The sequence below is a fragment of the Oculina patagonica genome, chromosome 7, assembly GCF_052425735.1.
Source record: "Oculina patagonica isolate OP01 chromosome 7, crgOcupat, whole genome shotgun sequence".
Classification (NCBI taxonomy): domain Eukaryota; kingdom Metazoa; phylum Cnidaria; class Anthozoa; order Scleractinia; family Oculinidae; genus Oculina; species Oculina patagonica.
In genome coordinates, this window is record NC_135764.1 from 21976188 (window position 1) to 22041348 (window position 65161).

The following is a 65161-nucleotide window of genomic DNA, read 5'->3' on the forward strand; positions in this document are numbered from 1 at the left end:
GCCGGTTGCATTTATTTTTTTCTGCGCTTGATCGTTTTGACATGCGAAGCGAATGAAAATGGTCAATTTTCAACCCAATTTGTACTCTCTCGATCGAGTCTAGACGAGTCTAGACGTCAAATTGAAAATTTCTTTTTTTTCTCAGGAAAATAAAAATATTTGAAGAAAAAAACAATATAACGGCTTTAGTTTTAATAAGGACTATCTTCATGCAGAGGATAAGCGAACAATTTTTCATAGCATTGGTGGCTGTTGTTGAATTCTTCTAGAAAGTTCCTCTTAAATAAGATAATGTTTAAAGCAGTACTTCCGTCTCAAGCCGTATATTCTAAGCACCAAGTAATATCCAAGCCTTCCGTATTAATATTAAGTGAGAAATCATGCGTACAAAGTGAAACATGACTAAAAGACCTAAGGAGTGATGAAGGCTGAAAACTCTTACACTTATCAGGTTTTTCTTTCTCTAACCTTGTGTTGTACAGTAATCGTTATTACCTGCTGTGGTTTGTTGTTTAGATTCAGATGTTTCTATAGGACAGAAACAGAAGATTAAACTCAAACGTAAATATTATGCAATATCTTCCGGTGATGGTGTAATCATTTACTGAACAGATCATGTTATATACGGCGGACCCTAATAAAACACAAACTGAAATTCAGACCACTGCCTTTACTATTTTAACTTCAAAGATGTTATAATCTTAAAACAGGTGGTTATACTCGTAATAGGGAAGTAGTAAGCTTCATGAGTATTTTTTGAAAGACATAAATTTTGAAGGACATAAATATGATGAGTATTAGTCGAAGTTATTCGCTCATTTCTGTACCTTGACAAGTTCTGCCATTTCCCTGGTATCCGTCAAGACAAGTGCAAATAAATGAGCCTTCGGTGTTTGTACAGGTAGCTTCAGCAGCACAGTCATGCGTATCAATCCAACATTCATCACATCCAAAAACACAGTGAATACACTTTTCAGCATAGAAGGCATTTTCCCCCTTAGGAACTAGCTTCTTAGCTTCATTCTTAGCTTCATGGTATTTTTTGAAGAACAAATTTTAGCGCCTGCTGGAGGTTTTACCTTCTAAATTACCCATCATCCCTATACAAATTTCAGAAGGAGCGCTAGCACGTGAGGATATCTAGTAAGAAAGCGACTGCGTAACGGAAGAACACTAATCATTATGACAATGACTAATAAATCAATTGATTCATATGCGATAAGTATTAGTCTAGGTTATTTGCTCATTTCTGTACTTTGACAAGTTTTGCCATTTCCCTGGTATCCGTCTTTGCAAGTACAAATGAATGAGCCTGCGGTGTTTGTACAGGTAGCTTCAGCAGCACAGTCACGCGTACCAATAGCACATTCATCTACATCTAAAAACACAGTGGATGCACTTTTCAGCATAGAAGGCATTTTCCCCCTCAGGAACTAGCTTTTTTAATTCATTCTTAGCAGGGCCGTAACTAGCAAGAGGCAAGACGAGGCACTTGCCTCTTCTAATTCTTTACCTAGAATTAAAAACAAAAACTGTTTTGTTGGCTAAATGATCCCCAGCTGATCAAGATTGATTTTTTTCAAGAAATACCTCAGAAAAATATCTCTGAAAGAGATTCAGAGCTTGTAAATTTCAAAATTTTCTGGAGGGCATGCATTAGAACCCACTCTCAAGATCTTGCCTCGTGTATGGCAAAGGTCTGGTTACGGCCCTGGAAGTACATACCAACGTTAACAGCGTTGTACGTCGCAAAAAAGCCTTTCTCATTGTTAGAGGGAGATGCGTAAAACTGCACCCACATGGATCGCCCAGATGATTGAACTGCAGGGGGAAGTTTTTTTTCCCACAATATCTCCCCAGTAGTTTAGAGCTTTCAACTGTTCCATCCCTCACTTCAAGGTGGTCACAGAGAGAACAAGGTATAAGACAAGTAGTCAGTTGGAACGACTGAAAACTCAGACGTACTACGTGGTCTTGTGGAACTGTTATAATCCATGTACACGTTAAGTCGTTTGGGTAGTTGGACGGGTAGTCTAGACTGTGAAAACTTCCAGATGACCCAGAGAGGGTCTCGCTGCACTGTTCTTCTACCGAAGACAAGAACGTTAAAGCTGAAAAGAAAAGAAAAAGAGTAACCGTACATCTAGGCTGCTTCTATATTAAAAAAAGTCTGCAAGCAGTACTAGTATATACACACTCAGTGATCTTGGTGTTTCAAGCAATCTGATTGGTTCGCTATCTCTGGCTAATAAGTATTATTCACTCCTTACGGAGTCAATAATGAGTGATAAAAACAGAAACAAAATGGTAGGCGTAAACTCGCGTTTCGCCAGCGTTTCTGAATCGGAAATACTAAGAATAAAAGAAAATGATGTACCAGAAAGTACAAAGAAAGGCTACGAAATTTGGCCTGATGCTTTTTAAAGTAAAATTCGCAATTTGCAGCACAATGTCCACACAACTCGAGCAACGAAAAATATATTGCTTATCGTCAAGTCGCTCAGATTGCTAATTTGAATAGTATTAAAGAACCATTTTGCTACATTGTGACGAGGATTTTATCGAAGATTAACTAGATTGCCGTGTTTGAAGATTCTGTTAACTGTTTCGCGCATGGTTAGTACCGCTTGTACATTTTTCACACATGGATTGAAAGTTCAATTTAAAAATCGACTTTAAATGTTTTCCTTCTGAAAATGTTGTTGAGATTACTTCGTGTGTACATACTAAAGCAATTACTCTTTGAAATCTCGGTGAATAGCGGCAGAATATTTACCGAGCTGCGAAGTACTTTACTTCGATTTCAAAGAATAATTGTTAATTATTTTTAATTTTGAGTGTCAAATTGTAGGATCAGAGCTTTGTACTAAAATCGATTAGCATACAGCAACGCAACGCTAAACAAAACAACGCAGCTTTAAATAAGAGAAGTTTCATGTAATGTGCAACAAATTTTTCAAGAACTATATATATCTATGGTAGAATATTTGTGTATATTTGTGCTGAAGAGTTCAAATCAACTGATTATGCGATAATCATGGTCACATGATTATCGCATGATGATCACATTTAATCATGTCATGCCATGGGATATTATCATGATCACATGATTATCGCATGATCACATTTGATCATGCCATGTCATGTTATGCGCGTACGAGGCGGGGGGCGAGGGGGGCTGCAGCCCCCCAGTGCAAAATTATTTCGGGCAAAACGCTAAGAATTCGGGCAACAAGCCAGATAAAAAAAAATAGAAAATAAGCAGACAAATCTCAGAATTACAATCAAAACGAATTATATCAACAGAAAAAGTATTGAAAATATACCGAACTTTGTGGTTCAAAAGTCCAAATTTCTCATTTATCTGCTTTCGTTTCCTCTCGTAAATTGCTATTAATAATCATATTCGATTTTGTCGAAAACTCTGCATAGTACTTTCTTATTCGATTGTTTTGGTCCTGGAATGAAAATTAGGATGAATCCACGTGATGGCGGATTTGCAAAAAGACCCAAACTGTACATTTCTAGTCTCAAACTTGCCGGTTTTTCTGGATTTGGAATGAAAATTAAGATTTCATCTACGTGGTGGTTCTTTAACAAAAGGGCCCGAAATCGTCACTTTCAGTGGCTTATGTAGCATTTTCCTATTTCCTGTTCGATTTTTTTTTGTACCTGGAGTAAAAACAAGACTGAATCTACGTGTTGTCATTGTTCCAAAAAGACCCAAACTGTACATTTGAAGTCTTAAACTGACCAGTTTTGCTGGATCTGTAGTAGAAATAAGAGTTAACCTACGGGGTGATATTTTAAAACAAGGGCCAAAAATTGTCATTTTCAGTGACTCATGTAGCACTTTTTTATTCAATTGTTTTCGACCTGGAATGACAATTAGGATGAATCCACGTGATGGCGGATTTGCAAAAAGACCCAAACTGTACATTTCTAGTCTCAAACTTGCCGGTTTTTCTGGATTTGGAATGAAAATTAAGATTTCATCTACGTGGTGGTTCTTTAACAAAAGGGCCCGAAATCGTCACTTTCAGTGGCTTATGTAGCATTTTCCTATTTCCTGTTCGATTTTTTTTTGTACCTGGAGTAAAAACAAGACTGAATCTACGTGTTGTCATTGTTCCAAAAAGACCCAAACTGTACATTTGAAGTCTTAAACTGACCAGTTTTGCTGGATCTGTAGTAGAAATAAGAGTTAACCTACGGGGTGATATTTTAAAACAAGGGCCAAAAATTGTCATTTCCAGTGACTAATGTAGCACTTTATTATTCGATTGTTTTGGACCGGGAATGAAAATTAGAATGAATCCACGTGATGGCGGATTTCCAAAAAGACTCAAACTGTACATTTCCAGTCTCAAACTTGCCGGTTTGGCTGGATCTGGAGTAGAAATAAGAGTTAACCTACGGGGTGGTATTTTAAATCAAGGGCCTAAAATTGTCATTTTCAGTGACTCATATTGCACTTTCTTATTCGCTTGTTTTGGACCTGGAGTAAAAATAAGACTGAATCTACGTGTTGTCATTGTTCCAAAAAGACCCAAACTGTACATTTGAATTCTTAAACTGACCAGTTTGGCTTGATCTGGAGTAGAAATAAGATATTACCTACGAGGTGGTATTTTAAAACAAGGGCCAAAATTTGTCATTTTCAGTGACTCATGTAGCACTTTTTTATTCGATTGTTTTGGACCTGGAATGAAAATTAGGATGAATCCACGTGAATGCGGATTTGCAAAAATACCCAGACTGCAATTTCTTGTCACAAACTTGCCGGTTTTCTCTTGATCTGGAGTAGAAATAAGAGTTAACCTACGGGGTGGTATTTTAAAACAAGGGCCAAAAATTGTCATTTTCAGTGACTCATGTAGCACTTTTTTATTCGATTGTTTTGGACCTGGAATGAAAATTAGGATGAATCCACGTGAATGCGGATTTGCAAAAATACCCAGACTGCAATTTCTTGTCACAAACTTGCCGGTTTTCTCTTGATCTGGAGTAGAAATAAGAGTTAACCTACGGGGTGGTATTTTAAAACAAGGGCCAAAAATTGTCATTTTCAGTGACTCATGTAGCACTTTTTTATTCAATTGTTTTCGACCTGGAATGACAATTAGGATGAATCCACGTGATGGCGGATTTGCAAAAAGACCCAAACTGTACATTTCTAGTCTCAAACCTGTCGGTTTTGCTGGATTTGGAATGAAAATTAAGATTTCATCTACGTGGTGGTTCTTTAACACATCGGCCCAAAATCGTCATTTTCAGTCGCTTATGTAGCATTTTCCTGTTCGATTCTTTTTGTACCTGGGGTAAAAATAAGACTGAACTAGGTATTGTCATTGTTCCGAAAAGACCTTAACTGTACATTTGAGGTCTTAAACTGACCAGTTTTGCTGGATCTGGAGTAGAAATAAGAGTTAACCTACGGGGTGGTATTTTAAAACAAGGGCCAAAATTTGTCATTTTCAGTCACTCATGTAACACTTTCTTATTCGATTGTTTTGGACCTGGAATGAAAATTAGGATGAATCCACGTGATGGCGGATTTGCAAAAAGACCCAAACTGTACATTTCTAGTCTCAAACTTGCCGGTTTTGCTGGAATTGAAATGAAAATTAAGATTTCATCTACGTGGTGGTTCTTAAACACATCGGTCCAAAATCGTCATTTTCAGTCGCTTATGTAGCTTTTTCCTGTTCGATTCTTATTGTACTTGGAGTAAAAATAAGACTGAATCTACGTGTTGTCATTGTTCCAAAAAGACCCAAACTGTACATTTGAATTCTTAAACTGACCAGTTTGGCTTGATCTGGAGTAGAAATAAGATATTACCTACGAGGTGGTATTTTAAAACAAGGGCCAAAATTTGTCATTTTCAGTGACTCATGTAGCACTTTTTTATTCGATTGTTTTGGACCTGGAATGAAAATTAGGATGAATCCACGTGAATGCGGATTTGCAAAAATACCCAGACTGCAATTTCTTGTCACAAACTTGCCGGTTTTCTCTTGATCTGGAGTAGAAATAAGAGTTAACCTACGGGGTGGTATTTTAAAACAAGGGCCAAAAATTGTCATTTTCAGTGACTCATGTAGCACTTTTTTATTCGATTGTTTTGGACCTGGAATGAAAATTAGGATGAATCCACGTGAATGCGGATTTGCAAAAATACCCAGACTGCAATTTCTTGTCACAAACTTGCCGGTTTTCTCTTGATCTGGAGTAGAAATAAGAGTTAACCTACGGGGTGGTATTTTAAAACAAGGGCCAAAAATTGTCATTTTCAGTGACTCATGTAGCACTTTTTTATTCAATTGTTTTCGACCTGGAATGACAATTAGGATGAATCCACGTGATGGCGGATTTGCAAAAAGACCCAAACTGTACATTTCTAGTCTCAAACCTGTCGGTTTTGCTGGATTTGGAATGAAAATTAAGATTTCATCTACGTGGTGGTTCTTTAACACATCGGCCCAAAATCGTCATTTTCAGTCGCTTATGTAGCATTTTCCTGTTCGATTCTTTTTGTACCTGGGGTAAAAATAAGACTGAACTAGGTATTGTCATTGTTCCGAAAAGACCTTAACTGTACATTTGAGGTCTTAAACTGACCAGTTTTGCTGGATCTGGAGTAGAAATAAGAGTTAACCTACGGGGTGGTATTTTAAAACAAGGGCCAAAATTTGTCATTTTCAGTCACTCATGTAACACTTTCTTATTCGATTGTTTTGGACCTGGAATGAAAATTAGGATGAATCCACGTGATGGCGGATTTGCAAAAAGACCCAAACTGTACATTTCTAGTCTCAAACTTGCCGGTTTTACTGGAATTGAAATGAAAATTAAGATTTCATCTACGTGGTGGTTCTTAAACACATCGGTCCAAAATCGTCATTTTCAGTCGCTTATGTAGCTTTTTCCTGTTCGATTCTTATTGTACTTGGAGTAAAAATAAGACTGAATCTACGTGTTGTCATTGTTCCAAAAAGACCCAAACTGTACATTTGAATTCTTAAACTGACCAGTTTTGCTGGATCTGGAGTAGAAATTAGAGTTGACCTACGGTGTGGTATTTTAAAACAAGGGCCAAAAATTGTCATTTTCAGTGACTCATGTAGCACTTTTTTATTCAATTGTTTTCGACCTGGAATGACAATTAGGATGAATCCAGCATTTTCCTGTTCGATTCTTTTTGTACCTGGGGTAAAAATAAGACTGAATCTACGTATTGTCATTGTTCCGAAAAGACCCAAACTGTACATTTGAGGTCTTAAACGGACCAGTTTTGCTGGATCTGGAGTAGAAATAAGAGTTAACCTACGGGGTGGTATTTTCAAACAAGGGCCAAAATTTGTCATTTTCAGTAACTCATGTAACACTGTCTTATTCGATTGTTTTGGACCTGGAATGAAAATTAGGATCAATTCACGTGATGGCGGATTTGCAAAAAGACACATACTGTACATTTCTACTCTCAAACTTGCCGGTGTTGCTGGATTTGGAATGAAAATTAAGATTTCATCTACGTGGAGGTTCTTTAACACAAAGGCCCAAATTAATTATTTTCAGTTACTTATGTAGCATTTTCCTATTCGATTCTTTTTGTACCTGGAGTAAAAATAAGACTGAATCTACGTATTGTCATTGTTCCAAAAAGACCCAAACTGTACATGTACATTTGAAGTGTTAAACTGACCAGTTTTGCTGGATCTGGAGTAGAAATAAGAGTTAACCTACGGGGTGGTATTTTCAAACAAGGGCCAAAATTTGTCATTTTCAGTAACTCATGTAACACTGTCTTATTCGATTGTTTTGGACCTGGAATGAAAATTAGGATCAATCCACGTGATGGCGGATTTGCAAAAAGACACATACTGTACATTTCTACTCTCAAACTTGCCGGTGTTGCTGGATTTGGAATGAAAATTAAGATTTCATCTACGTGGAGGTTCTTTAACACAAAGGCCCAAATTAATTATTTTCAGTCACTTATGTAGCATTTTCCTATTCGATTCTTTTTGTACCTGGAGTAAAAATAAGACTGAATCTACGTATTGTCATTGTTCCAAAAAGACCCAAACTGTACATGTACATTTGAAGTGTTAAACTGACCAGTTTTGCTGGATCTGGAGTAGAAGTAAGAGTTAACCTACGGGGTGGTATTTTAAAACAAGGGACAGAAATTTTCATTTTCATTGACTCATGTATTACTTTCTTATTCGATTGTTTTTGACCTGAAATGAAAATTAGAATGAATCCACGTGATGGCGGATTTACAAAAGGACCCAGACTGTACATTACTAGTCTCAAACTTGCCGGTGTTGCTGGATTTGGAATGAAAATTAAGATTTCATCTACGTGGTGGTTCTTTAACACATCGGCCCAAAATCGTCATTTTCAGTCGCTTATGTAGCATTTTCCTATTCGATTCTTTTTGTACCTGGAGTAAAAATAAGACTGAATCTACGTGTTGTCATTGTTCAAAAAAAAAACCATACTGTACATTTGAAGTATTAAACTGACCAGTTTTGCTGGATCTGTAGTAGAAATAAGAGTTAACCTACGGGGTGGTATTTTAAAACAAGGGACAAAAATTTTCATTTTCAGTGACTCACGTAGTACTTTCTTATTCGATTGTTTTGGACCTGAAATGAAAATTAAAATGAATCCACGTGATGGCGGATTTGCAAAAGGACCCAGACTGTACATTTCTAGTCTCAAACTTGCCGGTGTTGCTGGATTTGGAATGAAAATTAAGATTTCATCTACGTGGTGGTTCTTTTACACAAGGGCCCAAAATATTCATTTTCAGTCACTTATGTAGCATTTTCCTATTCGATTGTTTATTAGCTGTAGTAAAAATTAGACTAAATCCACGTGTTGTCATTGTTCCAAGAAGACCCAAACTGCACATTTTAAGTCTTAAACTGGCCAGTTTTGCTGGATCTGAAGTAGAAATAAGAGTTAACCTACGGGGTGGTATTTTAACACGAGGGCAAAAATTGTCATTTTCAGTGACTCGTGTACCACTTACTTTTTGGATTGTTTTGGACCTAGAATGGAAATTAGGATGAATCCACGTGATGGCGGATTTGCAAAAAGACCCAAACTGTACATTTCTAGTCTCAAACTTGCCGGTTTTGCTGGATTTGGAATGAACATTTTATGATTTCATCTACGTGGTGGTTCTTTACCATAAGGGCCCAAAATCGTCATTTTCAGTGGCTTATGTAGCATTTCCTTCTTTGATTCTTTTGTACCTGCAGTAAAAAGAAGGCTATATCTACGTGTTGGCATTGTTCCAAGAAGAACCAAACTGTATATTTTAAGTCTTTAACTGGCCAGTTTTGCTAGATCTGGAGTAGAAATAAGAGTTAACTTACGGTGTGGTATTTTAAGGTGGCTCCATAGGGTTTTGAGATATTACGGCGCGCGCACAAGTGATACCCATCAAGAGATCATTTTCGCGTTATTTTTTAAACTAGTTAAATAACAAAACTATTATTGGTCAGTTCCTTCACTTAAAATAATTGTAAAATAAAAAGAAGAAAAGACGAAGCAAAGCTTTGATTCCCACACATTTCACGCTTTCACTTTACAGTTTCTTTACATTTGCTTGCGATCTGTTGCTATCGAGCGCATCTTATGCCCTCTTTATTGGGCATCCATCCGGGTTTATTCGGTCGTCCAACGTAATTATTTTGTGAAATATCGATCAAGCAAAGACAAATGAATAATAAGTATTTTTGAAAATTTTATTGATAGGAACAATAATAAATTTTGAAACAGAGCGTGCTGTCTGAGTTGTTTTATTTTCAGGGTGTGCTTTTGAAGGTTTTGCAGAATTACAACAACGTCCTTTGGACCGTAATACCTTTTGTTTTTCACCATCTTTCAAAATTGTCTTAGGTGGTTCAGACAAATGTACCACGTGATGCACACAAGTAAAGGACAAGCCTGCGAACCCAGACCGTATTTCCGGCTGTCGCTAGACAAGTGACAGCCAGAAATGCGTCTAGGTTCGCAGGCTAGTAAAGGATCTCAAGGCAGTTGGTTTGGTGAAATACGGTACACGGTCATTCTCACTGAAACCCTAGAAGTAGACGAAGAAATTCCATTCAGCCCTTTCCTACCTGATCCTCTTAATTCGACTTTCCGTTTTTATTATTATATTGTTTTTGCTTTTCCTTTTTCCTTTTCAACAAAACGGGAAATTATTACCATGAAGTAGCAAAGTGTAGAAGAGGGAAAAAATTTTGATTTTTTTTACACAAATTTCGAGGGTTTTAGTTTTTCGAACTTAAATAACCCAGTCAGAGAAGGGTTACCTTTTTCAGGCTGCTAAAGGTTAGCTATTTCACAAGTTAGTAAGCTACAAAAGGATAGGGATACTGTCATTTAGGTATTTAAAAGGGCCTTTTTATGATTCTAAATGTTCCTTTCATGATATCTCGAACAGACCGACCGAACGGTCAATTCATCTAAGTATTTTAATTAAAGAGGCTATTTAAGGGCCTTGAAAATCTAGAAAAGAGATGCAGTACCCCTTTCTGTAAGGTATATAAATGGGTTACCGTTCCTGTCAAAAATGGTTTCTGAAAGGTTAAGGGTTTGTACCGTGCATGGGGTGGAGCACAGGGAGCCCTCACATCCGTTTAGAATATGAATAAAAGATTAACCTACCTTTATCGCGCGTGTTTTATGGCGGCCATTTTGAATTTTTAATGCACGCGCGGTCTGCTAGTGCGAGGTCTGGAACCGATATTACGGAAATCGCTCGGAGCCTGCTCGGAGCTCTAAGAAACCTTTTTATCCTCTTGATGAGATGGAATAAAGCTCTCTTCCCTAAAATTTGTATTTCATTTTTTTCTGAATTTCACTAAAACATATTAAAAATGGGCAAGAAGCTTCTTTAGATTAGATTTTGAACAATTGTTGCGTAAATGTTGCGTGCTGTCCGGACCAAGGGCTGTCAAACCGAACCACCGTTTTCTATATTACAGGGTAATCGAGTAAGCACAGAAGCTGTTGTCTTTTCACATGTTAGCTGGATGGCACGGTAACTTACAGGACAAATCTCAGCTCTCTGCTCTTCTTCTAAGCTGAGAAATACACGTTCGCGTCTTTTTCGTCCGGACCAAGGGCCATATACTGTATTGTGTTTTGCGATGTTTAACAATTGTCACTTTTCCTTTGAATTTGGACCGGAAGTCTGAAACTCTGGCTCCGTATATTTAAAAAAAACTACTGCTTAGAAAGTCAAGTCGTTTTTTAATCGTGGAACCGATATTACGGAAATCGCTCGGCGCCTGCTCGGAGCTCTAAGAAACCTTTTTATCCTCTTGATGAGATGGAATAAAGCTCTCTTCCCTAAAATTTGTATTTCATTTTTTTCTGAATTTCACTAAAACATATTAAAAATGGGCAAGAAGCTTCTTTAGATTAGATTTTGAACAATTGTTGCGTAAATGTTGCGTGCTGTCCGGACCAAGGGCTGTCAAACCGAACCACCGTTTTCTATATTACAGGGTAATCGAGTAAGCACAGAAGCTGTTGTCTTTTCACATGTTAGCTGGATGGCACGGTAACTTACAGGACAAATCTCAGCTCTCTGCTCTTCTTCTAAGCTGAGAAATACACGTTCGCGTCTTTTTCGTCCGGACCAAGGGCCATATACTGTATTGTGTTTTGCGATGTTTAACAATTGTCACTTTTCCTTTGAATTTGGACCGGAAGTCTGAAACTCTGGCTCCGTATATTTAAAAAAAAACTACTGCTTAGAAAGTCAAGTCGTTTTTTAATCGTCGAAAAATTTAAAACACCCTTAAGTTTTTAATGCGAAATTTAAAGTGCCCGAGAAACTTCGTTTTTAGTTGGTCAGGACATTAAAAACATTGACTGTCTTTTTACTGAAATACTGGAGAAAGTTTTGCTCTGTGTACCTAGGTTACTCACGCCTATTGCGTTCTAAAGTTAGACACGTCGTGTTTTTATCTGTCAAATAATTAAATTAATCTTAACGGCTCTTTCACAATGCACGAGAAACTCCTGCTACGTTTACTTAATTCAGAGTCACGTCGTTTTATAATTGGTCGAAAACTCCTGCTCGTTTTTAATTAATCCAGGTATTAAAAACAATGAACTACTTTATTAAAATACAGGGGCGCCAAGCAGACCGTTTCGGTGTAAATTCGGGAAATAGTATTTCGGTCCTTAAAATTTTCTGAAGTTTGAAAGTTCAACTAGCGTATCCGAAAAGATACACTTTTCTTAGCGTTTAAAAATATGGCTTTAAATCGCACAAAAAGGACACTTATTAACCACGTAAAATTATTTACGATGTTCCGACACCTATAGTAAAATTTTCTAGTTGGGTGCCCCTGAAAACACCAGAGAAACTCCTGCTGTGTGTACCTAGGTTACTCACGCATTTTTTTTAATTGGTTGGGAAATTAAAATATCTTAAAACTTCTGCTCTTTTACTCGCGTCCGCCTTTAGACGAAATTACGACAGCGACAGCCGGACCGTTCTTAGTTGCGACATGACAAACTTTGAAATTAAATAGAGACGGGAGACATGTATACCTACCCTGACAGGGCCTCATAGAAAATAAATAAATAAACTTAGAACGAAAACCAAATAGGACGAGACACCAGTTTTAGCATTTAGCTAGAATACGTGCTTCACGCTATAGTTCAATGGCAGCCCAGAGGCCCTGTTAGGGTAGGTATACATGTCTCCCGTCTCAATTTCAAAGCTTGTCATGTCGCCAATAAGAATGGTCCGCATGTCGCTGTTGGAATTTCGTCAATTCGTCTAAAGACGGACGCGAGTGACAGAGCAGAAGTTTCTCAGATAATTTAATTTCTCAACCAATTAAAAAAGACGTGAGTAACCAAAGGCAGACAATCCTCTGTGTTTGAGGCCGCGTGACGTAAGCGTCACGGTACGCTATTTGATCTCATACGCTCACTGTAATTTGTAACGAACTGACGGACCTCGGCTTCAGTCGACTGATCGCGAGAAATGCTCCATAAAATACTGAATTTTGCATCTTTTGATCGCAAACTTTACATTTTATTGTTCGTGTGATCTTTTGTGTTTTGGGGGGTTTGAGGTTGTTTACATGGTAATGTCTCGACCAATTAAAAACGAGCAGGAGTTTCTTTCAAAAAGGTGTTATAAAGAAGTAACAATTTCAAAGCGAACACTTCACAAGTGCAGTTAAATTCGTACGAATCTAGACACGCCGGAATCATTTCAGTCTGTATTCAAGCAACATCCAAGGTGGCTACTAAGTACAAAGAGCAGTTCAGAGTTTCTGGTACATTTTGAAAGAGCCGTTGAAATTACCTTATTATAGGAATATAACGAAGCATTTTAACAACGCGAACAAAATGTACGCGTAATAAAATTAACGCGAATTGTCGAAAATTTATGTTAACATGCATTTAATTAACGCGAATTCTCGTGTAGTGTGTGCTTACATGCAGTTAATTAACGCGAATTTGATGCGTAGTAATTTTTATAGCAACCTGCGCTATTCAAAAGACAAAAAAGCAACGTCCAACAACAGAACTTGAGATTTCATTCGGATAAGCCATACACGACAAAGATACTTAAACAGACCAAATAGTGACTAATATTAAATAAATGGATCCAGGGATGAAATACATCCCATCCTGGCGCTTTTCACTGCCTCTGTTATTCCTGTAGCTTTGACGGAGAATTAGATGTCGTTTAAACATAATTTTTTTGGAAATTAAGGTGTCTTAAAATAACAATGCTGGAAAAAAATGTGATTTTAATTAAAAATGACGTAAATCACTGAGGTACATGAAATTAACGCGAATTTCTGAAATTCGCGTTAATTACATGTATCGTTAATTTCCTATAATAAGGTAATTTAATTTTTTAACAGAATTGAATACGACATGACTAACTTTAATACACAAGAGCGGGAGTTTCTTAGGCTTTTCATAAAGGAAGTTAAAACTGTTTTGATTCTTGACCGATGCAAATTTCTCGACTGACAAAATTACTTCAGCTGGTCATAAATTCTGGATCGCTAAATGTATTTTTCCACCGATTTGTTGACCTCGACGCACCATTATTATTGAACTGCCCGCTGCAGTGGAATTACTATGGCTTACTGTCCTTTTTGCTTACACTTTGCTATTCTTAATCAAAGTGTATTACGTTAGTTGGTTGCCAGAGCAGCAATATTCCCGCTATCGCTGAAATAAATAGAATTATATCTATTTAATGCAAACCCTCATTATGTAAGTTGTTTTCTTTGAACTGTGCTTTTATTGAAGTTATGACTTCTTGATCAGCCACAGCCATAACCATTAATAAGGATCTGTTACCTTGTGCTATTTGTAGCGAAATACTTGTGGGTAGGTCAAGCAACGAGAGCATTTGACTGATTGCATTTATGACAACATGTTTATGACAAGTCTTGTCGATCCTCGCCTATTTATATCTTCTGTGTCGCTGCTTAAACGCCGTGTCGCTTGACGGAATTTACCCTAATTACAGGGCCTCAGCCCAAGACAGCGAATTCGAAGGCGGATTGTATTCTTTGCTTGCACTCACGTGACTTCCGGATTACGTGTGACTTCCGTCCGCCATGATGGTGTTCCAAATACCAATATCATAATGGCGGATGCCAGTCACAAACACAAGTATTCAGTAGAGTATTTTCCAGTTTCGCGTCCTCAAAATGCCTATATGCCTGATCGTGGGTTGTTCTAGAAAAACTGGTCGAGATAAGGGAATACGATTGTATCGATCACAACTGAGTTGTGACGAATCAGGGCCCGAAGTTGAAGAGCTCAGCATTGAGCGAAGGCGAAGATGGATCTCAGCAATAAGCCGCGATGACCTCACAGAAAAACTCTTAAGTAACGATAGGGTTTGTGATCAGCATTCTCATTCTGGAGCCGCAGCTTCTTCGTGGGACCGAAACCCGGGGGGGGGGGGTACTCCCATATGTGGCCTATATAGGTATGTGCCGCCCGATAGGGTATGGTTTTTGAGGTTCTCGGTCCTTAAATAGGGTATCATTTTTGCTACTTTTGGCAATGTGTTCCCGCTGTGATCCTTATATAGGGTACCTAAATTCTATTAGCTAAAATAAACGCCCAGCTAAACGAGAAAAAGATATCTGAAAACTGAATTTTCAGTTCAGGTATTAGAAAAGCGATTTTATAAAGATTTGTGTCTTGCCGTGCGCGGTTTGCCGTTATTTGGGTCGTCGCGGAACGTTTCTCCTCCCCTTAAATAGGGTGTCATTTTTCGGTTTTGGGCCTTAAAAAGGGTATCAATTTTCGCTTTCTTTATCCTTAAATAGGGTCAGGGTTTAAGAACCTTGGCGGCACACCCCTATCCGAAATTTATGGGAGTACCCCCCCCCCCCCCCACCCCGGGGACCGAAAGACCGAATTTAACATAGAACGGCAAATGTACAAATGTCACGAACGTAGGAGTCGTGTAGGCCCGTCACCTTTATTTACTAAAGAAAACCAAATACCGGCAACTGATGAGATCCACACGGAAGATCAAAACCATGGTCTTGCCTGAACTGAACCATAGACTGGCATAAACAAAACGCAAAACAGTCAACAGACTTGCGCGTGAAAGATTTCAAATCTATATTTGAATCATGTGGTGCCAACGTCACGCAATGAACAATGGAGGTAAAAAATCCTAAACATCGAGCTAAAAAGACAGAGCACTCGATTAAAATAATGCAAGAAGCATAGACTTTACAATACAGAAGGTCTCTCTGAAACCAACTTTTAGCTTTTTCATAGTAAAGATGAAACAGTCTCTGGCGAAGCCGGACCAAGATTATCCGTGATAAGACATTACGTCTTGCATTAAAATGCCGGGCCCGGCGTCAATAAAAGGCAAGTAGTTTACATTTTCCCAGAACATTTCAGATCTTGTCCTTCCAGGCCGGGCGAACATTTTGAGAGCCTAAAACACATCTTGCAAATAGAATTTAGCCAAAACAAACTGAACTAGCTCAACATGTGGCAGAATACAGATTTAGAGGTGTCATTCAACACTACAAATGGAAACCACGCAGCGCAATGACCTCTAGACACTTCCTTGGCCACAATCTTACGGCTATATTCAATAAAAACAGTACCCTCAAAAAGAAGTCAGAAGCAAATAAGGTCGAAAGACCGATTTTAATATAGAGCGGCAAAGGTACAAATGTCACGAACGTAGGAGTCGTGTAGGCCCGTCAACTTTATTTACCATAAACTGCTCATCGGGAATAGTGACCGGATCGACTCCAACCTCGGCGATTTTTTCTAAATATCTTCGTTTAACGTGGTCATCGAGTTTTCTGCAATACTCAGATAATACTGGAAACGTACTACAAAGCTCATCTATTGAAGGAACACGTTCGTTTTCCGGAGAATCCATTGAAATTTCGAGTCATTCAACAGCGATGGCATATAAACATATGTACATTTCACCCGCGGTGGAACACCAATATGGCGGATACCCAAATATGGAAACATCTCTGACGTCACGTGCAAGCCAAAAATTAACTTGATACAGAGACTCTTTAATTTAGCTGATAATTGGTGTTGTAATGTCTTGTTCATGTCAAAGTTAAAGGTTGTTTATTAATCATTGCAAACATTAGAAAGGGAACCTCTTGCCGATCGAGCACACCAAGAAGACAGTATCTCGCACACAAATACCGTCTTGAGTTCTTGGGATTTAAAAACATTCCAAAAGAGGAACGTAGAGTTTATGTTTTGAAGTGAAGTATAAGAAAGAAATCATATTTGAACTGCGGATAGATGTTAAGTAAAGAAATGATCCTCGCAGTGATATTGCAATTAAAGAAATAGTAAAGAAAAAGGGTCAAAGCCCGGGTGGGGGTGGGGGGTACTGCCATAAATTTCGGATAAGGGTGTGCCGCGAAGGTTCTCAAACCCTGACACCATTTTAGGATAAAGAAAGCAGAAATTAATACCCTTTTAAGGTCCAAAACCGAAAAGTGACACCCTATTTAAGGGAAGGAGAAGCGTTCCGTGACGACCTAAACTGAGCGGCTAACCGCGCACGGCCAAACACAAATCTTTATAAAATCGCTTTACTAATACTTGAACGGATTGTTCGGTTTTAAGATACCTTTTTTCCGATTAGCTGGGCGTTTATTAAAGCTGATAGAATTTAGGTACCCTATCTAAGGACCACAACAGGAACAAAATGCCAAAAGGAGCAAAAATGATACCCTATTTAAGAACTGAGAACCTCAAAAACCATACCCTATCCCGTGGCACGTACCTATATAGCCCATATATGGGAGTACCCCCCCCCCCCCCCACCAACCCCATGTGTTTATCACCGTAAATGAGTGCGTGACCGATAACTTCAAGCTATGAATTGTAAAACGATATCTCTTGTGTAAAACATTTTAAAATTCTCTATTTTCTTTTGTTCGCCATTACGCTGATGACATTTCCCACGGTCAAACAGTCAGTCTTTATCACAATTATTGCATCAGGTCGATATCTACTCATGGACTCTGATACTATCGACAGAAACGCAGGCAAATCGGACGTGATACTTTTGCCCTAACCTTCTTTGAAGAAAGGAGTGTTCAGTAAAACCATAAAGTAATTAAACGGCACCCTGACGAAATCATTTTTGACAAGGTAGCTGAGTTCTTCACGTAAGAAGCGAACAGGACGCTCCTGGTACTTGAAGATTGTGAATTTGATATCTCAGTGATCCAAAGGCGCCTCTTGCATAAGACTAAAGAAAAAGATAGGTATTAATAATACTATTTGACATGTACGCAATATGCACTTTGTACAGAAACCGAGGTGGCTCAGCCATTTTCATTTGCAGAATGTAGAATGCAGACTGCAGACTGCAGACTGCAGAATCGAATGCAGAATGCAGACTAAGAGAATATATTGTGTTACCTTTACCACTATTGAAAGCTAACCGTAAACAGGCTAACCCAAGTGCTATTTAGGCTAACCGGAGTGAATAGTAGGCTAACCGGAGTGCGTAGTAGGCTAACCCGAGTAAAAAAGTTCACTCCGGTTCACTTAGGTATTAATAATACTATTTGACATGTACGCAATATGCACTTTGTACAGAAACCGAGGTGGCTCAGCCATTTTCATTTGCAGAATGTAGAATGCAGACTGCAGACTGCAGACTGCAGACTGCAGACTGCAGACTGCAGACTGCAGACTGCAGACTGCAGACTGCAGAATCGAATGCAGAATGTAGACGAAGAGAATATATTGTGTTACCTTTATCATTGTTGAAAGCTAACCGTAAACAGGCTAACCGGAGTGTTTAGTAGGCTACCCGGAGTGAACTTTTTACTCGTGTTAGCCTACTACGCACTCCGGTTAGCCTACTATTCACTCCAGTTAGACTAAATAGCACTTGGGTTAGCCTGTTTACGGTTAGCTATTAATAGTGGTAAAGGTAACACAGTATATTCTCTTAGTCTGCATTCTGCATTCTGCATATGTCAGACACCGGTGCATTGTCACTAGGGACACTAGGGTTTTAAATTTGTATTTTACTTTCGTGACGATGCGCTGGCGGTTTTGGTTTTTAGTTTATTTCTTTTCTGTTTTCACTTAGAATATCAACTTTCATTTTCATTTTTGCTTTTTATTAAACTGCACATTTTACGAACAATGACTTCAATCACTCGGTCAGGTTGGAGTTTATCTGTGAGGCCATGGGTTCGATTCCCGTCGGGGACTCAGATTTTTTCCCCACGCTCGTGAAACATTTCATCTTTATCAAAGGTACAACCCTAGTCAGAAGTAGTTGGAACGCTTACGCTAAGAAGATAAAATGCGGATACTTGACGCTTAAACTTTCTCAATGGTGCATACAAACATTTTAAGAGCCCCCCTCCCCCCTTTCAATGTTGAACCCATTGTGGCTAAGGATTGTCTGTGCAATATGTTCGGGAGCTCAACATTGAGAAGGGGAGGGGGGAGGGGAGGAATTAATTTGGTAATCGTGTCAACACTTTTGACGATGGTTGTAGATTTGTACGTTTATTTATCCGCCCGCCCACGACTGGGAAAAAAATAATAAATCCGCCATGGGCTCGTTCTTCGAACTTTGAACTTTCAGACTCAAAGTTCAATGGAAAAAGGTTCTCATGGGGGCAAAAAGTGTAAGCAGAAAAAGAGCACTTATAAGGTCTCTGTAAGCTGCTCAAGCGGCACAAGGTTATTAGTGCCACCACCTCTTGTTATATGACAAAGTTATTCTCGTGTAAGTATTTTAAAATTAAAGGGCGGGTGATTAGCTAATAAGCGCTGCATTGTTGATAAGCCAGAACTTAATTCTTGGTTTTCACGTGACGTCATCAAAATTCTAAATCCAGAATCGCGAGCCCTCTGACTTTTTATCCTTCACTAGCTATTAGACGTCCTTAATATATATCTTATTGAAGGTTTTCAGCTCGATAGCATCCACCGTCTTTGAGAAATAACATTTAGAATTTCGGAGTTTTGCGTCACACGACATCAGAATGGCCGCCTGAAGGCTGTCACAAATGCTTAAAAAGAATGCCTCATCCTGTTATTTTTAACGATCTGAACAATTGAGGCTTTACAAGAAGTGTTTATATGAATGTTTACGTGTTCACGAAGGTGAACTGACCGCGCTTTATAGCAGAAGTGAATGCCAGATGTTTTCATTGATTTCCGGCGGCCATCTTGGTGCCCCTCCACATGGGATCCAACATGGCGTTTCCATACTGTGCTCTCTAAATTTGTGTTAAACATTATGACGGATAACTCGAGTACGGAATACCGTACAGACCTGAGACTTGGATACGTAGATAATCTTGTTATTTTCTACAACCTGTAAAATTCTTGATTTGTTTAACTCAATAGCTTTGGATTTATTTTTTGCAGCGCGTGACAGTATCGTTACTTGCGTGACAGTGAAAACCAGCAACACCCTTAAAAGCTCTATCGAGTTTATATAATCCCACATTCTTTATATATGCAAACTTCATTTCGTTAATAGCAAGTTTGGTCAATTGAAATTTCAAGCTGAACAAATAACTTTATGTTTAGAATTACTCGTCCAACATCTATACGCCGCGTTTCATTAAACGCTTTCTGCCAAGGCGCGACATCGCCACTTAGTATTTCTATACAGTTTTCGTGCAATGGTTGTTTAATGATTTTAAATACACGCCTCTCTAAACGCCTTGAAATTTATCCAGCTCGGGGACTTTAGGGCTTAAATAATAGAGCTATAAGCACGCTAATAATTATTTTTTTTTTATTTCAGCTCTGCTTCGATGCAACAAAGATGGCTCAACATAACAATCGCCTTCTTTCCTCGGATCCTGAAGCATACGCCCGCTCCTTTCAATGTTTTCTGGCTTCAACAAACCAAAGGGATGTCATCTTACAATACATCGTAAAGCACATAGTTCCTCTTTTTATCAACAATGAAATTTCCGATCTTCTACAAAGTCGCTCATCAACCGACTCGCCTTTTCGTGTTTTCAGTGTTGGTAGCGGAGAAGGTGTAAACGACATTCAACTTCTTGAAGCTTTCAGCAAGATTCGCCAAAGAGAAGGGGAAAGAATTTCAATGTTCACCCGTTGCATTGAGCCAGACAACGAAAGGTTGTCGGCATTTCGCGAAAAAGCGGCGAGTCTGCCGGGACATGTCAAGGAACGAGCAAACGTTGATTTTGAATGGGTTCCTATGACCTTCCAAGAATATACGTCACACAAGAAGGAAGATGACGTCACATTTGATGTGGTTCACTTCATACACAGCATCTATCACCTCGAAGAGAAAGAAGCGCTTGTGCACTGCTACGAGAAAGAGCTTGGAGAGAAAGGAATCATAATATGCATCGCTCAAAGCAAAGAAAATCTGATGAGCATTCTTGCTGAACTCCCAGATTTAGGGCGACACGTTGCTTCATACCCCAGAAATGGAGATGTAATTGCTGTAGCGATTGAGCAAGGATGGAAATATTTCACATGTCCAGGTGATACTAAAAGTGTTAACATCGCCTCCATGTTTGATAGCTCGTCACGCGAGGGTGATCATCTCCTGGATTTTCTCACGCATATAAAAGATATTCGGCAAACTGAAGAAAAAGAAATTGTTGACAACATCACGAACTTTTGGAAGGAACAATCGTTTATTAACGAGCTTGGAAAAAGAATTATCGAACTTAACGACAATGCTGTAATCATTGTAAAAGGCTTTGCCTAATACTCCAATTGTGAAACGAGGTTTTTCGAAAGTGTGATGACGTTTTGTAATACGTCGCTTTATTGGCAGTAGGATGTATTTTATAAAAATTGCGAAAGACGGGTACATATAAACTTTCAATAGATCTAAATGTGACAAAATAACGATATAATAGTCCTTGCATGTGTAAAGACTCCGAAATTGGGTTTTCGTAGCACCCCCTTGATGCCTAGCTGTTACCAGGACGGTAACTGATGCGTAAGGAAGCTAGGGCAAAGTTTTTACGGCGTTGGTTTGGGGATACTTTTTGCTTTGTTAATACAAGTGATGTAAATTCTCTAGAACAAATCACGAAATACAGGTCCAAAGATAATAAAATATTTTAAAATATACTTAAAATTGGTGTTTTGTCACATTTCACACTTTTTATGATTTTTTTTTTTACCAATCTTTGCACCCGTTGCCATGGAAGCCGCACAACCCTCCACCTCCTCCCCAATATCCCTTCCAATTCTCCCGGAGATTGAATACACTAAGCGATCTTAAAATTTGTCGGCGTATATTTGCAAACAGTGTTTTCTCCGGCCTCAGAGACATGCAGATTGATGCTTAAAACGCAAATAAAAGCAACAGAAAAAACTTTTCCTTTTGCAAGTACGGCGAATGTTCGTTTCTTTGCCCGACTAGTTTCCAAAAACTTCCTTATTTTAGATTTAGCTCTGCTAGCTTCTTCTTTGCCCTGCTCCCTGTCACGATTTTCATTTTCTTCGTTAAACGAAACATCCTCGACGTGCCTTTTAGCAGAGAAAATTTCGTATTTCTTTGGCTGGCCGCCATGTTTATTGCGGTCTGGCAGGAATAAAATTCAATGCGCATACTTAACCTCGTCCCCAGGGTCTTCTCCGTTTTCAAAATGGCGGCTAAAAACCGAAAAGACCTTGGGGACGAGGTTATGCGCATACTCCGTAAAGGAGAATTATTCTCGGCTCTCCTAGTAACTCCTCGCGGGAACATTATCCCGCCAAAATACATTAATATAATTTATGAATTTGGTTTGGTGCGCCAAAAGCACGACGTTTGAACTGCTGCCGTGCCAGAGTCGTGTGGCACGGCATAGCGTGTCGAACTAAATTGCTTTGCCGAACTCAATTCAAAAGTTTGATTCAGACGCCGTGCTTCTTCTGTGCTTATGTCGAACTTAGTTCCTGAATTTAGTTCGACACGACAGAAGCACGGCGTCTGAAGTAGGCCTAACTATAGTTATACCCAAGCAAGGTTCATGGGTTAGGCTAATCGTGTGTCCATACATCTGCGCGCGCAATGCGGCTCGATTTATTCCGCATAACAGTACACCGGCATACCAACTCAAAAGACATTAGTCTTAAGTTTACAAACGAAAAACCAATCAGAATGCGACAATTCTTTTCGTACGTGCGAGATGAACATAAATATGCAAAACAAGGCGTGAAGGGAGGGAAAAAAGAAAAAAACAATCCAAGAAATTACATATCACCAATGTTAGTAAAAATAAAGCTTGAATTCTTCGGCGTCTAGCATTCTTACTTCATTTTATTTTCTTCAACGCCAAGATGCCGTGCAAAAATAGAAAAAAATAAAGGAACAACTAGACACAGAACAAAACAAGGGCTGCCATGAATTAACTAATTTAAATTTGAAATTATTCAAAAGCTCATCAGAACTAACTACAGTTAACTGCTATGGTTTGACCGCTAAAACGACCGAAAGCACTAACTATAGTTAGGTATGACGTCACGTAACTTGAGACTAACGATAGTTAAATTTTAAATACGTGGTAGATGTGACCACAGCCAATATTTCTTTTCATAGAATAAAGAAAGGCTCCACTGAAATATGTGGACTACTCGAACATATAATTATCAACAAACGCTACTAATGAGTGAACTTTACTATTCGCTAGTGACAACTTAAAGTCAGCTTTATTTTTAAGGACGGTCAATTATCACACTGCTCGATAGAACGTAATGCACATCAGAGAGCTGTATACACTTGTTTATTTGTGCTTTTGCATTATACACGCAAATCTTTGTCTTCAACATTTGTTGCATTTGCATAATATTTCAGTTTCTGATGGAAAAAATGCCAACCCAACCAACCAAAACCCCCCAAAAATATATATTAAAAGGGAATGATATTAAATAGTCAGTTGTGTAATGCTGGTTTAAAAACGTAAAATTTTAAAAGAATGTATGGGCTTATTAGCTCTTTTAAACCCACCCAGCAATTTTGGCAGTTCTTGAAAGCCGATATTTTTTTCAATGATACACGCTAAGAGCTTAACATTTCGCCTACTAGTATTGAAGTTTTACAATAACAATACGCGCGAGTGACGTCATGACTCAAAGAAGACTCAGTCAAACAAACCGGAATGGCGGGCGATTTTTCTAAAACATTTTCAAAAACAGCCGATTTTCCTAGAACACTTTGTTGAAACAAAAACTGCGCCCAGATTTCCTCTATTTTTCTCAGACCATGCTGATGTTATTTGAGCCTCGTAGGGGTATCGTCATTTGCGTTCTTTTTATAAACCTCGCGCGCTTTGCTATTACTTTAAACGTTTGGAGTTAATCCGCATCCAGCATGATGCCTTCGTAACGTCTTTAACGCTTCTCTTAGCTGGCCGGGCCTTGGCACGAGAAACGACGGGCTCTGGAGACGCAGGATTTCCAGTCCAATGTTCTAGGACTTTCGGTCTCCATGTATGCAGTACTAGTCGTGATGTTTCTATATACTGTGTGAGAGAACCTTGGCGTTTTTGACGTCCGTTCAAGTTTTCTTTGTTTCAAACAGCCCTGCTGGCTAAAAGAAACGAAAAGGGCTAAGGCAACGGGAATGCCATCTACCCAGTTGTATGCTAATGAAGCAAAATACAAAACACTAACGTCAGAAAAGACGCACCGACATAGAAAGTGTATGCGATAAATACCATGGTATTAAGATAAATATAGAAATATTATTCCCTAACTATTTTTCCACTTTGTCTCTCTTTCAAAGGGCCCATGAAAGACTATCAAGAGGTTGAAAAACAACGAGGTTTAGAGTGGGGAGAAAATAATATAGCCGGATTAACGCCAACATTGGACGAGGGATTTTCAGTTGGCAAACTCGTGTCGTTCGAAGGGTAAAGATACTAGTCTTGCTCAGGCCTTCCCTCACTAGGATTGTCACAAACTTTGGACGAGAGATTTTCAGCTGGTACATTCGTTTCGTAATCCTGGCCGTCATTCACAGTCCCAAAATTCAATTCGTCATAAATTCCACTATTTCGTCGCTCATGATTAGCAGGATCTATTGTTGGCGGGTCGACACTTTGGACCGCTGAGGGGGTGGGAGTGTAGATGAAGGGCCGACACTTTGGTACCATGAAATGGATGGGAGGGTAGGTAATGTGTTATTCCCATTTACTTCCGTGACTCCGGTGTGTGTAATTTTCGCACAAGGCAATGAGGAGTTATTTATTTTCTCGTCTAATATATCACTGTAGTGAGTTGCTTCCTCTACCACCCTCGGCCTTTCTGCAAATTAAGAGAAATGCAAACACCCAAATTAATTTACGTGAAACAAAATAAGTGAATAGAACAGTACGTAGAAACAAGACTGCTTATCTGAGTCAAATCTCTCCTTATGGACACTTCTTTATTACAGAAAGTTCACTTGGCTTCAGAGAAACCAAAACTAGTCATTTTATCGCTACTAGTGATCTCTGTAATGCGGAAATCTCAATAATACAGACAATTTCTGTCCCCTTTGGTGTCCGTTTTTTTTTAAGTTTAACTTTATTTGGGATAGATTCAGCGTTATCAGTCTTATTACTGACGAAACGCGTCGACCTTGGCTCAGGCAATGCTAACATCAAATTTCAATTTTGGCACAAAAACAGACCAATGCCATAAACTCGTCCTTCTCTCATCTTGTAGCAGAATATTCGATGTCCACTGCTCGCGAAATTTGTAATTGGATAGTAAAGATGACATGAAGTACGAAGAAAAGTATTTTGACTAGTTTAGACAGAGGGAATTTTTTGGTTAATTTTCGTTTCTCGAGTGCAATTCCCGAGGACGACACGAGTCCTGTCGAAGAAAATTATACTGTCAATTTTCGAAAACCTGACCTTAATAATTCCAAAAAATGGGAACGTGTGCAAATCTACCGAAGATTACGGAAGACCACCCGATGTTTTTTTTTTACTGTGAGTACTCCTGCCTTAAATCGTCCAACAAGCAGATGGAGAACCTACCTGCATCCCTCTTTGCCTTCCGCCGTCTGTACCAGACAAAGAGAACAGCCGATGCAATTAACAGCACACCCACGAGAACAATGATAATTATCCAATGTGTTGGGATAGGATTCCCGTTTTCGCTTGGGCCTCCATCATCACCATCATCATCACCATCATATTAACTTGTATTTACACAAGATAGAGTTTAAAGCACAATGCTTGTGGGGTCGTGTATTATACTAAATATTACAAAATACTAATAAACTGATATACGTAGCTACCGTCAAAGAAACGTGTTATTCAAACAACATTAATTAGACATTTGATGTGCAAAACATAGATAACTGAAACGATACACAGCAAAGTCTCTTTACAGCTGGCCCTAATAATTTTCTATTTTTACTTTAAAGATGTTATAATCTTAAAACAGGTGGCTATACTCGTAATAGTACATACCAACAGCTTTGTACGTCGCAAAAAAGCCTTTCTCGTTGTTAGAGGGAGATGCGTAAAACTGCACCCACATGGATCGCCCAGATGATTGAACTGCAGCGGAAAGTTGTTTCCCACAATATCTACCCAGTAGTTTAGAGCTTTCAACTGTTCCATCCCTCACTTCAAGGTGGTCACAGAGAGAACAAGGTATAAAACAAGTACTCAGTTGGAACGACTAAAAACTCAGACGTACTACGTGGCCTTGTGGAACTGTTATAATCCATGTACACGTTAAGTCGTTTGGGTAGTTGGACGGGTAGTCCTGACTGCGAAAACTTCCAGATGACCCAGCGAGGGCTATGCCACTCTCGCTGCACTGTGCTTCCACCGAAGACAAGAACGTTAAAGCTGAAAGGAAAAAAAAAAAGAGTAACCGTACATCCAGGCTGCTTCTATATTAAAAAAAAGTCTGCAAGCAGTATAAGTATATACACACTCAGTGATCTTGGTGTTTCAAGCAATCTGATTGGTTCGCTATCTCTGGCTAATAAGTATTATTCACTCCTTACGGAGTCAATATTATGAGTAATCAAAACAGAAACCAAATGGTAGCCGTAAACTCGCGTTCGGAAATACTAAGAATAAAAGAAGATGATGTATCAGAAAGTACAAAGAAAGGCTACGAAATTTGGCCTGATGCTTTTTAAAGTAAAAGAAGACTACATATTTTGCAATTTGTAGCACAATGTCCACACAACTCGAGCAACGAAAAATATGTTGCTTACCGTCAAGTCGCTCAGATTGCTCATTTGAATAGTATTAAAGGACCATTTTGCTACATTGTGACGAGGATTTTATCGAAGATTAACTAGATTGCCGTGTTTGAAGATTCTGTAAACTGTTTCGCGCATGGTTAGTACCGCTTGTACATTTTTCACGCATGAATTGAAAGTTTAATTTAAAAATCGACTTTAAATGTTTTCCTTCTGAAAATGTTGTTGAGATTACTTCGTGTGTATATACTAAAACAATTACTCTTTGAAATCTCGGTGAATAGCGGCAAAATATTTACCTCGCCACTTCGCAGCTCGGTAAATATTCTACTTTACTTTGATTTCAAAGAATAATTGTTAATTATTTTTAATTTTGAGTGTCAAATTGTAGGATCAGAGCTTTGTACTAAAATCGATTAGCATACAGCAACGCAAAACAAAACAACGCAGCTTTAAATAAGAGAAGTTTCATGTGCAACAGTTTTTTCAAGAAGTTTATATATCTATGGTAGGATTTAACGAGTGCTTTCCGAAGTAATCTTTTATTCCAGGGTACATACAAACAACTTTATAAAAGCTCTTGCTAAAGAATGGGAAGGAATTCGTTTCCTTTTTGTATTGATGCTAGAAGTAACAAGAAGCAAACTCCACTCCTTGACTTGTGTTTAAAAATCAGATTATTAGGACTTAAATTTAGTAGAATTTTCAAAACATCTACTGCCGAAACCTGTTCAGTTCTCAGGGGCGCATCTAGAAAATTCAGAAAGAGTAGTCTTAGATCCCCCATACCCGTTTCCGGTGATCAGTAAACGTTTTAACCCTCGGACGTACAAGGGGGGGGGGGGGGGTGGATGCCACCCCCCCATGAGGTTTTTTCCAAATTTTGAGAAAACGATTTACTCTACAATGCTGAAACGTTCAGTAGCTGTTCATTCATCATTTGCGGAAATTTTGATATGTCAACCATGCGTCCATGGTATTTGACGTTGCCATGGCAACGTCATAAATACAAGCAGGTCTTGCCAAAAATCGTCATTTTTACCATTTTTCTTAATTTTTTCCAGTTTTTTTAAAACAGAAGTTCAAGATGTGTTTATTTTTACATTCCGTAAGCATTCTGGCTTGATTTTGCATCAATTTCCGTTATTTTCTGACTTTCTAAGAAAATGTTGAAATCCAAAATGGCGGATCCAAGATGGCGGCTCTGATGACGTCACGTGACGTCATATGACGTCATAGCCAATTAATATTATGTCATCTTGTAGAGTAAGCTAAGGGCTTTCTTCTCAGTTCGAAATAATTTCGCTACGCCTTAATATAACGAAAACTCCGTGGAGGGGTTCCATCCACCCCCCCCCCCCCCCTTGTACGATGGTGAGGGTGTGAGTTTGCTTGTACGTCCGAGGGTTAAACTTGCATAAAAAAGATAAGAAAAAAAAAATCATTTGTAATACTGTAAGTATTCGTGTCACGTTGATAACACTACATTGTCCTAAATTAATAAAAACAACAACAACAACAAAAGCAACAACAAAAATAGAAAGCCAATAATAAAAACCTCAAAATGGGTAGTAGGCCGAAAATAATAGCTAAATATCACAAGCGAAACAAGACCATTAAATGTCATCAAAGGTCCTAAAATGTCAGTATAATATATGTGCTCCATGAGAACAGTTTTATACCCTAACAGGACATGTCTCTCATGAATGAGGTTTACCAGTTACAATCATGGTAATTTAATTTTGACACCTTGGATAAACCAAAATAAGTACAATATTTTGATGTTATAAGGCAAGAAATATCCAACCAACTGCACAGATGGTTTTTTGACTTTATAAAATTTGTTTAAAAAGCAATATAGAACCTACCCCCATCTTTATCATACAAAGAGATCAAATGAAAGGAAAAAAAAAAACTTTGGGGGATTCAAGGACAGGGCATCGCAAGCAGAAGTTGAGGTATAATTAATATAACCAAATCCATCAGTTTGTGCCTGATATGCTGCCCAAATGATGTTTAAGACAAGGTTTACAGCATCCTTTTATGCTGATATTCTCAACATTGAGAATTGTATAATTGTACCTACACTTTCCTAAAGGTCAACAAACATGTGGTACATCACGTACAGAAATTATTAAGGTAGTTGACCCACTCTTCAAATTATGAGCTAAAAAGCAGTGAAAGAAAGTGCTAGTGACGTGCTTTGCATTTTTGAATAGCTTCATATAACTGATGAAGATACAATGTCTTAAATATGTAGAAAATAAGCTGATGAACCTTTGAACCTTTGAGGCTATTATTGGATGTATTATAAAGTTGATATTGCAAGAATTTCCCTTTGCAATTATTGAAATAAAAAGTTAGGTATATAGGAATTCTTACATTAGAATTCTAATAAACTTTAAATGGAGGGCACAGACCCGGGGGGGGGGGGGGGGGGGGGGGACTCCGGCTTGCAAATGACGGGGATGATCGAAGGATTTTTTTGGGTTTGAAATTTTCGATTCCGGGAATTTTTTGGGTTGGAAAATTTGGCAAGTATTTTTTTGGGTGACTTGATATAAATAGGGGATTTTTTGCGGTATTAAAACGAATTAAAGTGCCTTGGCGCGGCCTTGGCGTATTTATGGTATGATGAATAAACAAACAGGAGCGTTTAATTTTTTATGGTTTTCTTTGTGTTACATTATTGCCCCTCCTGGCAATTTAGGGGTAATTTGACAAGGAATTTTTTGGGGGTTATTTTTGGTCCAGGGATTTTTTTGGGTAATGTTGGAAGACTTAAGGATTTTTTTGGGTCCTGAGTTTTGCCTCCATTCGATCATTCCCGTCATTTTCAAGCCGGAGTACCCCCCCCCCCCCCCCCCTGGGGGAACAGAGCTGTATTCCTAAAGTCTTGTTAATGTAATAAAAAGAAGCTTGTGTAATACAAACTTAGATTAACTTTTCTTAATGGATGAATGAAGCTCTAAAATCTCTTTGGAGTGTTTTGTCTTGTGGTCGCTTGTAAAGTTTTAATTAGTGCAATTGTAAGATGTATCAGAATAACAGCTTTACTTTGCCAATTTAAAGAATAGCGTGCTTTCATTTGATATCTATTATTTTATCTTGAGAGTTTTGGAAAGTAGTTGAAAATCATTTCTGTTTACAACGCGTACAAAAATGGTGCAGGTTTCAACAGGATATTTACTGTTCCAACTGTATTTATAGAGATTACAGTCGTGGAATATAGCAGATATAGTTTTCATATCTACGTAACTAGTATACCTAATGGTAAAAATGTTGCCGAAAGGAAGGACGATGTAAATATCAGTTGTTCGATATGTATGCATTGTTCTTATCCTTGTGTAGACAACTTTTTTAAATTTCGCCGTGGGAACAGATTACGGTTGGCGGTTCGGGATTGAATGTCAAAGTTAATCTTGCACACATAGCACATGTCGTTTGAACAAAAGGTTTGAATCGCTTGAATCGTTAGTCGATTGAATACTCGACCATTTTAAAGTTATGACCAGTTATCAAACAGCGTAGCTCTGTATAGAAGTTAAAGTCTTTCATTGAAGTGAGATTTGATAACGATTTCGTGCGAGTTAAACACTACTACATTGTTTATTGCGTACGTTCGCGCGGAATCACGTGTCAAGCAAGATCGAATGTTTCCTATTTAGCAGAACCTAGCAGAATATTTCATTCACTAGATTTCATCCAATAAGCAGGCCAGAGTCTAAGCGCGGGCCGGCCGAAAATAGCGAAGAAAACGACTGTAATTTACACGTTCTTCAGCCGCTGCGTTGTAGCTTTGGCGTTACAAAAACATCAAGACCGGCTCAAGAGTGACCAAAATCAAATTTCTCCTCACAGTATCAATACTAAATCAGGAGAAGAGGTTATAAGAATTAACAAAATCATCACCACTCGCATGTAATTATCACACAACAGGCTAAGCGGACACGAATAAACACCCAAAGCGATACTTGATATAGCGTGAAGAAAGCACATTGTAGTATATAGTATAAGTATACAATAGAATGAATGCTTAGTGAACCAAAGTGCAAGACAGCGTGTTTCCACAGCTAAGTATCTGTCTGTCATCTTTTTCTGCTGTTATTGGAGTCCTATAACTGTTCAACGGCCAGATGCTGAAGTGTACTTTGAATTTTATTTTTTATGTTAGATACACGCTTTTCAATTTTCGATATCTTTGCAAGCAATAAATATACGTGAAAAGCGATCTCTTTTATAAATTAACTCTGAAAAGTGACACGAGACACTAAGCCTAGAGGGCTTTTGATTCTTTGTTCGTTTCATAGAAACACAGTTTACCTTTCATCTCGTGTTTGGCTGAAACGAGATATTTCTATCGAGTTTTCGATCAGGCCTTCGGAACCGTGGTATTGCAAAAATACAAAACGGGGAATCAACCTGCAAGATATACTGTTTCTTGGTCGACAATTTGTTGATTACAAAGAGTTTATTTATTTGCACAACAAAGGTGGTTTTCAAGTGTTTTGTTTTTTACTGCTTAAGGTGGCCCGCGGCTAATTCCGGGAGCGAAGGTGCCATTTTTTAAATCGAATTGTGGGGATGAAAACCGTAACCGATTTCTTTGATTTTTGGTAGTCGTAATAACAAATGTTTAAATTTTATAAATCTTTACCTTTTAAAGCCCAAAATATAAACAATCGCGAGAAATAAGCACTTTATGAAAAACCTTTTTTTCAAAAATATGCGAATATTTTCAAAACGCGAAGATAGATTTTTTTTCTAATTAAGATCAATTACTTCAAGTAAGCCTAGGTTTCATGTGAGCAAGTTTCAACTAAATTGGCTGGGTAGAAATTGCTGCACAGTTGACTGTTCATTTTTCGCATAAAAATATTGTAATTGGATATTTTTGCCAGCTATTGCAACAATGCTTAATTAATGCTAAGATCACTTCTGTCATTTGAAAGCTCAATACCTCCTAAAAAGTTGCTGAAAAATCTGAAACGATCGGTTATTCTCCGCAAAAGTTATATTGAAATGAAGCATAAGTGGTTTACGGTGCGAAAATTGCAAATTAGAAAAATTCAATCTTTTTCGCATTAAAAAAAATCGACCGATTTTTTTTCTTTTAATTTTTAGTATGCAAAAATCCAACATATAAGCCAACGCCCTCATCTAGTTTCGAGCGTGAAGTCTCGATGAAACTCGTCAAATTTGGCTCTTCAAGATAGCTACCTCTCGTCCTTCAGTTTAAAGCGCTTTGGAAACCCCTCTACTAACAGTAAATTATTCAAACATGCCGCATTCTCAAGATTATTTAGCACCTGGAAATGAACGCCCGTTTATTTCAAGGTGCTAAAAAATCTTGGGAATGCGGCAAGTTTGAATAATTTACTGGAACACAAGGGTTTCCAAAGCGCTTCAAAATGGAAGACGAGAGGTAGCCATCTTCACGTACTAAATTCGGCGAGTTGAATCCAGTCTTCACACACGAAACTAGATAAGGCCGTTTGTGTACATGCTGGATTTTCTCATACTTTAAAATAAAAGAAAAAAAATCGGTAGTTTTTTTTGTAGTTCGAAAAACAATGAATATTTTAAAAAATACACTTTACGCACCGTAAACATCTTCTGTTTTATTTGCTTATAACTTTTGCTAGGAGTTTCCGATCTTTTCAGAATTTTCAGCATTGTTTTAGCTGGTATTAAGCTTTCAAATAATCAATGCAATCAAAACATTTCACAAGCGTTGTTGTAACAACTGGCAAAAATACACAAGCATAATATTTTTAAGCTAAAATCTAACAGTCAACTGTGCAGCAATTTCTACCCAGCCGATTTCGTTGAAACTTGCTCACATGAATTCTTGGATAATTTGAACGTATTGACAGCAATAAGAAAAAAAATTATCTTCGCGTTTAGAAAATATTCGCGTTTTATTAAAAAATAGGTTAATTTAAAAGTGCTTATATTTCGTGTTCACTGTTTTTGTTTGTTCCAAATTTTAAAGCTTTATTAAATTTAAACATTTGTTTTTTCGACTACCAAAAATCAGAGAAATCGGTTAAGGTTTCCATGCCCAAAATTCGATTTATAAAATAGCACCTTCGCTCCCGGAATTAGCCGCGGGCCACCTTAAGCCAGGTCAGGATATTTGTGCTGAAGAGTTCAAGCGATCATGCGATAATGATGTGACATGCGATAATCTTGGTCACATGATTATGGCATGATGATCACATTTAATCATGTCATGCCATGGGATATTATCATGATCACATGATTATCGCATGATCACATTTGATCATGCCATGCCAGTCAATGCCAAAATATTTCGGGCAAAACGCTAAGAATTCGGGCAACAAGCCAGAGAAAAAATAGAAAATAAGCAGACAAATCTCAAAATTACAATCAAAACGAATTATATCAACAGAAAAATTATTGAAAATATACCGAACTTTGTGGTTCAAAAGTCCAAATTTCTCATTTATCTGCTTTCGTTTCCTCTCGCATATTCGATTTTCTCGCAAATTCTGCATGATTCAGCTGAAATCAGCTTTTCCATAGCTTGAACGTTTGCGCGCGGTGGACCCAGTTCAGACCTTGAAACAAAGCTGCGATACGGTTACAAATGGTAATAAAGCTAATGCTTTTGACTCAAATGAGCTCAAAACTTTCAACAATATCTTTCAACCCATTTATCCCTGAATGTTTCACACATTTGAAATAACTTTCAAGTGAGGGGGAAAAATGTAAATTGCCTCCCAAAAATACTTTTATTTTTGCTGAACTAAGGTGAATAAATAAAATATTTCCGAAGAAAAAAAGATTTAGTACGTTGACATCTTCGGGCAACGCCACGAGATTAATTTAAGAACTATCATTTCTTTTTGCAAGCAGGCAAGGTTTGTACACAACTATTTTAACGCACGTTCTGTTGTCCATTTCTTATGCCTGTTTATTCGGCTTTCAACCCGTGCCAATTTTTTTTTCGGGCAACAATGTCTCCCCCACCCCCCCCAGGTCCGAAGGTGCCCGTACGCCTATGGTTATGCCATGGATAGTTATCATGAAAAAAAAAAACTGCGTTTTTTGTGATTGATAATGGCTTTCTATAAATGTTAATACCCTCTGATACATATATAAACCTGGAGTAGAGATCTTAAAGTAATTCGAAATAATAATTGACGAGTTCTGAAGTGACTCAACTGAACGGTCATTATAAGACCAAAAGTTGGTCTTTAGACCCAGTGTAGCTGAGTGTGTCTTTACAGTTAAAAAAAATCTACAACCAAAAATTCCAGCAGGTTTTATAGGTAACAAAGAAATGCTCTTACCAAAAGCGATATAAACAACTGGTGAGCAGCCCTTTTTTGTTCCCATCCTATCTGTTTCTGCAATAACAGGTGACTGTTCTGCACTGTCCAAGATGATCAACAATCTGAGACAGGAAGTTTAAATCATCTGCATAAATAAGGGCTTGTATGTATAGTATAGTATGATAATTTTATAGCCTTTTGTCATAGCCAGTAATGCTTGTTTGTATTTTTTTAATTGTTTTTTCTAACGTCATTTATTTTACACAACAAAGGCAAAAATTTTATTTGTTACTGCTGCTGTTAGTGTTTCTTAGTTGTTCATTTTTGTGTTATTTCCATTGTTTCAATGACCCATGAGGATGGTTTTCAACTATGTTTGACCGCTAAATCTAGGCTAAATTCATTATGTTCTTGAAAAGAAAGTTTTTCGTTGAAAAGCTATGCTTGCCCTGAAGCTACAAACTCCAATAGTAAGATCGGGTCATACTAAAGAATATTTATCATGTCAAGGAATTTAGCATAAATGTTGGTAACTGTAGTTTCCCTTTAATATACTGAAGTCTGTTAACATTACTAACGAACAAACAATTTCCTTCATCACGGATGCTTACAGTGTATGCTGGTGATTAAACATGATTAAGGCTTTATGGGAAACATATATTATCTGTTTATTATTGATTTGGAACTTAAATTTCAAAGTTCTCATGCATAACAAAGGGTCTATTGTTATTTTTATTGTTATTTTTTAGCAATATTCATATGGTTTAGTGCTGAAACTAGGTCATCTGTGTCATGTTAAGTATGTAAATGGAAGCTCGATAACGAGTTACTGTTTCTTAGTTGTTCATTTTTGTGTTATTTCCATTGTTTCAATGACCTATGAGGATGGTTTTCAACCGTGTTTGACGTCTAAATTTAGGCTAAATTCATTATGTTCTTGAAAAGAAAGTTTTTCGTTGAAAAAGCTATGCTTGCCCTGAAGCTACAAACTCCAATAGTCAGATGGGGTCATACTAAAGAATATTTATAATGTCAAGTAATTTAGCATGAATGTTGGTAACTGTAGTTTCCCTTTATATATACTGAAGTCAGTTAACATTACTAAACGAACAAACAATTTCCTTCATCACGGATGCTTACAGTGCATGCTGGTGATTAAACATGATTAAGGCTTTGACGTACGAATTAATTAAAGTCGAAGACAAAAGTGATCTTCAGCTAATTAAGTGTCCACGCTGATTGCACTGCATTACACAGCCGCACTTACACAGCGAAAAAGACGAAGACGAAGACGATTGCAGGTAAATTGATAATTAGCTCTTTGATTTCTTTATTTACACTGAAGGTTGTTATTTCATAGATAATTGCTGAGGATCACAGCATTATTGGGTATATTGGGCAGGCAGCTGAGGACGCAGGTCTCAGCTACACCCCTCTGTAACAGACCTGGTGAAACCCGACCTGGTGGGTTATTTTGCCCTCCCTGGTGGAAATATAACTATAACGTAGTAAGCCGTGGTCGCCTTTGATCTTTTGACCCGTGTTAAGACATTCATAACAGTCTTCCACGCTGTGACTCGTGGCCTTCGGTGGATGAATGTCCAGCTTTCCACTTTCAGTCAACAGGGTAGCATAACACATAGTTTACGGTGCTGGAATTCGGTTAATAAGTCATGCCTGTTATCCAGAGAGAGGCTGATAATATATAACAGGAGAAAAAGAAACAGAAGCCAAGGGCTCGTGACAAAGCGTCCGTCCGCCATCTTGATTAGCAAGCTTGAATAACTTGAGTATAACTTGACTATAACTTAATGTTAATAGCAAAAAGTAATTGTTAACTTTTTTCTATTCTTTTTGTCGCTTGTTCTGCTGTCATGCACGTCACTGAAGAGACAAAACAGATCTGTTTTCTTTTCTGTATATTACGACCTTGTGAATGTTTCAGAGCGATTTGAACAGCGCGCGCGGCCCAAAGCGAATGTGTGGAAGTATTTTCGACCCGGCTATCTACAGCGTTTTATAGAATAAATACGCAGAGAATAATCAGCTTGACCGATATAATTCTTGGTGAGTATTAAGTGTCTTTTTTCCGTCGATTAAGCAGCTTTGGGCAGTTTGAGCGGCGTTTGATGTAAATATCGTGTTTAACTTTGCAGCCCGCCGGCACAATGTGATGTAAAAAATACTCAAGTTATTCAAGTGCATTCAAGATCATTCAAGTGGCGTATTACGGTAAACTTTAATTAAGCTGCCTCAAATTGTAAGTACAGTGTAAATAGTTCTTTGTGTAGCTTTCAACTGCATGAAACTAATAATGTCTAGCTGGAGGACAGCAGTCATTAACACGTATTTTTCATTGTTCGCTAAACCCGAAAAAAGAACAATTCACTCGACCTGTAAAAGATATAAGCAGACGGTTTTCTTAGTTTGATTCTTTATGCATTGACCTTCCAAAAATTGATTAACGAATGAGAGCCGACATTTTGAACATATTGCAACTGTAACGGTAAACGGACAACACAGTTTAAATTTAAGCGCGCGCGTGCTAGACAACCACTGGATCTGTCTCTTGGTGCACGTCTCTTTTGATAATAAATCTTTATGTCAGTTACCTTCTGGAAAAGTAATTTAACTTGTATTCAGGTTAGCAGGGCTTGAGAGACGTTCAAACTAGGGAGTCGAAAAAATTATCTCACGAAAAGTTCTCCCAATTTCTTTGAAACAAAATCGAATATCGGAATTTGTTCTTCTGTTCGTCATCGCTTCTGCATGCATTGCGTGTCGTTTACTCTGATGGGCAAAGACTTGCGAGAATTTCAGTGGATTTCAGAAATATAACCCCTGCGACTGCTTCAAGTCCTAGTGCGAACTGAAAGTGTCAATAGTATGGTGACTCATCGGCTCATTGTGGCAATGATTTGTTAAATTTGACCAATTGCGGATCTAGTGGCGGTAATGCGCTATGCGATACAAAGAACGCTCGGGCATAGCAAAATCGGCCCGTTTGCCGTATAACGCGAAGGCAGAAAAGGACGTCTTATACAAGAAATTTAGTCCGACGCCTTTATTTGATTCCGTTTTGTCCTTTGCCACTTTTCTTCGTGTAAGAGCAGGATACAAACAGTACGTTACTTCAGTTGTTTACGTGCATTGCGAAAAAACGACGGTGTCATCTACAGCCGTTAGTTAGGCGACATCGGTGCGGAAAGTTATGTACGATTACCCCGCTAAGTTTATTGCAAATTGGGTCACAGAGTTTTGCATGTATATACATACATACATGGTTAGATTTAATAAATCATCGACCTCCGTTGTGAAAAAAGTAATCAACATGGTGGATTTTTGACTTCCCTGGTCGATTTTGTGTTGAAAACCTGGTGGAAAATTAGGTGTCACCAGGTCTGTTACAGAGGGGTGTTCAGCTGCTTGCAATACATACCCAATAATGCTGTGAGCCGAAGTAATTATCAATTATAATTATTGATCCTCCTAAAACCCTATTTAATCACCTTTTATATAGCGGAATCACCTTTTATATAGCGACTGAGTTTTTATGTTAAAAACTCCAACTCCAAGTGTCAACAGGACGTTCTGATAAAAACGAATGGGAATGTTTAAATTAAAATGTCTCAGTAGTGTCCATAGGGCAGTTGCAGCACGCTGTAAAGGGGCTGGCACACGAGTTCGATTTGGCGCTGCTGGATGTAGCAGGGACAAGTTAAATCGCAATGCGTGCAAACACAAAAAAATGTAGCAGGAACAAGTTGCATAGACACACATCGCATCGTGGCGTTTCGCTTGCCATATTGGCACGTTTCGCTGCAACAAAAACCTACTACAATTCCTTTTGTTCGTGCATGTTTATTTTGTCCCTACTTTGTGTCGTTGCGACATGTCCATGCAAGATGCCGATCTTAAAAGAACAAACAATTCTTAATAATACGTGTAAACATGTACGCAGTAAAGCAGTTCGAGTTGTAATTAAGTTGTACAAATTTACACGTTCGCGTCATTGTCATGTTATGATATTGTTTGTTCCATGTTGGAGTTTAAGCAAAGTTAATTTTTTTAATGGACGCTTTACTTTTTTGTTGTCATTTTAAAGAACAAATGAAAAACGAATGCCAACCGTTGGCAATAAATATTTTAACATTTTCGTTAAAGTTGCCACCTCCCGTTAACATTACGAAGCTAATTCGTGATAAGCCCGAACGTACCCTTCTCACCATTCTCCTTTGTTCATAGCTTAAATCTCTTAAACAAGAAGTTCCGCTATAAAAGGGATAGCAACTCCCACATTTAACACTTCTCGGGCGCGAAATGCAAATTTGTACTTTTGCATTCGTGGCACGTTGTGATGCCGAGCATCCTTCAAGCTGAACATGCTTTATTGACAAAAATATGAAAAATAACTTCCTAACGTTTAACAGAATATTCCTAGCGAAATTGAAACACATTTTATCAGTAACAGTTGTGGAAAATACGCAGGTTGTTTGCCAGTTGTTTACGCTTTGATGATTGACTGACAACTGGGCGTGAAAATCGCCAGGCCAGGCCCCTTTTACACCGGAACTTCTTGTTTAAACGATGGCAAACAAACTAAATTTAAGTTCTGATCAAGAAACTGATTTATTTTTCTTTATAGTTAAAACAAAATGTGTGTAGAATCGTTCTCGTTCCAAAAAATGGCTTTAAACCTTTCGATTTTCTAGTACGATGGCTGATTAGCATGATTTTTGTGTTTCTCAAAATGCCTTGAAAGTAAGCCAATCGTGACTTAATAATAGAGCCTTGTCTGTAACACCTGTTTTTATTTCAGCTCTGATCCGAAAGATGGCTCAACATAACTCTCGCCTTCTATCCTCTCATCCTGAAGCATACTCCCGCTCTTTTCAATGTTTTCTGGCTTCAACAAACCAAGAGAATGCCATTTTACAATGCATCGAAAAGCACATCGTTCCTGTTATCAACAAAAGAATCTCTGATCTTCAAGAAGTTCGCGCATCAAACAAGTCGCCTTATCGTGTCCTCAGTGTTGGAAGTGGGGAGGGTGAAAATGATATAAGCATTTTAAAAGCCTTGAATGACAAGATTCCTCTTGCAGTAGGAGAATCATTGTCACTGTTCAACCGTGTAATTGAGCCAGACGTTGATAGGCTGGCGTCCTTTCGCACAAAAGCTGAGAATCTAGCCGAACATTTCAGGAGACCCGCAAATATTGACTTTGAATGGATTCCGATGACATTCGAAGAATATACGTCACAGAAGAAGGCAGATGACGTCAAATTTAATGTGGTTCATTTCATGCACAGCATCTATTACCTTGGAGTAGAAGACGCGCTCGTTCATTGCTACGAGAAAGAGCTTGGAAAGGAGGGCATCATAATATCAATCGCTCAAAGCGAAGAGGACCCTATGATGATGTTCGCAGCCAAGTTTCCCGATGTGCGTAGCCCTTCAACTCCTAGGAATAGGGATGTTGTTGCTACAGCTACCCAGAGAGGATGGAGGCATTTTGCGTGTCCGGGTGATTCTAACAACCTGGATATTACCAACATTTTTGATAGCTCGTCGCGCGAAGGAAATAACCTCTTGGATTTTTTGACAAATAGAGTAGATGTTCGACAAAACGAAGAAAAGGAAACACTTGAGAGGATCTTAAAGTTTTGGAAAGATCAGTCGTTTATGAGCGAGCAAGGAAGGAAAATTGTGAAACTAAGAGACAACGCTGTCATCATTTTGAAAGGATTCGATCATTAAAAGACTTTTTTTGTTTTGTTTTGAGCGGAAAATCAAATTTCCGCGGTGAAAGTATCAGTCGATAGTTCCTCGACGGAAACACTTTAGTGTTTAAATAAAGATACTTAGTTGAATTACTTGGATAAATTGACCTGATTGCGTTTATTTGGACAATGTACAAATGACTTATTAGTAGGTAACCAATAACGTGAGTTGATGATGGTGTATCGATTTATGATTCAATTTTTTTTCGATACAGGTTTAGTCTCAGGAAATCGTAGAAAAAAAAAACCTGTGGACCGTAAACTATGATAGAAAAAAAGTAAATATTTTTGATTGGAGGAAAATAGTTCCTTTTTATTCATCGATGTAATTATAGATAGTTGGTCAGACTATCTACCATGGTGGTAAAGTAACATGTTTTCAATTATTGAAGAGCTTTATTTGAATCTTACGACGTTGTAGTATACATGCTCAAAGACTTGTATATTTGAAAACTGTAGAATTTGTAATTTTGTATTTTCATATCGCTATAGGTCTTGATTGATATAATCTTATTTAGTTTGTTAGTCTATTTATAACCATAAAGCTCCGGAAGACACGCCGCTTGTTACTTTTGTTTTTTTTGTAATAGCAGCCTACATTCGACGGCCTGTAATTGGTACTATATTGATTCTAAGGGTTGCCACTTGTATCGAGTAGCGTATACAGGCATAAAATCGTACGCGAAATAAAAGGGAAAAAAGTTGTATTTCTTTTAGCGTGAATTGCAAATATTCCCATTTGGGTTTTCAGTCCCTTTAATTTATAAACCACTCCTTGTGAATATCATACCTTTGACGTCGACCAGTTTACTCGAGGCAATCTCCTTATTTTTGTGTAAGTTTTTTTTTTTTTTTTTTTTTAATGTAGCTTGTAATAATTGGAATTTCTACTTATATTCCTATTTGCCACGTTTACATTGTTTTCACTGTCTCCGCCTAGGCTGCAGATTTTTCTTCACTGTTCACGTTGAAGCTTATATTTAGCCTGTGGCAGACTGTAACTTTTTAGAGTTCGCTTATATCTCTGTATTAACTGATTTATAGACTCGATCGCTGGAGGCTCCCCAGCCTCCACAAACTGTTGTTGTTGTTGTTGTTGTTTTTTTTTTTTTTTATTTACAATAGAAATGTTTTCTATTCGGCTGAGCGCCCGAAGCGAAAGAGAATAGAAAATCCATTAGGACTCATTCACTGTACTTTGCACATCGTTTTACACTGTATGTACGGCGTAGCGTAGTAATCAGGTGTGAATCTCTACAAACCGTCGGAGGTACTCCTCTTTCGATTGTCTGGAACTCCTCAAATTTTAAAGCTTGCTCTGTATCTTTTGCTGTTACAAAATGCTAAAAGAGCTGATGTTGCTGTAAATGAAAAATAATAATAACGTGCTGTGTAGCACTTTGTGTTTTAGTACTAGTTTTGCGAAACGTTTCGGGAATAACCCTTTCATTAGTCGCAAAGTTCAAAACCGTTGAGCGACAATCAAACATTATTATCCGCCTGATCGATGTTGTTGTATATCGTTATGTTTAGAAAGTTTTTCTATAGGGTGTTCTTGTATACACCTTAGCTTGTATGATTTGCTATGGCAAAACTGGGGACAAAAAAAAAACTGTCGAAGTCTTATGCCGCATAGTCAAGGATAAGATGGTGATGTGTAGGATTCGCTCATCCAGCAAACCGCGAAAAATTCTTGAAAAATGCAAGAATTATATAATCATGATTACAACTTCGAAAGAATTAATAGTGCTTTTGTTCGATTATTTAGAACTTCAAACATTATTGAAAGGAATGAGGTCTACGTATGAAGGCTCGACTTCCCACCCCTTTAAAGCGAAAATTGAGACAGCGACATAAAATATGGAGTCTACTCAGTGTTTAATTATGATTACTGAAGTTTCCGAGAAACGTCATTACAGATGATAGGATGTCAGTAGAAAAGTTATTACAAGCTGACCGCTGTGTTGCTGTTTTTGTAACGATTTATAACAATGATTTTGGAAGACTACCGGTCGTCTGCTTATATATTCTTATGAGAAACGGAGTTAACGGTTAAATAAATGTTATGTAGCTGTCTTTGGCCTTAGTTTCCAGTTCTTATAAATCGTCTAATTTTTACGAGCAAATTATGTTAGAATGTGTAAATTTGTGGCTCAAATTTCCTTTATTCGTTTACGCATTGATGTCTCAAGTACTTGTTAAAGCAGATAAAAGGCTCTGAAACAGTGCGCTGCATATTTATTATAGTTGGCACTCCTTAAATTCGCTACCATTCAAAACAAATGAAGAGCTTTGATTGTGGTGTTACAACAATCAACAGCTTTTACTAATATAGTTACTTAATTGTATTTGTACTCTTTAGTATTTCATCACATAAATGAAGCTTCGAACAGCACGTGACAATTATATCAAAATCTTTATAATCAGTAGTCTTCATGCAATGGTTGATAGTTTTTATTACAAATGCAATGCCTGAAAAAATGATTTACTGGGAAGTGACTAGGCTTTATTCGAATGAACTGACGGGGTCTGGCTAATTATGCAGTCACTACATTTATTTATTCAAATAACTACTTTAGAAGGGTGCGCTTATAAGAAACTTTACTACAAGAATACGCTTTCTTTCATTAGTAAAAGCATATATCACGGGTTGGCAATGTCATGCTTCTGCAGTTATTTACTAAAAGTGGTACAAGATGCTGCACAAAGCAAGAGCAAAGGCAGGTACTCCGGCAGTGATGAACACAGACAGACCCTCTCGGCTCGCTGCAGCAGTTGGTCCTTAAACGGTTGGTGAAACAGCGGCACATGTAAGAAAAATATTCAAATTGAAGAATTAGTCTACGGCGGTAAGATAAATAAAAGAAGCCGGTATTTAACGTAGTCCAGTGACACTTAAGATCTCTTCTAAAAGATCAGTGCTAAACATGCACACGGATCAAACTTTTTCGAAACGCACAAGAATCAAAATGTGTCGAAAAAAACTAGGAGTTAGTGAAGATGTTGTTTTGCCGCAACATCTCTTATATAGATCGACATGAAGTACAAAGCAATTTGTGTTAAATATAACAAAATAGTGAACGCAATATGTAGCGAGGGTCTGGATGGGGTACTAGAATCCCAGTTTTAAGTTAAATTTTCGGCAGTTTCTCAGCTACAAAAATTCAATCTCATTTTTCAGATGTCAGAGTAAATTTTGCAGATCTTAGATCTCAGTGCCATTTCTGACAGTTTGACCTCATCCAGACTCTCCTAATGGTTTGCACAGGTAATTACCGTCTGGTGTAAACACGGTGATTGTAGCTTGTGACAAGGTTGTAGTCTGGTTGTTGCAGTCGTTATCAGTACAGCATTCGATTCCACACTTCAGCAAGGTCCAATCTTCGCGTGCTTTAAGAGCGCCACCAAGAGCGAAACACGCTGCCTTTTTATCTGAAACAACAAATAAATCAAATCAAATCAAATACAGAATAATTGCTTCAAAAGGACCTGAAAATGTAACATTGAACATTTTTTTGACTAGTAGACACAATTGCACTCGTCAACAAGCAACATGTTTTAATCACACTCTTTTTTTATAAGAATTTATTTTAAAAGAATATTGAGGAATATTATAGGAATAAACCCGAAGCTGAGATTTTGAAAAGAATGGAAGTTTGTGTTTTCAAAATTTGTAAATAGATACAATTATAACTAAACTATATAAAAATTATATAAAACTATATAAAAAATTCCCTTTATCTTAATCATGTAAACGGAAAATCTAAGAAATAAAACGATAAAAACCTGAACTAGCCAATTTTTTGATGCCAATGACTGTTCGATGAACAGTACATTTTATAAATATGTATGGGATACAGCACAAACGACATGGTCAAATGGAATAATCTAAGAAAATTCGCAAGAATATTTTCAGCCTTAAATCGGCAGAAAATGACAATATTCAGCCTGGGACGGAAAAACAATATTTTTTAAAGAGAAAAAAAAAGAGTTTATGTATACAGCATTCCTATTTATAGTGACACAGGATGTCTACAGCTATAAAACCCTCCCGGACGCGCCTTACCTTTTGAAATATATGATTATATATTTACCTCTACAGTCAATACATCCCCGAATGAAGCCATCCTGGACATTTCCGTTCTCGTCCCGATATTTTCCAACCGCAGAAGCACAATGACTTGTGCCGAGTGAATTTCGATCCGTGGCACAGGTTTGGCTTTGCTGGTTAGCGGTGCAAGTTGCCTCGTCACGCTCGGCACAAGCGTGACATTCTTTTGGACCATCCTCTGTGAGGGTAAATAAGGTAATTGAGACCTTATCCTTGGCCCCAACAAATATGTTAATCAAAGGGGGCAAGACTTTCTTTTTTCTCGGAAAATGTTATCTTGGACGACAGGTTTAAATTTTTGACGCCACAGAAACAACTGTTGAAAATAATTGGGAGCAAGGTCCAAAAGTTTGTGATTTAGTTGTTTTTCTCTTAGTTATAACTATAACACTTTTGCCTGAGGACGGAGGCGTAAAGGTTTTGTTGCAGTTACTAATAAATTACTACTAAACAAATTAAACGGGTATTGAATGCAAAACAAACACATTTTAAAAACATCCTCTTAGAAGATCTTTTTGACACGGACAGCGCATCTTCCATTCACCGCAAAAATGCTATATATTTTTAGGGATCGAGTTTACCAAGTTTAAATCTTTCTCATCCTTAATTATAATTTTTTTTTTTTTGCCGCTTTATTTTTTTCATTCCTGAGTGTATTTCCACCTTTAAGTTCGGAAAAAAATAAAATAAACAAATTGTCATACACAGCCCCTTTAAAATATCCCTCAGTTCCGAGAAAATGACCTTTGACATATGGACAGCGTTACTGTGACTCATGTGCATACCTGCTATTTCGATATTGATAAGTCTCTGTTCATAAGAAAAAAAGGAAACAAAATATGTAGGAGGAAAAAGAATCGTGTAGGGATTTTATACTATTGAACTTATCAATAGTTTACTTAGTACAAATACACATACATAGAGTTTACTCTTATGTCTTAGTATTCCTTCATTCTCAGCTACCTTAGAATCAAAAGAACCTTGAAAAAATTAACACAGGTTATAAAGTTAAACAGCCTGAATGCTTTGTATTACCTTCTTTAAACACAGAGTATGCATCCGATGACAAAGATAGGGCCTGGGCGTTACAGTAGTCGCCGGTACAGCACTTCATTTCACATTCCAGCAAGGTCCAGAATTCCCGTGCTTTAAGAGCGCCACCAAGAGCAAAACACGCCGCATGTTTATCTGGAACAACAATTTAAAATGGTAAACAAATGTTAGTCGCTGACAAGGGCCTCACGTTTGAAGCAAAATGTAAACAAAACCTTTTGGCCGATGGAGACGAATGTATCATTGGTTATGAGCAACATTTTAAGTTTCCATTTTCATTACTTTTAACGTTCATTTACCTGCACAATCAATACAGCCTCGAATGAAGCCATCATGAACTTTTCCAAACTGATCCCTGTATTTGCCAATTGCAGAAGCACAGTGAGTTGCACCAAGTGAATTTCGATCTGTTGCACAGGTTTGGCTTATCTGATTCGCGGAGCAAGTGGCCGCGTCGCGCTCGGCACAAGCATGGCACTCCCTTGGACCAGCATCTGCCAGAATAAAAAATAAAGAAACAAAAAGTGAGACGTTATTCTTGTCCCCGACAGGTATATATGCCCATTGGCGTTTAACAGGAGCCAACGGTTAATTGTGTGAAGCGATAATATTGTTATGGTTAAGTAATAGTCAAACTTGGGCCAAACGCACCCAATCCAACAAGAGTTTTTTTCGAATGGCGTGGCATTTTAAGAAAATTTAAAATTATTGTAAGTTACCACCCTGCTAGTCAAATGTTGGCCTACAAGCGTTGAGCGAGGTTGCGTTAACAATTCGATAAGAAAGGCTTCATTCGGGAAGGCACATCAGGCCGCAGCTCACACCAGTTTTTTAAGCATTAAGCAACAACAAGTATTTCTTCTTACTTGATGAAATGCTAGTCCATCGAAGAATTACTTATCCTTAGCATTAGATTCGATTGTAGTCATTTATACACTTCGATGGAGAATAAGGGACTATGAGCATTGTGTCGCGCCCGAAAACACACCCTGGCAAGGGCTTGAAGCCGGACCGCTCGATCCGGAATCCAGCGCGCAAACCACTAGGCCACTGTACCCCGGACACACACAATAACTAAAAGTAGTTTGGCGCATTAACCCTATTCAGACCGGGGGGGGGGGGGCTTTTGAGGCCCGCGCTGACTTTGAACTTTTATAACTTTTTTAAGATTTAACCAAACGCTGCCAACTTCTGAGTCCTAAAATTATCTGGCAAATTTGGTAGGGTTGGAAATGAGTGAGAACGACTCACCATGCAACGGCTGACAGGCATGTTTCCCATTTGTGACAAAAATCAAATATTTACATTTTTACGGGCACTTCAGATTGAGTGATGGTGGTGGCATGGAAATGAAATCCAAGATGGCGGACAGGGCGGCTGACCATGATGTATGTCACGTGATGTGACGTCACCATCCCACGTGACGAACAAAAGAAAGAGCGACAACAAACATCCTATAAGTTCGTGGTGATGCGTAATCTGGAAGAACAAGGGGGGGGCCCGAGCCCCCCCGGTCTGAGAAGGTCAAAAAAAGCCCGGTCTGAATAGGGTTAAGTTGTATATACAGTGCATTCCACGAGCAACAAATTGATACAAAATAAGACTCTACAAAAAACGGAAACTCGTTACTTTGAAACAAATGGATACTTACCAACTGCCTTTATCACAAGGCAGATAATGGTAAAATAAGCAACAGACTTCATGATCATAGAACTTCTTCCAGGTATATCAATAGTCGACGCTGTACTTCAGCTAGATATTGATGCTTCGTGGTTTGCCTCGTAGGAAAATGTATCGTCGAGTAACGATGAACGGCTGAATGGCAGACAGCTTTGCACAGTCACCGTCATAAAATGCACCTTGACGGAATGTAGCCAATCAGCGCGCACTATTTTTGGGCTTTACTTGTTGGGTTATTCCAGGTATCTTTCCGAGAAAACTGCTATCATGATCTTATGCCGACGTCATTCAACCGTTTCCAAATAAGCTTGGCGGGAAAATAATTATCTTTACTAGCGTATTATTTAAGTCAGCTTTTCTTTTTATTCTTACTCTTTCTTTTGAACTACTTAATTACATTATGGTCAATATAGTAGTAGTTCGCCTAGAATTTTAGTTTGGCTACCTGCGAGCTTCTAAGATCCGAAAACAATGTTGTGTTAATAAAATTACTGTTTACTCTTTACTGTTAACGGAGTGAAGGAGTCAGGGAGGGCCGGAAATTCCTTAGATTCTTGGAAAAATGCTCGTGAATTTCCAAGAAAAGCAGGAACACATAGTGTGGATCCAAGCTTTCTGGGAAAGACATGGATTTTCAGTGCTACACATAAACGCTTTCACGGAAAACCGGAAAACCGTGGTCTTCTGCGAAAGCATTTTTTTTTTTTTCAAAGGAAAACTAGCTTAAACCGTAAACGGGTGCCTTTATGTACAGATTATTTTCATGCAACAATGCGTACGAAGGAAGTAACACTTCTGAGGGTGCTGCGTTACTTAGTATTTTGGTGCCAGAGAGCAACAGTCACGCCAGCGTCGCCTAAAATTAAAAGTACCCGTTAGTCTAAACAAATGGAAAAATAAAATGTTCTCTGAATTAATCAGTAAATAAAGTATAAATGCACCAGAGAGCTCGCTTATGTCCAAAATTACTGTTAAGTTTATCAAGATAGAGGATTCGTCTGTTGTTCTGGAGTTAATTTTATTATTCTATTTAAAGAAAATGTGTTATTAGATAATGTTCTCCGCAAAGAAAGACATTATTTTGCATCTGTTGTCAGATGAGAATGCGATGGCATATAATAAGCGACAACGCTTTGAAACTGACAGAAATTTTCATCGCACTATAGTCTAGAATAAAAGCGTTTTTGATAAGCGAACGCCGGCTAGGTCCATTCAGACTCGATTAATTAAAAATTCAATCATTTGATTGTTTTAAGCAGAAAAGATAGTCGAACCAGTTTTTTTATATTGGGAAAGAATTCCAAATTTTAGGACCCTGGTAAAGTATTTAAACTAATTAGATCAGCACGGCAGTGAGTTCGAATCCAACAAAGCGCTCACAAAATCAAAAAAAGTTCGCTCGCTCAAAAAAAGAATACTTCAAAACAGTAACTCATTTTATTCAGTGCGAGCCTCGCTAGGGCCGATGCAGCGTTTTGTTTTCAAGTTGTTCCGGACAAGTGTAGATGGCGAAACTATCAAAAACGATACGAAAACTATAGAGTGGACATTAATGTTCCCAACCCATGAAGTCAAAACAAGACAACAAGTTCAGTGGGAGAAAAGGGGCCGGTAAGGAATGAAGTGCTCGAGTTGCCAATCAGAATCATCAATAGGAATCATGCAGGGTACATGTATCACAGGTTAGTTGGTTGGCAACGAGAGACTGGAATCCTCTCCTTCCTTTCAGAAAGCCCTAGTTCCCAAGAAACTGGGATCCTAATCTCTAGAACTCTTGGGAACAAACACAACCACATGCCCTGGTTCCCAAGAAACTGGGGTCCTAATCTCTAAGACCCTTGGGAATGTTCCCAAGAAACTGGGGTCCTAATCTCTAGGACCCTTGGGAACAAACACAACCACATGCCCTGGTTCCCAAGAAACTGGGGTCCTAATCTCTACGACCCTTGGGAACAATCACAACAACCAATAACAGCAACACTGGGGGGCCCCACTATAAGGGGAAAGCTGACCCTGTGAGGCTATGGGGCAAAAGGGCGAATGATACAGAGCACTTCATCCCCTCCCGTGGTTTATTAACTATAAGAAAAGACAATGCTTAGTTAAGATGGTCTAAAGCTATTGAAGAAGTTCAGAAGAGACAGTAATCGAATAACAGAATGGTCGAGTTAGTATATGCCAGCTCGACACTAAAGCTAACGGTTACATGTATATCAATATCTCAAAAGCAGACACATTGCTGAAGTCCAACAGCTCTAAGCCTGAGCTAGCATACAAATTGGTAACAATATAAAAAACAATGTTTCTGTAAGCAGGCATGCTGCTTAAGTCCATCAGCTCTAAACGTAAGTAAGCATACAAAATGGAATTGATAACTATTAGAATAATGTATATAAATGCGGGCTTGCTTCTTTAGTCCATCAACTATGGCTAGTAATATAGTAAACACCCTTAACATAGGTGGATATGTGCGTAGAACTAAAACATTGCCTACATTTTTACAAATACTAAGCTTAAAGAGAACCAAAGAGGGTTGGGTGGGTGGGAATTATTGTGAAAACTCTTTTAGGGAGCTCAGAGAATTTGAAGTAAAACTACTCATGTCTAGATAAAACCGCATGGCCTTGATTGACATAATAGAAAAGGGGCGATGTGATTGGCTAGCCCGAATAGCGCATCACACTATAGAAGTGAGTTTGACCTTTGAATGTAACGCAAGAGTGATAGTCTTGCAGCATATTGCGTGACAGATCTGCGTATTTGAATATAGTGATCTTATGACTTCTTTGAACTCCTTTTATGATTGTCACATTAACTTTAATTTATATTACATGTAAATTGGCATTTATATTACATATAAATTTGCTGAAAACATTTATCCCATTTTTGAGCGAAAACTCCGTTTTCAAATTTTTGCGCGTGGATTAGTGTGGACGGGCCCTAAACCTACCAAATAAGGGCTCATTCCCAACATGCCAATTGCTATGACAACTTAGCTCAATGGCAGCTAACAAGGCACTGTTTCCATGGCCGCTGAACCCGATTTTAACTGTGGACGTTTTACCTAGATACTAAATTAATTATGTTAACCCCAAACCAATTCCTACCTCATCATATAATCAATCGAGATACACAATTGTGCCATGCAGTCAGATGTCGATATCATATTCAACAATGTAGACAAGAGACAACGGCATCTGATATAGCAAAGAGATTCGCGCTCAAATAAACGTTTTCAAAAATTAAACAAAGTAAATGTTTCGATATAAAATAAAAATGTTAATAAAAATGAAGAGTTGTGCCTAAGGGCTTTCCATTAACAACAGTGTTGATATTTTAATAGTGTATAGCAACCCCATAGTTAAAAACCTATCAAACGCATTGTGCTTCACTGCTAAAAACTACCACGTTAAATATCAATACCCATATATTTAATTCAAGTTTTTAACTAATTCAAAAAGTGGAAGGAAAAAGTCAGGAAGCTTAATAAACTCGAGAATAACATAAAGTCATTAATCGTCTTATTTACATACAGTTATCTACTAGACCGTTAAAATCAAGCATGCAGTAAAATAAACATTTTTTTTAGTGTTCGGTTTCGATCTAATGGTATCAGAGACTCGTCTTAAGCGCCCGCGCATTATTACAATGTGGGCCGTTAAGCAGTGACACTTTTATGAAATTTTACCGATATTATAGCAAAAAATGTCAATCGAGGAAAAGAAGCATATTCATTGCTTAGTAGATAAACATTAGCAAATGCCCCGAAGGTTGCAGGGGGGGGGGGGGGGTGGTAGGGGGTAGACAATGGAATGTGAACATGTTACACCGTCGAGTTTTTCCTGTTAAAATTAATTTTTATTACGGTGTTTGGACACTTACAAGTAATTTACAGTGCTTCGACCGGCTCCAGTTATCTTGACACAATTCAAATTTAGAGATCTGATCGATAAATTTTCACTCCGTACCACGGTGGAGTATACGGTAAGTTTCATTCATGTATCGGTTTTCCAACATTTCTGGAGATGTCTTTGTAGAATGCTCTGTAGAGGAACGTAGAAGATGTAAACTTGTACCGACCACTCCAACGCGACCAAAAGAAAAATTGCGCACTATTGTTGTTGAATTGAGATTTTACCGAACGCATGAGACAAGACTGTGACAAGGTCATTCGATGTAGCAAATTTTATAGTTATCATTCCGATAAACATTTTCAAAATATGTAAATGTTTAAAAAAAAATCAATTAAAATTAAGAGTTAAGTGCTCAAGGGCTTTCCATTAGCAAAACAATGTTAATTGTTATATAGTGTATAGTTGAAAACCTATCAAGCGCATTGCATTTCACTGCTAAAAACTACAACATAAAATATCACACCCATGTATTTAATTTAAGTGTTTTTACTAATTCAAAAAGTGAAAAAAATTCAGGAAGCTTTATAAACTCGAGAGTAACTTACAGTTATTTATCGTCTTATTTGCATACAGTTCTCTACTAGACCGTTAAAATCAAGCATGCATTAAACATAAACAAATTATTTCAGTGTTCGGTTTCGATTTAATGGTATCAGAAATTCATCTTAAAGCATCATTTTGAAAAAATGTAGATTGTTATATTAAGCAATGGCAGATTTTAAAATTTTTTCCGAAATTATAATAGCAAATAATGTTGTTCGAGGAAAAGAAAAATTTTCATTGCTTATAAATTAGTAAGTTTAATTTAACATCAACAAAAGCCCGGACGGGGGGTAAACAGTGAAAAATGAACATGTTACAGCGTCGAGTTTTTCCTGTTAAATTAATTTTCATTACGGTGTTTTGAAACTTACAAGTGATTTACAGTGCTTCAACCAGCTCCAGTTAGCTTGAAACCTTTCAAATTTAGTGACCTGATCGACAAGCTCTCTCTCGGTAACAAGGTTGAATATAAGGTAAGTTTAATTCCTGTTTCGGTTCACCAACATTTCCGAAAATGTTTTCGTAGATAGCTTTGTTTATGACCGTCAAAGATGTAAACTTGTGTCGACCACTCCAACGCGACCAAAAGAAAATTTTTTGCACTTTTTTTTAAGATTTTATCGAACGCCCCAATTAATGAACAAGCAATTTGTGAAACTTGACAGCGTAGATCTAGAAACTGCTATATCCGAACCTTATTTGCACAGGCATCCGCGTTTAAAATAACGTACGTTTATTTTAATATTCGATACAGCGAGATAAATCGTTCTAAACAGGCTTGAAAAACGGTTCTGCCGCAAGGAAAAAAAGGCAGAAATAAAAATAATTTTCAGGGAATAAAAGTTATCAAGAGGCAACTGCTTTAACAAAAGAGAAATGGGCTCTCAGCTATTCAGGGCAACTTTTTTTTTTCGTCTACCGAAATCATCGCTATTGTCACCGTTGTCGCCGAGAAAAAAGTAAGAAATTAAAATATGGTCATGCGAACATTTTGATAAAAAGAGCAATTGATTTATTTATTTTTTATTGCAGTTTTTCAGACATGGTTCTTCGTAAGTGGATTGTGTTTCTCACCTTTCTTGTGCTGTTTAATTTCATGGAAGAAACCAAACTCGCCATGGCTAGCGCTTGTAAAGGTTGGTAGTATTTTTCCTCTTTTCTCGTCTATTCCAATACGCGGGTACGCTGATCTTGTTTTCATCGCAGCTGACGCCACTTTTGGGATGAAGCGTAACACTTAATTCGCAATATCTTGGTAGAAAAATTTGCACAGAAGTTTATTTTCGTTAACATTTTATTAAAGAACGATTAGTAAATTTTCCTACAGAGGGAGAGTATGAAATTACCTCATTTCTTGATTAATTCAATTTCACGAGTAAACGTATTTTGTTTTTCCTGGGTGTGGTCTCAAATTAAAAAAAAGCTAATTCTGTTTTTTATTTATTTATTTATTTATTTATTTACATTTTTTAATAGCAAGGAAGAGCTGTGCTGAGCATTACAGATACGGGGAAAGAATCAGCGGTGTTTATACAATCGACCCGGATGGAGCAGGTGCCATTGCTGTTTACTGCGACCTAACAACACCCGGTTGGGGGTGGACAGTGATTCAGAAGAGGTTTGACGGTTCTGTTGACTTCTACCGCAACTGGGCCGATTACAAAACCGGCTTTGGTGACCTGAATGGCGAGTTTTGGCTGGGTTTGGACAAGATACACCGCCTGACGAAATATAGGAGGTACATGCTTCGAGTAGATCTGGAAGACACTGCAGGCAGAACGGCTTATGCGAAGTATGATATGTTTGCAGTTACAAGCGAGAGGACTAAGTACCAGCTGGGTCTTGGAAGTTACTCAGGTAAATATTGCGTTTTAAAATATTCATTAGTTAGTTATTTAGATTGCCCTGTTAACACTGATTTAACAAAAATGCCATCCTCTACTTTTGACTGGCCCATTTTTAACCCATGAGCGTTTATTATCGTGATTTGTCTCCAGGTACGGCAGGGGATTCCCTTTCCGGGCATCGTGGTCACCCCTTTACAACCAAGGATCAGGATAATGACACCTGGTACAGTAACTGTGCTGTAACGTTTAAAGGAGCCTGGTGGTACACTCACTGTCATGCTTCCAACCTAAACGGAAAATACCACCATGGCAAGCACTCATCTTATGCTGATGGTGTCAACTGGTATACCTGGAAAGGATACTACTACTCCGCCAAGAGATCCGAGATGAAAATCAGACCAGCGTAATTTTTTAACTTTGTTCACCATTTTTCTTTTTTGCCTGCTAACCAGTGCATATGAAAGTTTTGGAAAATGAAATGTAAACGTGACTGAATCATTAAAAATGCCAACAAAAATGCTCTGTTTTATTTGTGTTTGGTTTTGGGCACCAAAAAAGCGTTTTTACGACTGTTTTAATTGCAAAAAAGTAGGAGCATCATAGATAACCTTGATTTCATTCATTTCACCGTTACCTCCAGCCGTCAGATCTGGTTAAATATTTTGTCAATCTGCGGACAATCCTTGTTGTTACGCAATCGAATTACATGTGTTTCATTTGCTTTTACGTGACCGACATTGGTTCGTAATTTAAATATTAACTGAAAAAAATGCTCCCCGCCTTTTCATTTGAAGTTCGTCAGTAAATAGTAGCTGTTATCAAAATTTAGAAAGCCGTATAATATGAATTTATCAGCTTTTTTTCTCCTAAGCTACACTTACCCATTTCAGTGGCACGCTCTTTTAACAAACAAAAAGAAGAGAATTTTAAGTCAAGTCTCCCTCTGCTTTTGACACTCACAAGTCTCCCTCTGCTTTTAACACTCGCAAGTCTCCCTCTGCTTTTGACACTCGCAAGTCTCCCTCTGCTTTTGACACTTACAAGTCTCCCTCTGCTTTTGACACTAACAAGTCTCCCTTTGCTTTTGACACTCACAAGTCTCCCTCTGCTTTTGACACTAACAAGTCTCCCTCTGCTTTTGACACTTACAAGTCCCGCTCTGCTTTCGACACTTACAAGTTTCCCTCTGCTTTTGACACTTACAAGTCTCCCTCTGCTTTTGACACTTACAAGTCCCCCTCTGCTTTTGACACTCGCAAGTCTCCCTCTGCTTTTGACACTTACAAGTCTCCCTCTGCTTCTGACACTTACAAGTCTCCCTCTGATTTTGACACTCGCAAGTCTCCCTCTGCTTTTGACACTCGCAAGTCTCCCTCTGCTTTTGACACATACAAATCTTCCTCTGCTTTTAACACTTACAAGTCTCCCTCTGCTTTTGACACTTACAAGTCTCCCTCTGCTTTTGACACTAACAAGTATCCCTCTGCTTGACACTCACAAGTCTCCCTCTGCTTTTAACACTCGCAAGTCTCCCTCTGCTTTTGACACTCGCAAGTCTCCCTCTGCTTTTGACACTTACAAGTCTCCCTCTGCTTTTGACACTAACAAGTCTCCCTTTGCTTTTGACACTCACAAGTCTCCCTCTGCTTTTGACACTAACAAGTCTCCCTCTGCTTTTGACACTTACAAGTCCCGCTCTGCTTTCGACACTTACAAGTTTCCCTCTGCTTTTGACACTTACAAGTCTCCCTCTGCTTTTGACACTTACAAGTCCCCCTCTGCTTTTGACACTCGCAAGTCTCCCTCTGCTTTTGACACTTACAAGTCTCCCTCTGCTTCTGACACTTACAAGTCTCCCTCTGATTTTGACACTCGCAAGTCTCCCTCTGCTTTTGACACTCGCAAGTCTCCCTCTGCTTTTGACACATACAAATCTTCCTCTGCTTTTAACACTTACAAGTCTCCCTCTGCTTTTGACACTTACAAGTCTCCCTCTGCTTTTGACACTAACAAGTATCCCTCTGCTTGACACTCACAAGTCTCCCTCTGCTTTTGACACTTACAAGTCTCCCTCTGCTTTTGATACTAACAAGTCTCCCTCTGCTTTTGACACTCACAAGTCTCCCTCTGCTTTTGACACTTACAAGTCTCCCTCTGCTTTTTACACTCACAAGTCTCCCTCTGCTTTTGACACTCACAAGTCTCCCTCTGCTTTTGACACTCACAAGTCTCCCTTTGCTTTTGACACTTACAAGTCTCCCTCTGCTTTTGACACTCACAAGTCTCCCTCTGCTTTTGACATTTACAAGTCTCCCTCTGCTTTTTACACTCATAAGTCTCCCTCTGCGTTTGACACTTACAAGTCCCGCTCTGCTTTTGACACTTACAAGTCTCCCTCTGCTTTTGACACTTACAAGTCTCCCTCTGCGTTTGACACTTACAAGTCTCCCTCTGCTTTTGACACCTACAAGTTCCCCTCTGCTTTTGACACTTACAAGTCTCCCTCTGCTTTTGACACTTACAAGTCTCCCTCTGCTTTTGACACTCACAAGTCTCCCTCTGCTTTTGACACTCACAAGTCTCCCTCTGCTTTTGACACTTACAAGTCTCCCTCTGCTTTTTACACTTACAAGTTTCTCTTTGCTTTTGACACTTACAAGTCCCCCTCTGCTTTTGACACTCACAAGTCTCCCTCTGCTTTTGACATTTACAAGTCTCCCTCTGCTTTTTACACTCATAAGTCTCCCTCTGCGTTTGACACTTACAAGTCCCGCTCTGCTTTTGACACTTACAAGTCTCCCTCTGCTTTTGACACTTACAAGTCTCCCTCTGCTTTTGACACCTACAAGTTCCCCTCTGCTTTTGACACTTACAAGTCTCCCTCTGCTTTTGACACTTACAAGTCCCCCTCTGCTTTTGACACTCGCAAGTCCCCCTCTGCTTTTGACACTCGCAAGTCTCCCTCTGCTTTTGACACTTACAAGTCTCCCTCTGCTTCTGACACTAACAAGTCTCCCTCTGATTTTGACACTTACAAGCCCCCCTCTGCTTTTGACACATACAAATCTTCCTCTGCTTTTGACACTTACAAGTCTCCGTCTGCTTTTGACACTTACAAGTCTCCCTCTGCTTTCGACACTTACAAGTCCCGCTCTGCTTTTGACACTTACAAGTCTCCCTCTGCTTTTGACACTTACAAGTCTCCCTTTGCTTTTGCAGACACTCGCAAGTCTCCCTCTGCTTTTGACACTTACAAGTCTCCCTCTACTTTTGACACTCAAAAGTCTCCCTCTGCTTTTGAAACTTACAAGTCTCCCTCTGCTTTTGACACTTACAAGTCTCCCTCTGCTTTTGACACTTACAAGTCTCCCTCTGCTTTTGACACTTACAAGTCTCCCTCTGCTTTTGACACTAACAAGTCTCCCTCTGCTTTTGACACTCACAAGTCTCCCTCTGCTTTTGACACTCACAAGTCTCCCTCTGCTTTTGACACTCACAAGGTTCCCTCTGCTTTTGACACTTACAAGTCTCCCTCTGCTTTTGACACTGACAAGTCTCCCTCTGCTTTTGACACATACAAATCTTCCTCTGCTTTTGACACTTACAAGTCTCCCTCGTCTTTTGACACTTACAAGTCTCCCTCTGCTTTTGACACTTACAAGTCTCCCTCTGCTTTTGACACTTACAAGTCTCCCTCGTCTTTTGACACTTACAAGTCTCCCTCTGCTTTTGACACTCACAAGTCTCCCTCTGCTTTTGACACTGACAAGTCTCCCTCTGCTTTTGACACTTACAAGTCTAGCCTCCGTCTGCTTTTGACACTCACAAGTCTCCCTCTGCTTTTGACACTTACAAGTCTCCCTCTGCTTTTGACACTTACAAGTCTCCCTCTACTTTTGACACCTACAAGTCTTCCTCTGCTTTTGACACTGACAAGTCTCCCTCTGCTTTTGACACTTACAAGTCTCCGTCTGCTTTTGACACTCAAAAGTCTCCCTCTGCTTTTGACACTTACAAGTCTCCCTCTGCTTTTGACACTTACAAGTCTCCCTCTACTTTTGACACCTACAAGTCTCCCTCTGCTTTTGACACTTACAAGTCTCCCTCTGCTTTTGACACTTACAAGTCTCCCTCTACTTTTGACACCTACAAGTCTCCCTCTGCTTTTGACACTAACAAGTCTCCCTCTGCTTTTGACACTCACAAATCTCCCTCTGCTTTTGACACTGACCACTGACAAGTCTCCCTCTGCTTTTGACACTCAAAAGTCTCCCTCTGCTTTTGACACTGACAAGTCTCCCTCTGCTTTTGACACATACATGTCTCCCTCTGCTTTTTACACTCACAAGTCTCCCTCTGCTTTTGAAACATACTAGTCCCGCTCTGCTTTTGACACTTACAAGTCTCCCTCTGCTTTTGACACTAACAAGTCTCCCTCTGCTTTTGTCCCCCTCTGCTTTTGACACTCACAAGTCTCCCTCTGCTTTTGACACTTACAAGTCTCCCTCTGCTTTTTACACTCACAAGTCTCCCTCTGCTTTTGACACTTACAAGTCCCGCTCTGTTTTCGACACTTACGAGTCTCCCTGTGCTTTTGACACTTACAAGTCTCCCTCTTCTTTTGACACTTACAAGTCCCCCTCTGCTTTTGACAGTTACAAGTCTCCCTCTGCTTTTGACAGTTACAGGTCTCCCTCTGCTTTTGACACTTACAAGTCTCCCTCTGCTTTTGACAGTTACAAGTCCCCCTCTGCTTTTGACACTCACAAGTCTCCCTCTGCTTTTAATTTGACACTTACAAGTCTCCCTCTGCTTTTTACACTCACAAGTCTCCCTCTGCTTTTGACACTTACAAGTCCCCCTCTGCTTTTGACACATACAAATCTTCCTCTGCTTTTGACACTTACAAGTCTCCTTCTACTTTTGACACCTACAAGTCTCCCTCTGCTTTTGACACTAACAAGTCTCCCTCTGCTTTTGACACATACAAATCTTCCTCTGCTTTTGACACTTACAAGTCTCCTTCTACTTTTGACACCTACAAGGTTCCCTCTGCTTTTGACACTTACAAGTCCCCCTCTGCTTTTGACACTCACAAGTCTCCCTCTGCTTTTGACATTCACAAGGTTCCCTCTGCTTTTGACACTTACAAGTCTCCCTCTGCTTTTGACACTCAAAAGTCTCCCTCTGCTTTTGACACTGACAAGTCTCCCTCTGCTTTTGACACTTACAAGTCTCCCTCTGCTTTTTACACTCATAAGTCTCCCTTTGCCTTTGACACTTACAAGTCCCGCTCTGCTTTTGACACTTACAAGTCTCCCTCTGCTTTTGACACTTACAAGTTCCCCTCTGCTTTTGACACTTACAAGTCTCCCTCTGCTTTTGACACTCACAAGTCTCCCCCTGCCTTTGACACTTACAAGTCTCCCTCTGCTTTTGACACTCACAAGGTTCCCTCTGCTTTTGACACTTACAAGTCCCCCTCTGCTTTTGACACTCAAAAGTCTCCTCTGCTTTTGACACTTACGAGTCTCCCTCTGCTTTTGACACTTACAAGTCTCCCACTGCTTTTGACACCTACAAGTCTCCCTCTGCTAATCGCAAGCAAAAATGCTACTTAAATGGCTGTCTATCAGAGTTCTCAGATATCCCTTGTGGTGTTCCTCAAGGATCTATCCTCGGCCCTCTGTTGTTTTTATTATACATCAATGATTTACCCAATTGCTTAAATTTCTCAGCCCCAAGAATGTTTGCAGATGCACTAATTTAACCATTTCTGGTAAAAATTATTTTGAATTACAGAATGGTACAAATCATGATTTGGAAAATATTAGACAGTGGCTCTTAGCAAACAAACTGAGTTTAAACACCACTAAAACAGAATTTTTAATTATTGGCTCTAATTACAATCTTGCCAACCTTGGCTATTCTCCTGAGATCAGGTTAGGTGATACAAGTATAAAACGTGTCTACTCTGCTAAATCTCTTGGTGTTTATATTGATGATCGTTTATCATGGTCCACTCATATTAACCATGTGGCAAAAAAGGTCTCATCTGCAAACGGGGGCTTGAGACAAATAAGGCAATTCGTTAATGATGATACTCTTATAACTATTTATAATTCCCTTATCCAGCCATCTTTTGACTATTGTGATTTGGTATGGGATAATTTATCTAAAGGTCTAGCAACCAGATTACAAAAATTACAGAATAGGGCTGGTAGGGTTATTTTAAGGGCTATACCTATGATGTAAGCTCAAAGGATGTTTTAAAGGAACTTGGGTGGTCTGATCTTAAAACCCGAAGAGCTAAGCATAAGGTCACTCAAATGTTTAAAATTTCTACTGGTGAAGCCCCATCCTATTTAACTGACAGATTTTGCAAAGTCGAGGCAAGAAATCCTTACAATATTCTAAGGAACAGTGAATTAAATATTAATTTACCATTACCGAAAACTGATTTTTTAAAAAAGAGTTTTCTTTATGCTGGTCCTAAATTGTGGAATTCCTTGCCTAATTCAATTAAGTCAGCTAAATCTCTTGCAGCCTTTAAAAGAGGACTGGAAGATATTGACTTTGATATGTTACTATCTTCTTATTGATAGCTTGTCCCACTCTAATATTTATGTGTTATTTAACTGTATTTAAATTTTTAAATCTCACTCGGCTTTCATGAAAACCAATGTAATTGATGGAATTCCGAGGTTAAATAAAGTATCACTCACTCACTCACTCACACTAACAAGTCTCCCTCTGCTTTTGACACTCACAAGTCTCCCTCTGCTTTTGACACTCACAAGGTTCCCTCTGCTTTTGACACTTACAAGTCTTCCTCTGCTTTTGACACTGACAAGTTTCCCTCTGCTTTTGACACATACAAATCTTCCTCTGCTTTTGACACTTACAAGTCTCCCGCTGCTTTTGACACTTACAAGTCTCCCTCTGCTTTTGACACTTACAAGTCTCCCTCGTCTTTTGACACTTACAAGTCTCCCTCTGCTTTTGACACTCACAAGTCTCCCTCTGCTTTTGACACTCACAAGTCTCCCTCTGCTTTTGACACTTACAAGCCCCCCGCTGCTTTTGACACATACAAATCTTCCTCTGCTTTTGACACTTACAAGTCTCCCTCTGCTATTGACACTTACAAGTCTCCCTCTGCTTTTGACACTCACAAGTCTCCCCCTGCTTTTGACACTCACAAGTCTCCCTCTGCTTTTGACACTTACAAGTCTCCCTCTGCTTTTTACACTCACAAGTCTCCCTCTGCTTTTGACACTTACAAGTCCCGCTCTGCTTTCGACACTTACGAGTCTCCCTCTGCTTTTGACACTTACAAGTCTCCCTCTTCTTTTGACACTTACAAGTCCCCCTCTGCTTTTGACAGTTACAAGTCTCCCTCTGCTTTTGACAGTTACAGGTCTCCCTCTGCTTTTGACACCTACAAGTCTCCCTCTGCTTTTGACAGTTACACAAGTCCCCCTCTGCTTTTGACACTCACAAGTCTCCCTCTGCGTTTGACACTTACAAGTCTCCCTCTGCTTTTTACACTCACAAGTCTCCCTCTGCTTTTGTCACTTACAAGTCCACCTCTGCTTTTGACACATACAAATCTTCCTCTGCTTTTGACACTTACAAGTCTCCTTCTGCTTTTGACAGTTACAAGTCTCCCTCTGCTTTTGACACTCACAAGTCTCCCTCTGCTTTTGACACTTACAAGTCCCGCTCTGCTTTCGACACTTACGAGTCTCCCTCTGCTTTTGACACTTACAAGTCTCCCTTTGCTTTTGCATGCATGACACTTACAAGTCCCCCTCTGCTTTTGACAGTTACAAGTCTCCCTCTGCTTTTGACACTTACAAGTCTCCCTCTTCTTTTGACACTTACAAGTCCCCATCTGCTTTTGACAGTTACAAGTCTCCCTCTGCTTTTGACAGTTACAGGTCTCCCTCTGCTTTTGACACTTACAAGTCTCCCTCTGCTTTTGACAGTTACACAAGTCCCCCTCTGCTTTTGACACTCACAAGTCTCCCTCTGCGTTTGACACTTACAAGTCTCCCTCTGCTTTTTACACTCACAAGTCTCCCTCTGCTTTTGTCACTTACAAGTCCACCTCTGCTTTTGACACATACAAATCTTCCTCTGCTTTTGACACTTACAAGTCTCCTTCTGCTTTTGACAGTTACAAGTCTCCCTCTGCTTTTGACACTCACAAGTCTCCCTCTGCTTTTGACACTTACAAGTCTCCCTCTGCTTTTTACACTCACAAGTCTCCCTCTGCTTTTGTCACTTACAAGTCCACCTCTGCTTTTGACACATACAAATCTTCCTCTGCTTTTGACACTTACAAGTCCCCCTCTGCTTTTGACAGTTACAAGTCTCCCTCTGCTTTTGACAGTTACAGGTCTCCCTCTGCTTTTGACACTTACAAGTCTCCTTCTGCTTTTGACACTTACAAGTCTCCCTCTGCTTTTTACACTCACAAGTCTCCCTCTGCTTTTGACACTTGCAAGTCCCGCTCTGCTTTCGACACTTACGAGTCTCCCTCTGCTTTTGACACTTACAAGTCTCCCTTTGCTTTTGCATGCATGACACTTACAAGTCCCCCTCTGCTTTTGACAGTTACAAGTCTCCCTCTGCTTTTGACACTTACAAGTCTCCCTCTTCTTTTGACACTTACAAGTCCCCCTCTGCTTTTGACAGTTACAAGTCTCCCTCTGCTTTTGACAGTTACAGGTCTCCCTCTGCTTTTGACACTTACAAGTCTCCCTCTGCTTTTGACAGTTACACAAGTCCCCCTCTGCGTTTGACACTCACAAGTCTCCCTCTGCGTTTGACACTTACAAGCCTCCCTCTGCTTTTTACACTCACAAGTCTCCCTCTGCTTTTGTCACTTACAAGTCCACCTCTGCTTTTGACACATACAAATCTTCCTCTGCTTTTGACACTTACAAGTCTCCTTCTGCTTTTGACAGTTACAAGTCTCCCTCTGCTTTTGACACTCACAAGTCTCCCTCTGCTTTTGACACTTACAAGTCCCGCTCTGCTTTCGACACTTACGAGTCTCCCTCTGCTTTTGACACTTACAAGTCTCCCTTTGCTTTTGCATGCATGACACTTACAAGTCCCCCTCTGCTTTTGACAGTTACAAGTCTCCCTCTGCTTTTGACAGTTACAGGTCTCCCTCTGCTTTTGACACTTACAAGTCTCCCTCTGCTTTTGACAGTTACAGGTCTCCCTCTGCTTTTGACACTTACAAGTCCCCCTCTGCTTTTGACAGTTACAAGTCTCCCTCTGCTTTTGACAGTTACAGGTCTCCCTCTGCTTTTGACACTTACAAGTCTCCTTCTGCTTTTGACAGTTACAAGTCTCCCTCTGCTTTTGACACTCACAAGTCTCCCTCTGCTTTTGACACTTACAAGTCCCGCTCTGCTTTCGACACTTACGAGTCTCCCTCTGCTTTTGACACTTACAAGTCTCCCTTTGCTTTTGCATGCATGACACTTACAATTCCCCCTCTGCTTTTGACAGTTACAAGTCTCCCTCTGCTTTTGACAGTTATAGGTCTCCCTCTGCTTTTGACACTTACAAGTCTCCCTCTGCTTTTGACAGTTACAGGTCTCCCTCTGCTTTTGACACTTACAAGTCCCCCTCTGCTTTTGACAGTTACAAGTCTCCCTCTGCTTTTGACAGTTACAGGTCTCCCTCTGCTTTTGACACTTACAAGTCTCCTTCTGCTTTTGACACTTACAAGTCTCCCTCTGCTTTTTACACTCACAAGTCTCCCTCTGCTTTTGACACTTACAAGTCCCGCTCTGCTTTCGACACTTACGAGTCTCCCTCTGCTTTTGACACTTACAAGTCTCCCTTGGCTTTTGCATGCATGACACTTACAAGTCCCCCTCTGCTTTTGACAGTTACAAGTCTCCCTCTGCTTTTGACAGTTACAGGTCTCCCTCTGCTTTTGACACTTACAAGTCTCCCTCTGCTTTTGACAGTTACAGGTCTCCCTCTGCTTTTGACACTTACAAGTCTCCCTCTGCTTTTGACAGTTACAAGTCTCCCTCTGCTTTTGACAGTTACAAGTCTCCCTCTGCTTTTGACAGTTACAGGTCTCCCTCTGCTTTTGTCACTTACAAGTCCCCCTCTGCTTTTGACAGTTACAAGTCTCCCTCTGCTTTTGACAGTTACAAGTCCCCCTCTGCTTTTGACAGTTACAAGTCTCCCTCTGCTTTTGACACTCACAAGTCTCTCTCTGCTTTTGACACTCACAAGTCTCCCTCTGCTTTTGACACTTACAAGCCCCCCTCTGCTTTTGACACTTACAAGTCTCCCTCTGCTTTTGACACTTACAAGTCTCCCTCTGCTTTTGACACTCACAAGTCTCCCTCTGCTTTTGACAGTTACAGGTCTCCCTCTGCTTTTGACACTTACAAGTCTCCCTCTGCTTTTGACACTTACAAGCCCCCCTCTGCTTTTGACACTCACAAGTCCCGCTCTGCTTTTGACACTCACAAGTCCCGCTCTGCTTTTGACAGTTACAAGTCTCCCTCTGCTTTTGACACTTACAAGCCCCCCTCTGCTTTTGACACTCACAAGTCCCGCTCTGCTTTTGACAGTTACAAGTCTCCCTCTGCTTTTGACACTTACAAGTCTCCCTCTGCTTTTGACACTTACAAGCCCCCCTCTGCTTTTGACACTTACAAGTCTCCCTCTGCTTTTGACACTTACAAGTCTCCCTCTGCTTTTGACACTCACAAGTCTCCCTCTGCTTTTGACAGTTACAGGTCTCCCTCTGCTTTTGACAGTTACAAGTCTCCCTCTGCTTTTGACAGTTACAGGTCTCCCTCTGCATGCTTTTGACACTTACAAGTCTCCCTCTGCTTTTGACAGTTACAGGTCTCCCTCTGCTTTTGACACTTACAAGTCTCCCTGTGCTTTTGACACTTACAAGTCTCCCTCTGCTTTTGACACTTACAAGTTCCCCTCTGCTTTTGACACTTACAAGTCTCCCTCTGCTTTTGACACTTACAAGTCTCCCTCTGCTTTTGACACTCACAAGGTTCCCTCTGCTTTTGACACTTACAAGTCTCCCTCTGCTTTTGACACTCACAAGTCTCCCTCTGCTTTTGACACTTACAAGTCTCCCTCTGCTTTTGACACTCACAAGTCTCTCTCTCTACTTTTGAAACTCACAAATTTCTCTCTCTGCTTTTGACACTCACAATTCTCTATTTGCTTTTGACACTCACAAGTCTCTCTCCCTCTGCTTTTGACACTTCCAGTCTCTCTCTGCTTTGACACTCGCAAGTCTCTATCTGCTTTTGACACTCACAAGTCCCGCTCTGCTTTTGACAGTTACAAGTCTCCCTCTGCTTTTGACACTTACAAGTCTCCCTCTGCTTTTGACACTTACAAGCCCCCCTCTGCTTTTGACACTTACAAGTCTCCCTCTGCTTTTGACACTTACAAGTCTCCCTCTGCTTTTGACACTCACAAGTCTCCCTCTGCTTTTGACAGTTACAGGTCTCCCTCTGCTTTTGACACTTACAAGTCTCCCTCTGCTTTTGACAGTTACAGGTCTCCCTCTGCATGCTTTTGACACTTACAAGTCTCCCTCTGCTTTTGACAGTTACAGGTCTCCCTCTGCTTTTGACACTTACAAGTCTCCCTGTGCTTTTGACACTTACAAGTCTCCCTCTGCTTTTGACACTTACAAGTTCCCCTCTGCTTTTGACACTTACAAGTCTCCCTCTGCTTTTGACACTTACAAGTCTCCCTCTGCTTTTGACACTCACAAGGTTCCCTCTGCTTTTGACACTTACAAGTCTCCCTCTGCTTTTGACACTCACAAGTCTCCCTCTGCTTTTGACACTTACAAGTCTCCCTCTGCTTTTGACACTCACAAGTCTCTCTCTCTACTTTTGACACTCACAAATTTCTCTCTCTGCTTTTGACACTCACAATTCTCTATTTGCTTTTGACACTCACAAGTCTCTCTCCCTCTGCTTTTGACACTTCCAGTCTCTCTCTGCTTTGACACTCGCAAGTCTCTATCTGCTTTTGACACTTACAAGTCTTCCTCTGCTTTTGACACTCACAAGTCTCCCGCTGCTTTTGACACGCACAAGTCTATCTCTCTCTCTTTTAAACTCTTGACCCTTTATCATTATCTGTTTTTTTTGACACTTGCAA

The 65161-nt window shown here is 39.1% G+C and overlaps 5 protein-coding genes and 1 long non-coding RNA gene across 7 annotated transcripts; 3 read left to right on the forward strand and 3 right to left on the reverse strand.

Moving 5' to 3' along the window:
• Window positions 1–17523: 17523 nt before the first annotated feature.
• LOC144660821 (histamine N-methyltransferase-like) lies at window positions 17524–21631 on the forward strand. The gene is made up of 2 exons (XM_078521546.1): window positions 17524–17819; window positions 20342–21631. Exon 2 carries the CDS (start codon window positions 20363–20365, stop codon window positions 21287–21289), a length of 927 nt encoding a protein of 308 aa, XP_078377672.1. The 5' UTR covers window positions 17524–17819; window positions 20342–20362; the 3' UTR covers window positions 21290–21631.
• A 1681-nt stretch (window positions 21632–23312) lies between these two features.
• Window positions 23313–26075, reverse strand: LOC144660778 (uncharacterized). The gene is made up of 2 exons (XR_013572157.1): window positions 25983–26075; window positions 23313–24822 (listed from the first exon to the last, which is right to left on the reverse strand). It is a non-coding gene; the product is annotated as an uncharacterized LOC144660778 (long non-coding RNA).
• Window positions 26076–26139: 64 nt separating this feature from the next.
• On the reverse strand, window positions 26140–34144 carry LOC144660779 (procollagen C-endopeptidase enhancer 2-like). Its single transcript, XM_078521504.1, has 2 exons — window positions 34054–34144; window positions 26140–26369 (listed from the first exon to the last, which is right to left on the reverse strand). The coding sequence occupies exons 1-2, from the start codon at window positions 34097–34099 to the stop codon at window positions 26197–26199; spliced, it is 219 nt and encodes a 72-aa protein (XP_078377630.1). The 5' UTR covers window positions 34100–34144; the 3' UTR covers window positions 26140–26196.
• A 1159-nt stretch (window positions 34145–35303) lies between these two features.
• On the forward strand, window positions 35304–39795 carry LOC144661541 (histamine N-methyltransferase-like). The gene is made up of 2 exons (XM_078522347.1): window positions 35304–35336; window positions 38855–39795. Exon 2 carries the CDS (start codon window positions 38869–38871, stop codon window positions 39793–39795), a length of 927 nt encoding a protein of 308 aa, XP_078378473.1. The 5' UTR covers window positions 35304–35336; window positions 38855–38868.
• Window positions 39796–42256: 2461 nt separating this feature from the next.
• Window positions 42257–46822, reverse strand: LOC144661542 (putative skeletal organic matrix protein 2). The gene is made up of 6 exons (XM_078522348.1): window positions 46634–46822; window positions 45282–45476; window positions 44965–45117; window positions 43913–44107; window positions 43095–43250; window positions 42257–42599 (listed from the first exon to the last, which is right to left on the reverse strand). The coding sequence occupies exons 1-6, from the start codon at window positions 46689–46691 to the stop codon at window positions 42499–42501; spliced, it is 858 nt and encodes a 285-aa protein (XP_078378474.1). The 5' UTR covers window positions 46692–46822; the 3' UTR covers window positions 42257–42498.
• A 3707-nt stretch (window positions 46823–50529) lies between these two features.
• On the forward strand, window positions 50530–53472 carry LOC144660808 (ryncolin-1-like). Of its 2 annotated transcripts, none has more exons than XM_078521536.1 (4): window positions 50530–50646; window positions 52152–52255; window positions 52596–52976; window positions 53117–53472. In XM_078521536.1, exons 2-4 carry the CDS (start codon window positions 52162–52164, stop codon window positions 53371–53373), a joined length of 732 nt encoding a protein of 243 aa, XP_078377662.1. In that variant the 5' UTR covers window positions 50530–50646; window positions 52152–52161; the 3' UTR covers window positions 53374–53472. The 2 variants fall into 2 exon arrangements, with proteins under 2 accessions (XP_078377662.1, XP_078377661.1); XM_078521535.1 differs by lacking the exon at window positions 50530–50646 and adding an exon at window positions 51460–51592.
• The last annotated feature ends 11689 nt before the right edge of the window (window positions 53473–65161 follow it).

What these genes read in the sequence shown, in the direction of transcription:
- LOC144661542 (XM_078522348.1), bottom strand. Translation starts at nt 46,691, where the DNA reads ATGATCATGAAGTCTGTTGCTTATTTTACCATTATCTGCCTTGTGATA. An exon ending in AGGCTGTATTGATTGTGCAG is followed by an intron (nt 45,118 to 45,281) that starts GTAAATGAACGT and finishes TTGTTGTTCCAG; the next exon opens with ATAAACATGCGGCGTGTTTT. An exon ending in CACCGTGTTTACACCAGACG is followed by an intron (nt 42,600 to 43,094) that starts GTAATTACCTGT and finishes CAACCGTTTAAG; the next exon opens with GACCAACTGCTGCAGCGAGC.
- LOC144661541 (XM_078522347.1), top strand. Translation starts at nt 38,869, where the DNA reads ATGGCTCAACATAACTCTCGCCTTCTATCCTCTCATCCTGAAGCATAC.
- LOC144660808 (XM_078521536.1), top strand. Translation starts at nt 52,162, where the DNA reads ATGGTTCTTCGTAAGTGGATTGTGTTTCTCACCTTTCTTGTGCTGTTT. An exon ending in CATGGCTAGCGCTTGTAAAG is followed by an intron (nt 52,256 to 52,595) that starts GTTGGTAGTATT and finishes ATTTTTTAATAG; the next exon opens with CAAGGAAGAGCTGTGCTGAG. An exon ending in GGGTCTTGGAAGTTACTCAG is followed by an intron (nt 52,977 to 53,116) that starts GTAAATATTGCG and finishes ATTTGTCTCCAG; the next exon opens with GTACGGCAGGGGATTCCCTT.
- LOC144660821 (XM_078521546.1), top strand. Translation starts at nt 20,363, where the DNA reads ATGGCTCAACATAACAATCGCCTTCTTTCCTCGGATCCTGAAGCATAC.
- LOC144660779 (XM_078521504.1), bottom strand. Translation starts at nt 34,099, where the DNA reads ATGGGAACAAAAAAGGGCTGCTCACCAGTTGTTTATATCGCTTTTG. An exon ending in AGTTGTTTATATCGCTTTTG is followed by an intron (nt 26,370 to 34,053) that starts GTAAGAGCATTT and finishes TTTTCCTTTCAG; the next exon opens with CTTTAACGTTCTTGTCTTCG.